Below are 72,089 nucleotides of genomic sequence, written 5' to 3' on the forward strand. Positions count from 1 at the left end.
ATGGGCATTTCGAACTGCGTATAAAATGCCCATTGGTACTACACCATTCCGTCTCATTTATGGAAAAGCGTGTCATTTGCCGGTTGAAGTGGAGCATAAGGCGTATTGGGCACTTAAACAGTGTAATACGGACCTTAAGGAAGCGGGAGAACATCGGTTTTTGCAAATTCATGAACTTGAGGAATTGCGAAACCATGCTTATGAGAATTCATTTATAAGGAGAAGACGAAGTTATGGCATGATGCGCGTTTGAAGATGAGAAAAGAATTTGAACCGGTCGATAAAGTTTTGTTATTTCAATCTAAGTTCAAATTCTCCGCCGGAAAGCTTAGGTCACGATGGTTCGGTCCATTCGTGGTAAAGAAAGCTTTTCCGGCAGGGCACATGGAATCTTAGATAACGAGGGTAGAAGCTTTAAGGTGAATGGTCATAGGTTAAAATTGTATCACCAGGCATTTGATAACACCGAGAGGGAGGACCTCACCCTCTACCCAAAAGACACATGAACGTGGCCATGAGTCGAGAAAACGACTCGTTAAAAAATCAATTCGTGTAGAGTTTTGTATTTTTGTTTTTCTTTGTTAGGTAATTTCTGTGCATTTTTGCTTTAATTGGTAAACCATGAAAAATCCAAAAACAATATAAAACCTGAAAAAAAGGGTCACGGAACGCGACAAACAACCCCAGAACGCGATGGATTGATCAGTCCGGACCCCAAAAGTTGTCGCGTTTGAAACTGCTGTATCGCGTTGGAATACAACCTGTCGCGAAACGCGACACACTGTCGCGAAACGCGACCCGTACAGCAGGTCGGGCTATTTTAAGCCTTTTTCATCACCACCACTTAATTCTCTTTGACTCTCTCGATTTTTCTGCTCTCAATACACCATAACCCATCCATTAAACTCGTAATTTACTCACGAATCTTCATTTAATCAACACTAACATCATGGCTAGGGTATGATTTAACCTCTTCTTGCTTGTTTTTTTTTTCTCATGCTTAATTTCAATCTTAACTAGGGTTTTTGTGAAAAACAAGTGTGGGGGTGTGTTTATGTGTTATTGTTCGATTTTTATTGGAGATTATGTATGCTTAACATGTTACTACTTCGATTTTCATGCCTATTGTTCTATAATTTCATTCTTTGATTTCTAGGGTTCTTAGGTATGATTAATTGGGGGTTTTGGATTTGTAAGTTAAATTGATATGTTTTGAATGTTGTATGATTGTTAGTTGAGTATGATTACCATGAATTCATGTTTAAATTGTCTAGATTTTGATTTTGAATTCTAGGGTTCATGTGTAATTGGGGATTTTGACTTGGTTGACTGGGTTTGACTCAGTTTGACTTTTGGGATTGTGTTTATCATGTGTTGATGATATGTATGCTATGACTATATGTTTTGATTGTTGATTTATTTGGTTATAGTTACATATCTTGTTGAGAGGATGAAGTTACTGCATTGATGTATGTTGACTTGATTTGACTTCCAAGTTTTGAAATTGCTTACATGGTTTTGTACTTATGAAAGTTGAGAAATTTGTTCTAAATGCATGATAGTTGTTTGAATTTTATATGATCTATGCTTTTGGCATGTTTTTAAGTGACCATTGACATTGTGTGCCTTAGGTATATTTTTGAAAGAATGCAGGATATCGCTAACGCTAACATGTCCTTTGGGATATCTCTGTTTGTTGTCATTGTGTTTGTTTTTCAGACAGGAGGACGTGGTAGTGCTAGGGATGCTTCAAGTTCCAGTACTGCAGCCGGTGCAGATCAAGAGGTTAAACCGCAACCTCCAATTCCTCAAACAGAATTACATGTGAATTTAAGGTTTAATGGTCGATCGGAGGTTATTAAGCAAAGAAAGGCGGATGTTCAAGAATTGATTCGGAAAGAATTTGAACCGCATCGAGTAGTTGATTGGAATGTTTTGCACTGAGGTGGTTTACATGCTACGGTTATGGAGTATTTGCAGTTGGAATGGCGCAGTTCTGTGTATAATGATTTGGTTGCTTTCTTTGGTATTCATGAAGTAGTTTACCGGGAGTTGGTTATTGAATTTTACGCTACATATGTGATGAACCTTCACCCTGAAAACGTTGATGATCCAACGTTTATGACTTTTTGATTGGGTGGGGTTAACCGCTCTATGTCATTATTTCAGTTGGCTACTTGTTTGGGAATTTATACCGATGAAGAACGTACACGAGTTAGTTTTCGAGATTATTTTTGGGGTGCTGAAAGGGTGATTGATATGATTGATCCTTGTGAATTTGATGCAGCTAGAGTTTGGGGGGAGATTCTTCTGATTCTGAATGGAGCCCGAGTAACTGTCCTTGTGTTAACATCATGGATCTCGCTCTTCGTGCAATTCAACGAATGGTTTCGCATACTATTACACATATAAGAAGTGGGAACGAGAAGGTCTCTTTACCGGACCTTTGGTATGTGAACCAATTCCGAACCAAAACACCTACTTGGGTTGCTTATGGAGTGGCTTATTTTCTAAAACATCAGGGTAGTGGACTTCGTTCTGCGGGAAGCCCGATTCGAGGTGGTCATTTTATCACGAGGATTGCGTCGGTTTTTGAGATTGATAGATCAGATATGGAGCGAATTATTAGTGAGGCGGTTGTGTTAGGAGAAAAAGTTTTTCGAGGGGCAAGAGATGCACATGGGGCACAGGAGGAGGATGAAGAGATGGCCGAGGGTGGTCAGGATGCGGGTCAAGGTGTTGGGGGTCAACGTTTTACAAACCAGGATTTAATGGAACAGATGCGTAATATGTAGCTTTATAATGAGGAAACCCGAGCACGCTCGGAAAGTCAGATTGCATATGGCATTAGTGAGGTTACGTATCATCACGATTGGCATCGACACAACATGGAGCTTGTTTCTCCTAATACCATCTTTACTCCTTATGGCACTCGTATTCCATGGACTCCGGAGTCGACAGGTCCTTATCGGGTGTATGATCGCACAGCAGCTCAGGAAGTTTGGGAGGATATGGTCCGACGAAGATGAGCAGGTTCTAGTTCTCAGCATGATGAAGGTAACTAGGGAGGTCAGTCAGGTGGTGGAGGTCCTTATGGTGGGCAGTATGATGGATCTTATGGATGGTATAATCCTTGGTGATTGGATGAGGTGGTGATCGTGTGGTGACAAGAAAAACAAAACTTTTTAATTTCATTTATTAGTTTTTATTTTGGATGACTGTAATCTTAATTACGATGATGGTAATTGTTAGTCGTACAACTTAATACTTTGGATTTTAAATGGGGCTTTTTGGTACCGTGGTGGTACCACCCCATTAGTTATGGTTGTGGTATGTATATTTTCGTTTCAGGTTCCACGGTGGTTGTGCTTTATTGTTTTTCAAAGTCTGGCATTAAGATCAGCACCTTTCTTGATTATGATGTTTTGGTGATCGAGTGGATGTCGATGTTCTTATGCTGGCAGTAAGTTCAGCGCCATCGTGCACCGTGTTTCCGCGATCTACGGATCTAAAAATCCGGGTTTTTCTTTTCTTTTCTTTTCCCTTTTTCACTATTTTGTCCTCTCGAATTTATTTTTGTTTATCTGATTTCATGTAAATGAGGGCATTACATGATCTTAAGTGTGTGTGGGGGGGGGGAGAGAAATTCTCGCGGATTTTTGAAATTTTTGCATGTTTTAATTGCCTATTGGTCAAAATTTTTGGAATTTTTAAACTTTTTAAGGTTATAATTGAGATGTTTACCCATGAGAGCACCCGTAGTGATTAGGGATTGACTTGGAATTTTTAGTTTTGGCCGGTGAGATTTATTAGTTTTAAGCAAATTTTTGGTGGTTTAATTATTAAGGAACTTTTTGACCATGACTTAGGAATTTTGAGTATATAAGTGCTTGAGGAAAGACAATTGATGAAAGGTATAAATGTTGGATAAATTTGGTTAAAAATGTTAAAAATTTAATCTTATTTTATCTAGTTTAGTATTTGTTTCATAAATGACAATGCAACTTATTTGTGTCAAGAAATGAAGAATAACGGTATTTAGGGCTTTAGGGTAAAATGCGAGAAAAATGGTTTAATTAGAGATTAGGATATAAATGGCTTCATATTTTGTGTTTATAGCTTTTTGACTCTCTTAAAGAAGTGTTATACTCATTGTAGTGACCCGAACTTTTCCATGTTTATATATATATATATTAAATGAAATTGTTATTTACATGATTAAGTGTTTCCAACATATTAAGCAATCAAACTTGTTAAGACTTGATTAATTGAAATAGGTTTCATATAGAAAATTGACCACCCAAGTTGACCGGTGGTTCACGAACGTTAAAACTTGTAAAAACTATATGATGACATATATATGGTTATATATATAGTTAACATGATATTATGATAAGTAAACATATCATTAAGTATATTAATAATGAACTACATATGTAAAAACAAGACTACTAACTTAATGATTTTGAAACGAGACATATATGTAACGATTATCGTTGTAACGACATTTAATGTATATATATCATATTAAGAGATATTCGTACATCATAATATCATGATAATATAATAATTTAAAATCTCATTTGATATTATAAGTATTTGGTTAACAACATTTAACAAGATCGTTAACCTAAAGGTTTCAAAACAATATTTACATGTAATGACTAACGATGACTTAACGACTCAGTTAAAATGTATATACATGTAGTGTTTTAATATGTATTTATACACTTTTGAAAGACTTAAAGACACTTATCAAAATACGTCTACTTAACAAAAATGCTTAAAATTACATCCTCGTTCAGTTTCATTAACAAATCTACTCGTATGCACCCGTATGCGTACTCGTACAATACACAGCTTTTAGATGTATGTACTATTGGTATATACACTCCAATGATCAGCTCTTAGCAGCCCATGTGAGTCACCTAACACATGTGAGAACCATCATTTGGCAACTAGCATGAAATATCTCATAAAATTACAAAAATATGAGTAATCATTCATGACTTATTTACATGAAAATAAAATTACATATCCTTTATATCTAATCCATACACCAACGACCAAAAACACCTACAAACACTTTCATTCTTCAATTTTCTTCATCTAATTGATCTCTCTCAAGTTCTATCTTCAAGTTCTAAGTGTTCTTCATAAATTCCAAAAGTTCTAGTTTCATAAAATCAAGAATACTTCCAAGATTGCAAGTTTACTTCCAAGTTTTTTAAATCCATTCCAAGTAATTATCCAAGATCAAGAAACCTTTGTTACTTACAGTAGGTTATCTTTCTAATACAAGGTAATAATCATATTCAAACTTTAATTCAATTTCTATAACTATAACAATCTTATTTCGAGTGGAAATCTTACTTGAAATTGTTTTTGTGTCATGATTCTGCTTCAAGAACTTTCAAGCCATCCAAGGATCCTTTGAAGCTAGATCCATTTTTCTCATTTCCAGTAGGTTTATCCAAGGAACTTGAGGTAGTAATGATGTTCATAACATCATTCGATTCATACATAAAAAGCTGTCTTATTCAACATTATAAACTTGTAATCACTAGAACATAGTTTAGTTAATTCTAAACTTGTTCGCAAATAAAGTTAATCCTTCTAACTAGACTTTTAAAATCAACTAAATACATATTCTATATCTATATGATATGCTAACTTAATGATTTAAACCCGGAAACACGATAAACACCATAAAACTGGATATACGCCGTCGTAGTAAAACCGGGGGCTGTTTTGGTTGGGATAATTAAAAGCTAAGAAGAACTTTGATTTAAAAGCTATACTTCTGAAAAAATGATTTTTCTTATGAACATGAAACTATATCCAAAAATCATGGTTAAACTCAAAGTGAAAGTATGTTTTTCGAAATGGTCATCAAGATGTCGTTCTTTCAACGGAAATGACTACCTCTTTCAAAAACGACTTGTAACTTGTATTTCTGACTATAAACTTATACTTTTTCTATTTAGATTCATAAAGTTAAGTTCAATACGAAACCGTGGCCACTGGAATCACTCAAAACGGATTAGAAACGAAGAAATGGCGAGTAAAACAAGATTGATAAAAACTACTCATTTTACCTACGTGAAAGTTAGTAATAAATCTATTCCAACCATAACCTAATCAACTTATATTGTATATTATGTAATCTTGAGATACCATAGACACGTATACAATGTTTCGACCTATCATGTCGACCCATCTATATATATATTGCGGAACAACCATAGACACTCTATATGTGAATGTTGGAGTTAGCTATACAGGGTTGAGGTTGATTCTAAAATATATATAGTTTGAGTTGTGATCAATACTGAGATACGTATACACTGGGTTGTGGATTGATTCAAGATAATATTTATCGATTTATTTCTGTACATCTAACTGTGGACAACTAGTTGTAGGTTACTAACGAGGACAGCTGACTTAATAAACGTAAAACATCAAAATGTATTAAAAGTATTGTAAATATATTTTGAACATACTTTGATATATATGTATATATTGTTATAGGTTCGTGAATCAACCAGTGGCCAAGTCTTACTTCCCGACGAAGTAAAAATCTGTGAAAGTGAATTATAGTCCCACTTTTAAAATCTAATATTATTGGGATGAGAATACATGCAGGTTTTATAAATGATTTACAAAATAGACACAAGTACGTGAAACTACATTCTATGGTTGAATTATCGAAATTGAATATGCCCCTTTTTATTAAGTCTGGTAATCTAAGAATTAGGGAACAGACACCTTAATTGACGCGAATCCTAAAGATAGATCTATTGGGCCTAACAAACCCCATCCAAAGTACCGGATGCTTTAGTACTTCGAAATTTATATCATATCCGAAAGGTGTCCCGGAATGATGGAGATATTCTTATATATGCATCTTGTTAATGTCAGTTACCAGGTGTTCACCATATGAATGATTTTTATCTTTATGTATGGGATGTATAATGAAATATGAAATCTTGTGGTCTATTGTTACGATTTGATATATATAGGTTAAACCTATAACTCACCAACATTTTTTGTTGACCTTTTAAGCTTGTTTATTCTCAGTTGATAATTAAGAGCTTCCGCTGTCGCATACTTAAATAAGGACAAGATTTGGAGTCCATGCTTGTATGATATTGTGTAAAAACTGCATTCAAGAAACTTATTTTGTTGTAACATATTTGAATTGTAAACCATTATGTAATAGTCGTGTGTAAACATGATATTTTAGATTATCATTATTTGATAATCTACGTAAAGCTTTTTAAATCTTTATTGATGAAATAAAGGTTATGGTTTGTTTTAAAATGAATGCAGTCTTTGAAAAACGTCTCATATAAAGGTCAAAACCTCGGAACGAAATCAATTAATATGGAATGTTTTTAATCAATAAGAACGGGACATTTCACTCATAAGTGCTAGGTATGTAAGCTTGAAGAGGAAAAATCAAAAATCCCTGACTCCAATGGACCCTTTAAGGGGTGGCTGTTGCTGACTATGGTGAGAATGGTATTGCTTTATGTCATGAGTTAAAGACTTCCTGCAACAAATCATTCATCATCGATCACATCATTATCCATCCGCTACATCATACATTGCGGGTTCTACAAAGTCACAAATTGAAAACGAGGAAGACATTCAAAGACAGTATTATGCTTGAAAAAAAAAACAGAAAAAAAAGAAAAAAAAAGAATGCTTTTGAGATCCGAGCTTAAGTAGTAGTTTCTAAGACTCGAACTGATAGATCCTTTGGGGTGCTAGATCACCTAACCACCTAAGACCTTTTTCTGGTTTGGGATCGGTTGGTTGAAGGTTCGCTACACGGGTCAAGGACGTTACTATCTCAAGGCAAGGTGATCATCTTTAGGTACTCGTCTCATACTTATGCAGCAGTGATCATCTTTGGCTCATGATGTGGGAAATACCTAGTAAGACTAGACCCTGGGAAGAGTTACCTTTGCGGGGTACGTTGGATAAGAGAGATGTGACCAGTATGTGGATAGCTTGCATATTTAGAAATTATAAGCATGAAATGGAATCAAGAGAGTTAAAAAGTTAAACGGGTTTCTCTACATAAACACAGGTATGAATCTATTTATAACTGGATCTTTGATTAAATTGTGAAGTATTGGTATTTGCAATAGCGCCTTAAATATTGTTAGTAGGCTATCTTGATGCGAATAAGGGTCATGATTACAGATACTAAACCTTATAACGTAAGATTGTTTTTATCATTTGTAATCATTTTACACCAATTGTATTTGAATGTTTTTTGGTGATTAGTTATTGAGGTTAGAAAGTTAAGTCTTAAGGGTTGATTGATGCAAAGAAAAGAAAGATATTGAAAGCCTAGTAATGTGATTTTTAGGGGAAGCTAAGTGAAAAGAATTTAGGCTTTGAGATGAAAGGTTTGAGTTAAGAAGTAAAGTTGTGGAAATTTTTGAAGTTTGAGTTCTCAACCCAAATTGACTTTACATCTCAATTCATGACCTAGAAAACATGTTTTATGAAAATTTGTTTGCGATAATGGCCACTTAGGATATTGTTTTTGAAATGTGTTTGAATGAAAATGGGGGGAAGAAAGGGGGGTACGTTTGATGGTTTGTATGTTGTTTTATAAGTGACAGGAATGTGAGGAATTGTTTTGTGAGGAAATAAGCTTATTCGTGAAAAGATGAAGAGTACGAGAGCTTGTGGAGGATTGACTTGAAGGCTTGAATCTTGCGGAAATTTGTTGAAGATTATACGTACAGTTATTGTTTCGAGATTGACTTGCTTGAGGACAAGCAAGGTTCAAGGGTGGGGGATTTTGATAACGCCATTTTTATACATATATTTTGGGTGTTATCTTGTTCCAATTATTGGTATTTTGAAGACTTTGATTAAGATATCGAGTTATTTAAGTTTAAAATGAAGAAAGTGTCAAGATATGGTTCGTTGGCTCATTATTGTTGATTTTATTGAAGATATAGCCAAAACGAAGTTAGAGTTGAAGATAAACGTGCCTCGGGTGAAAAAATCAGTTTCCATCGCTTCAGGATACTGTTTATCGCGTTTTGGTCATCATGATACGTGATGAAGTGCATCAGAACATGACATGGAAAAAAGGGCATTCTGACCAATCTGTCGCGTTTCAAGCAGCATTGTCGCGTCCTGGTCAACGCGTTTCGCGATGTTGTTATCGCGGATCGCGATGGGATGTCGCGGATCGCGACCATAGTCGGTTTCAGTTGTTTTCCCTGCTTCTATAAATAGACGAATTTTACCCCAATTTAGGGTATGCAGTTTTTATTCCGAACTTTAGCCTACAGCAACATTAGTTACGAATTTCTTTGTCTTTCTTCATTATTTTACAAGGGTTTAAGCTACAATATCATTCTTGGTTAGTTTAATCTTTATATTAACTTTTATTACTTTTATTAATTTGTTCTTCATTCAATTCAATGATTATGTTTAATTGTTCTTCTTATTTATGTGTTCTTTGCTTTACCATGAGTAGCTAATTATTTAGTATTCGCTTAGATGCATGAACCTAGGTGATGGATTGCGATCTTTTGGTTAACAACAATTAATTAAAATTACACAACTTTATGTCTAGCTAAGATCCACCGTTAATAAAGCTTATTGATTGTTAGATCACGGAAGTTATTGATTAACTAATGACAGTTAAATTGATTAATAGCTTTTACTAGATTATTGAACGTGAATAATTTAGGAATACGTGAGATTTTATGAGGGACACCGATAATAAAATTAATCGTATAGTGGTTGAGCTTAAAATTAGTTGCAATAATTGTGAGGTTGTGAGGGACACCAAACCAACCTAAGTTAGATTATAATCTTGAGTAATATCATTGTGAATTGGTTAGTAACTCTAGGTTAACGATAGTTATACTTAAGTTGCTAGTCTTAAACTGTAGGAATCGACAGATAAATATAGTGTCACATCATTGTAATTGTTTAATTAACGGGTTTAAACGAGCAATCCTAGCCTATGGAATTGAATCTAAGTGGATACGTTTGCTTCTTATTGAGTTAAGTTTAATTTACTTTCGCGTTTAATCAGTTTTACAACAAAACTCCCCTTTTTAAATCTTAGAATAATTAATAGTTCAAGTTTTCAATTACCTACTCTCTGTGGAACGAATTGGTCAAATACTTGTTTAATTACTACACGAACTGGTTATAGTTGCCTGTATTGTGTGATAATCGATAGGTATTTAGCTAATAATTTAGATTACGAAATTACACATCAATATGATATGTCAAAACCTTGTATACGCATCCCGATTTATACAACAATATTTAAAGTGCGTAAAATAAATAACAGAAATTAAATGACAATAAATAAAATTACGAGAATTAAAATTGCGAAAAATAAATTGCGATAAATGTAATAAGGAATTAACAGTTTGCTAGGAACAGTTAGCTAGAATTTTGTTAGCGTGGCTTCTTAACAAATTTTCGCATAGTTAATTCGTTTGTTTCTAAAAAATTTTATTTTTGTCCAATGTTTTCTTCATTATGCCACTTGTGGATTCTGATAAATCAAAATCTAAATATGAAATTGGATGAAAATGGTAATTCTGTGGTGAACAGATTCGTATGTCTTGTGGATGTAAGTAGGGTAGTAAATGACTGTTGAATCAGATTGAAAGAATGTACAGTGTAACTTATTAATGTGAAATCTAAATATTCCTCGGGTATTACCTACCCGTTAAAATATTTTCACCATTAACAGTGTGTACAAAAGAACTTTTAATTACAATCTTTATGAAAATATATATACATATATATTTTCTTCAGATGTAATTATGGATTTAATGAGTTAATATGATATTAATCTTATTTGGTTTACCGTCAGAACTAGAATACATAATCTCTAAAACATTAGAGATTACATAATCGCCATGAAGAACGAAGATAATTGATGTAGAACGATACGTAGAACGATGATTATACTCGAGGTATAGAATGAGATGTTGAGGCATGGATTGTTGATGGTACTGGTGCTGTTACTGATGGTACTGTTGGTGCCGGTGATGTTGCTGAAGCTGGTTAATTTTGCACCATATTCTCCAAATTGATTACTCGAGCGCGAAGTTCGTTGACTTATGTTATTACTCCGGAATGATTGTCGATAGGAACGAGCGAATGAATAAGGTTTAGAATCTGAGTTATGATATAGTCGTGGCGAGATACTCTGGAAATGAGGGAGAAAATAGTATTTCGGACTGGTTCGTTGGTAAGTGCTTCAGGTTCTTCGCCAAGAGGGGAATGTGCGGGATGGAAGGGATCACCTTCTTCTTGTCTCCAATGATTAAGTAGGCAACGAACCCATCCCCAATTCATCCAGAATAGATGATGGCTACATGGTTGATGCATTCCGGTCACACTGCTTTCGGAGTTCGAGTGGAAATCCATATTGAAATAGCTTTCGAAATTCGAGGAACTTGAACTAGTGGCGAGTTCCATTTCGTACGAGTGAATAAAGGATTTTTTTTTTCGAAATGAAATGATTTTCGAATATTGGATGATATTATAACTACATAGAATATCTATATATATAGTACTAAAGATTTCGTAGACTACAGAGGAATTTACGGCATATGTCAGGCAAGTCTACAGTAATAGATAAGCTAAGATATGAATTAGCAGATACGCTAAGATATGAATTTTGTCTATACACTATTCATGCAATCAATGCAGTAAGATGTGTCTAGACTAAGAATGATAAGCAATTGATTCCCTAAGAATGATAAGCATGTAATTTTCGACACGAAATGATAAGCAAAACTTTTGACATGCAGATACGGTCGAAGTCCAGACCCACTAATGCATCTAAACAACTATCAGTTAGACACACTAATGCAAGACCTGGTTGGCTAAGACCACCACTCTGATACCACCTATAACGACCCGTCCTAATCCATCTGGATGAATACATTACATTTGGTTACACCGCGAGGTACTTGACCTCTATATGATACATTTTACAAACGTTGCATTCGTTTTTAAAAGACAAACTTTCATTTCATCGAAAGTTGACGGCATGCATACCATTTCATAATATATCCAACTATAATTGACTTAATAATAATATTGATGAATGTAACACCCAAATATTTATGGTACATAGAGTTATAATGATGTACGTTTAGTGGGTGAAGCATAGTGTAAAAGTTAAAATGTCAGAATCTGCCCAGACATGGGTGCGCGCCGCGCATGTGGCCTGCGACAGAATTCTGTCTTTTTCTATTTTAAGTTAATTGAGGGGCTTTTTGGTCTTTTCACTTGAGGCCGGATCTCAGGCCTTATCAGCTGGGATGGATCCACTTTTGGATCATATTTCACATCCACAAACACTCTCAAGTATCTTTGAGAGAGAGGGAGATTTCTAGAGAGAGATTGGGGGTTTTGGTGAAGAAGGAGTTAGAATTGATCAAAAGCTCGGGTGTCAAAGTTGTTCACCTCGTTCTTAGCTACGTTTTGGTTGTTGTGGTAAGTTCTAACTCCGAATTTCATTATTTGATTTGATATTCTGAGTTAGGGTTTGAACTTGATTTGTAGAGAAACCCATTTAGACTCTTGAAGTGTGTTTATTAATGCTAGTAATCGGGTTATTAGTTGTTGTTGGTGGGTTTTGGGTTGGTGAAAAAATTAGCCATGTTTAGAACTTGTAAGTGAGTGTTAATATCCTATGTGCATATGTATGTGTAGGATGGGTGCGGGTCGGGTGAAGTGGTTCTCGGTTATAGAGCTCACTTCACTTATAGGTGGATTTTTATGGACTTGTGTAATAGGTCCAATTGGCACGGTTGTGTTTTTTGGTTGACCACCTTTGGCGAGTTGCACATTTATGTGTACGCTATCACATGGATTATGATTTAGAGTTATAACCCCTACGACATGGGTTGTGGTGTGGGAAATGAATATCGGCTTGCACGTATTCAGAATATTTTTGGGTAGTGAATCTCGGGTAGTGCGGATTCATGATGACTGGGGTTGTTCGGTCATCTTTTTGATGAGGTAGTGAATCTCGGGTTGTGCAAATTCACTAAGGCTCGGGTAGTTCGGCCAACCTCGGTTGTTGAATTGGTGAAGAAGTGAATATCGGGTTGTGCGAATTCACTAAGGCTCGGGTTGTTCGGCCAACTTTCGTATGTTTGAGGTTAAGGGTTAATCTTGTAGTGTTGGCTACCATATGTGTATGCTTATGTACTATTATTGTTGTAACTAATCTTGTGGTTTGGCTTGGTGGTACGTTAGGTATGACATTACTTAGTGTAACGACCCTACTTTTTTCGTTATCTTTTACCGTTAACTATTTAATGACCGTTAACTGTTATTCGTGCCACGTCATTCCTATGACCTACATTATTATTTTTGTAATAATATATTAATTATTATGCGTTATATGAATATTTGTATTCATATTTCAAGTTGTACGTTTCTTCGTGTCGTGGATTTCTATCCGGCGAATCTTTTCGGTTTTCAAGCCAACGGTTAAACTTTTGGGATTTTTAAATCCAAATTATTTTAAATATGATATTTTGATGTCATATGAATATATATAGTGTTTATATATTTTATTTTTCGCGTGTGCGTAATTCCTCCAAAGATTTAATCGCGTAACGGTATTTTCGGGAATCGGGCTTCGTTCGGGCTTTCGGACCAAACAAGAAAATTAAGGAATAAAAATTTGGGTTGTATGGGCCCATCCCACAGCCATTTTGGCTAAAAATATGCCCATGGCCCAACCCTTTTCATTTTATTACTTACATTCTTTTTGGAAATCAATTTTTCACATTCATTTCACCAAAATAAACCCTAGCAACTTCTCTCTTCCATTTCTTTCACCCTAGGCTGAGTCCTAGCTCATTCATACACCAAAAATCTTCCACTACAAGATCATATACATTTGTTCATCATTTCTCAAGGTTACTTACATATTCGGGTGTCTTATTTCACGATCTTTAAGCGTCTTCTTCTCGATTTTTGATTTGGGTATGAACATGAACCCTAGATTTTCAATTTTCATTTATTTTTACTGTTTTTAATCTTATGTTGATGCTATAGTAATTGTATGTTATTGGATTAATGATTGTATGCATAGAATCACTGGTTATCGCATGTTTTCGGTTTGATTAAATTGGGACAGCAGCTTATTGGTTAAAATCAGTGAACTTAACTGTGATTTTTCACAAAATAAAGTGTATAGATGAGTCTCTATCTTTTAGTACATAATTTTAGGCTTTTGATTCATCTTTTTTCGAGTTCCGGATCAAAAGTTATGCTTAAATTGGTGTTTTGATGAGATTAAAATATAAAAACGAATGTAATCAGTTGGTGTCTGACTTTGTGACCGTTTTTGAAGGCTCTAGGGTGTACTAGTGGGTTAGGATTGATGATTGAGTGAACATTCATGTTCGGGTCATCGAAATCCGAGCCACGGATCACCCGGAATGGCCAAAACTTGATTTTGAGCGGATTGAAGTTCCAAGTTGCTTCATCGCTGTAGGTCATGACTTGGGGACTGATCTTAGGTTTTTCTTGAGTTCACTAATGTGTCAGGTGGTTTGGTTAGACGAGGATATATAAGACTCGTCGAAAATCGACACCCGAGGCTCAAGTTATGACCCGACGAATGTTTTAATTAAAACTTATGGTTATAAATTAAACTTATGATATAAATAATGATTTTCATTATTATTAAATTACTTATGATATAAAAATAATTAAATTAATTTAAGACTTATGATATATATATTTATTATATCATTTATTAATTACTTATGATTTAATTAAACTTTTAATTAAACTTATGATTAATAATACCTTTGTTGTTAATGGAAAATACTTATGATAAGTATTAAACTTATATTATGAGATTATTATAATAAGACTTATAATAAGGATTAAATGATTATTTAATTATTATAAGGTTTAGTTATTATTTAATTATAATTTAATTATTAAATACTTATGATTTAATAATTATAATTAGAAACTTATGATATGATTAATAATTCATTATTAATAAATAATACTTATGATATGATTAAAAATCTATTATTAATTAATAATACTTATCTTATGACTAATATTTAATTAATCGATTAAATAATTATTTTATATTAATTATATCATTTAAACTTATGTTAACTTTAATAATTCATTTTAATTTAATTAAACTTATGTTATGACATAATTATACATATTTAACTTTAGTTAACATTATAACTTATATTATTATTACAACTTACATTTTTAAAATTAATGTTGACTATGTTTGACCAAGGTTGACTTTGACTTTCAGTTGACTTTTGTTGACTTTCTAAATAAGGAAACTTTCCTAACTTAAAACTTTCTAAAAATAGAAACTTTCCAAAAATAGAAACTTTCCAAAAATAGAAACTTTCCAAAAATGGAAACCTGCTAAAAATAGAAACTTTCTAAAAATAGAAAGTGTGTGTCCGTACACTGTTTCGATCAAACCGATGCATGTTGAGTATTGTTCTATATCTACTTGCAACGTGTACAATAGCTATCATACTAAGACTTGACCTAAGTTAGTTATTTATATCGACCTGCTTTATTTATAGGTCGGCGTTGTGATCATTCTTGATCACTTTACTTCGTATGCTGTTCGCATTCTTGTGTGGTTCCTTCTTTTGCTTTAAGGTGAGTTATAGTCCCATTTTTCTATTTTAACTCTTTTGGGATGAGAATACATGCAATTTATTTTATATTTTGGACACAAGTGGAAGTTGATTTAAATTATTCATTGTGAGTTGAACAAAAATATTCCCTAGTCTGGTAACTGTAATCACTGGTTTCTACTGGTGAACGCGAATCCTACGGATAGATCTATCGGGTTTGACAACCCCATTTCAAGCTAGTCGCGCAAGCAATTTATAATCATAATGTTTAGTACTTCGTATTTAGTTGAAGATACACTTGTTCAGTGTATATTATTTATTGTGTTTGGCAAGGGTAAATAAAGGGTTAAGTGGTTACCAGGTGGCTCACGGAAAATGGAATAATGTTTTTATATGTTTTCTAGCATATAATTTTGTGGTCCAAAAAGGAGTTTTTATGTTTTCAAACATAAATTTTTATGGTTTAAATGAAATATTGTTTGCAATATTAAACCTATAATTCACTCAACATTTTTGTTGACAGTTACTCGCATGTTTTATTCTCAGGTTCATGATAGATTGCTTCCGCTATGCTTAGAGAGTCTGTATATTTATGATGACAGCTTTTGTTAAACATTAACTTGCATTCTATTTTGATACATTTAATAGTAGATGTTGTTGACTTTGTTTTGGTCAACTTTTCGTTAAGTAATAATGTACGGTTTTTCTAAACTTACATATTTTGGTAGGTTTCCTTTATAAGAAATCATTTTTAAATAAAGAATGCAAGGTTATTTATTCAATTCATATAGAGTTGTTATCAAGCTGTGGGACCAAGATAACGATGGTCGTCAAGTGTACTTTGACGGGTCGTTAAAGTTGGTATCAGAGCGTTGGTTGTAGGGAATTAGGCTGCATTGATGTCGTTACCCGAGTCAATAGGGTGCATTAGTGAGTCTAGTCTACAGCCCGGCCCACAATATATTATCATATGTGATTATTTGTATCGTATTGGTATGTATATTGTTATCAAACATACATCACAATTATGTTCTGAATCTGGGAGGAACTACCATTCCGATTTAAATGTATTCTCCGACTCATGCGAACTTATCCTTATAAGAACACCTCGGGTAGTGAAACCGAGGGATTTCATTCTTGACTTCTGAAATTCTCGACATTTCTATGTCATCTATTATGGTTATGTATATTACGTTTGAGTTATGATAATTCTAAAAACGAACATATAATTCATAGCATTATTCCTCAAGAAAGACAAGCTTTTAGTTGCAATTGTTCTATTTACAAGTGATATTTGTTTAAATAATAAAAGGTGAAGACAAAAGACAGATTTGACGAATTGAAGACGCAAACGACCAAAAAGCTCAAAAGTACAAAAGACAATAAAAAAGGTTCCAATTATTGATAAGAAACGTCTCGAAATTACAAGAGTACAAGATTCAAAACGCAAAGTACAAGATATTAAATTGTACGCAAGGACGTTCGAAAATCCGAAACTGGGACATGAGTCAACTCTCAACGCTCGACGCAACGGACTAAAAATTACAAATCAACTATGCACATAAATATAATATAATATTTAAATAATTCTTATAATTATTTAATATAATATATATATATTTATAAATCCGTCGGCAAGAAAGACTCGAAAGTATCTGAGCTGTAATTTCAAACTCCGCGACTCGCGGAGTTTGAAGGCCAAAAAGGCCGCGAGTCGCGGAGACCCAATTTCAGAAAATCCCTATAAAAGTTCGCGCATTCTGATCGTAATCATCCATCTTTTTCTTCTTCTCCTCATACGTAAAATATATATATATATATATATATATATTTATAATTTATATTTTAATTTTAATTATAATTCTAATAATAAGGGTATGTTAGCGAATGTTGTAAGGGTGTAAGTCGAAATTCTGTCCGTGTAACGCTACGCTATTTTTAATCATTGTAAGTTATGTTCAACCTTTTTACATTAATGTCTCGTAGCTAAGTTATTATTATGCTTATTTAATCCGAAGTAATCATGATGTTGGGCTAATTACTAAAATTGGGTAATTGGGCTTTGTACCATAATTAGGGTTTGGACAAAAGAACGACACTTGTGGAAATTAGACTATGAGCTATTAATGGGCTTTATATTTGTTTAACTAAATGATAGTTTGTTAATGTTAATATAAAGATTTACAATTGGGCGTCCCTATAAATCACCATATACACTCGATCGGACACGATGGGCGGGGTATTTATATGTACGAATAATCGTTCATTTAACCAGACACGGGAATGGATTAATAGCCACTAGAATAATTAAAACAGGGGTGAAATTATGTAAAAGGACACTTGGTATAATTGATAACAAAATATTAAAACCTTGGGTTACACTCAGTCGACATCCTGGTGTAATTATTAAACAAAGTATTAAAATCTTGTTACAGTTTGAGTCCTCAAATAGTTGGAATATTTAACTTCGGGTATAAGGATAATTTGACGAGGACACTCGTACTTTATATTTATGACTGATGGACTGTTATGGACAAAAACCAGACGGACATATTAAATAATTCAGGACAAAGGACAATTAACCCATGGGCATAAAACTAAAATCAACACGTCAAACATCATGATTACGGAAGTTTAAATAAGCATAATTCTTTTATTTCATATTTAATTTCCTTTATTTTATATTTAATTGCACTTCTAATTATCGCATTTTTATTTATTGTTATTGAACTTAATTGCACTTTTAATTATCGTACTTTTTAATTATCGCAAGTTTATTTTATCGCACTTTTATTATTCACAATTTCATTATCGTTATTTACTTTATGCTTTAATTTAAGTCTTGTATTTATTTTTAATATTTTACATATGGTTTTAACTGCGACTAAAGTTTTAAAATCGACAAACCGGTCATTAAACGGTAAAAACCCCCCTTTATAATAATAATATTACTTATATATATATATATATTTGTATTTTTATAAAAGTAAACTAATATAGCGTTAAGCTTTGTTTAAAAAGATTCCCTGTGGAACGAACCGGACTTACTAAAAACTACACTACTGTACGATTAGGTACACTGCCTATAAGTGTTGTAGCAAGGTTTAAGTATATCCGTTCTCTAAATAAATAAATATCTTGTGTAAAATTGTATCGTATTTAATAGTATTTTCTTCTAAAATTAATAACTATTTTATACCACTCCGCTACCACATCAAGTATTTTTGGCGCCGCTGCCGGGGATTATCTTAAAAGCCGGAAGCGCAACGCTATATATAAAAAAAAAAAGATTTTTACTTTTAGTACGTTTTTGTAAAAATACGTTTTAAATATTCGAAAATATAAAAAAAAAACAGAAAATTTGTATATTTTTAAGATTTTGTTAAATATTTAAGTTTTATAAAGTATCTTTAGTTTGTAAAAATATAAGTTTTTATATATAACTTTTAGATTATAAAACAGAAAATTATAAAACAGAAAATAGAAAATAAAAAAAAATAATAAAAATAAAAATGCGTCGAAATTAAAAGCTGTCAGTTGAATTTCTGAACCCCGCGACTCGCGGGGTTTACTGCCTTGAATACCGCAACTCGCGGAGAAAACCTGACACGCGACAGAAGCCCTAATCCTGCATTTATTACGGGGTAATTAATTATTATTATTATTATTATTATTATTATTATTATTATTAGTTTTATTTTAACTTTTACTTTTTTATTTAATTGATGTATTTAGTATTAATTAGTTTTATTAAATTGTAAAATTAGTAGTTTTAATAAATAAATAATATAAAAATAATATTTATAAAAATTGTATTTTTTTTTTACAACTTTTTGTATATTTTTATATTTTGTCCCTTTTTAATCGTTTTAACGTAATATTTGTATTTTTCGCTCATATTTAATTTTAAACTTAGTTTTTGCCATAGTCATTTTTACTCCTAGATTTTTAGTCTTTGCCGTAGAATTCCTTAAGTGCTTTTTCTCTAGACTAAGATTTAGGTACTTTAGAATTTTGCAACGCCTTTTTAAGTTTTAGTTTCTTTTTAAGTTAATTCCATTTGGGATTTAGTTTTTCTTGTAAGCTTTAATATTTTTAGACGACTTTTACCTATGTATCAATTATCATTCCAATTAGTAATCTCAATTTGCGATTATAATTTTAAGTTAGTTGTAGTAATAAGGTTAGGTTAGTCAAGTATTTTTAAGTTTTTATAAGTTTCTTTTATTTTTCCGTCACCTTTTATTTTTCAACCATTTTTCTTTTTCAACCTTTTTCCGACGAACTCTTTTTCTTTCTTATTTCTCGCTATTCTAGTTTTAGGACATAGATTTTTATTCTACTTCTTATCTAAATTTCTTAAAATTACGAAAATTTATTTTAAGTGGTTAAATTAATAGACATCAAAATTTTCTGGTTCGTAGTAATAGTTGGATTTGTACGTGGACCGGGTTATTGGAGCCAAACAGTCCTCAATTATATTGAGACCAAACGAATCCTGCCCCTCTGCTGCATCTTTTGGCTATTCAAAACGTGGGCAAAATCAGAAAAGTCTATTGGTTGGATAACTTATTATAATTTTTCTTTCCTTTTAAAAACTAATAGGATATTCAGTGAATGCACCGAGCAAGACGTTCACCACCTTTTGTACGTTCACCACCTGTAACTAGATCAAGACATTTAGCAAATATTACTGCCGTTGATTTCTCTTTAGAATCGTCATCCAGTCGACCAAGTACTTCAGTTCAAATTTCCGATAATCCATTTTTTGAACCCGACCTCACAATTGAGAATCCAGAGAATATTCAGGAACGGTTCGTAGATCCTGAACCATTAAACTTTCCTCCAGAACCACCAATCATTCAAACAGAGATTGTTGACGAACGAACCATTAAATCAGAATCCTCTAGTGATTCCGATTCAACAAATTCAATTATGGAAAATCTGGAACCTGTAAGTATGGAAGACCGAATGAGAGCTAAACGCACTGGCCAAGGTCACGCAATTACTCATCCAGACATTAATGCGCCAGATTATGAAATCAAAGGACAAATTCTACACATGGTGACTAATCAATGCCAATTTAGTGGTGCGCCGAAGGAAGATCCAAATGAACATCTACGTACCTTTAATAGAATCTGCACACTATTTAAAATCCGAGAAGTGGAGGATGAACAGATATATCTCATGATATTTCTCTGGACTTTAAAGGGAGAAGCCAAAGATTGGTTGGAATCGTTACCTGAAGGGGCGATTGATACATGGGATGTTTTAGTTGAAAAATTTCTTAAACAATTCTTTCCTGCATCTAAAGCCGTAAGACTTCAAGCAGAAATTGTTACGTTCACACAGAAGCCAAATGAAACTCTATATGAGGCGTGGACAAGATATGGAAAGTTATTAAGAGGATGTCCGCAACATGGTTTAGACACCTGTCAAATAGTACAAATATTCTACCAAGGATGCGACATCACTACAAGAAAAGACATAGATATAGCAGCTGGTGGTTCTATTGTGAAGAAAACCGAAACTGATGCTTACAAAATTATTGATAACACTGCTTCCCACTCACATGAGTGGCACCAAGAAAAAGATATCATTAGATCATCTAAAGCAGCTAGAGCCGATTCTAGCCATGACTTAGATTCCATTTCCGCAAAGATAGATGCTGTGGAGAGACGAATGGAAAAGATGACTAAGGATATTCACTCAATACGAATTAGTTGTGAGCAGTGTGGAGGACCACATTTGACAAAAGATTGTCTCAGTATTGAATTAACAATGGAACAAAGAGAGAATATTTCATACATAAACCAAAGGCCTGGAAATAATTATCAGAATAATTATCAACCGCCAAGACCGATTTACAATCAAAACCAGAATTATAACCGAAATATTCCATACAACAACCAACAAGGTCCTAGCAATCAACAAGTATCCAATAATACTTACAATCAGCAAAGACCTAATTTTCAAAACAAACCACCACAACAAACCGATGATAAAAAGCCGAATTTAGAAGATATGATGACAAAGCTAGTTGAAACTCAAACGCAGTTTTTCACATCTCAAAAACAAACCAATGAACAAAATGCTCAAGCATTTAGAAATCAACAAGCTTCTATTCAAAATCTGGAACAAGAAGTAAGTAACCTAGCAAGGTTAATAGGTGAAAGAAAACCGAGAAGTCTACCTAGTGATACAAATGCTAACCCCCGGAATGAAACAGCTAAAGCCATTACCACAAGAAGTGGTACAACACTTAAACCACCTGAAATACCTGTAACTTCTGATGAAGCCATTCCTACTCCACAAGTACCACAACCTGATCAAGATAAGGAAAAAGAACCGGTAGTTGAAAAGGTTAATGAAGATAACACAGCTAAGGCTAAACCTTATGTTAAACCATACCAACAGATAAATGTTTAAACAGATAAATGTAAATCTTCCTGGATATGTTAAACCATACCAACAAATTCTTGGATATGTTTAAACAGATAAATGTAAATCTTCTTTTCATTGATGTGATTTCAGGAATGCCTAGATATGCTAAATTCTTGAAAGATCTAATCTCAAATAGAAAGAAAATGGAAGAACTCTCGGCTGTTACTATGAATGCTAATTGTTCAGCAGTGCTGTTGAATAAGATACCAGAAAAACTATCTAATCCTGGAAGCTTCACAATTCCATGTTCTCTGGGTAGTCTTAGTTCAATAGAAGCATTGGCAGACTTAGGTGCTAGTATAAATCTAATGTCGTATTCACTATACGCTAAACTAGACCTTGGAGAATTAAAACCAACCAGAATAAGCATACAACTAGCCGATAGATCAATAAAATATCCTAGAGGGATAATGGAGAACATGCTAGTTAAAGTTGGTACTTTAGTATTTCCAGTAGATTTTGTTGTTCTGGACATGGAAGAAGATTCTCAAGTTCCTCTCATATTAGGAAGACCATTCTTAAACACGGCTAAAGCAATGATAGACGTGTTCGGTAAGAAACTGACCCTAAGTATAGAGGATGAGAGTGTTACCTTTTCAGTTGATAGAGCAATGCAACAACCACAATCTGCAGATGATACATGTTATTATATTCAAACTATAGATGCACATGCAGAATTATTAGAAGAATTTCCAGAATTACAAGGAACAGGAGAATGTTCTTTAGGAGAAGGTAATGAACCAATTGATGAAGCTGAAATGTTAGCTACACTTATAGCTAATGGATATGAACCAACAACAGAAGAAATTCAAATGCTAAAAGAAGAAGACAAATATCGATATAAATCATCGATAGAAGAACCTCCGAAATTAGAGTTAAAGCCACTTCCAAACCATTTGGAATACGCTTATTTACATGGTGAATCTGAATTACCTGTAATAATATCGTCTTCTCTTACTGAAAATGAGAAATCACAACTCATTTCTGTGTTGAAAGCTCATAAACCAGCCATTACATGGAAGATTCATGATATTAGAGGAATAAGTCCTTCGTATTGCACACATAAAATCCTTATGGAAGAAGGTCATAAAACGTATGTGCAATGCCAACGAAGACTAAATCCTAATATGCAAGATGTAGTTAAGAAAGAGATTATTAAACTGCTAGATGCAGGTCTAATTTATCCAATCTCTGATAGTCCATGGGTAAGCCCAGTTCAATGCGTACCTAAGAAGGGTGGCATGACTGTCATTACAAATGAGAAAAATGAGCTTATTCCTACTAGGACTGTAACAGGATGGCGTGTGTGTATTGATTATAGAAAATTAAATGACGCCACCAGAAAAGATCACTTTCCCTTACCTTTCATAGATCAAATGTTGGAAAGATTAGCTGGAAATAGTTACTATTGTTTTCTAGATGGATTTTCCGGATATTTTCAAATTCCAATAGCACACGAGGACCAAGAGAAAACCACATTCACGTGCCCTTATGGTACTTTTGCTTATAAACGCATGCCATTTGGACTTTGTAACGCCCCTGCAACCTTTCAAAGGTGTATGATGGCGATTTTTCATGACATGATAGAAGAATGCATGGAAGTTTTCATGGATGACTTTTCAGTCTTCGGTGATACATTTGAATCATGTCTACTTAATCTTGAACGAATGCTTATTAGATGCGAACAATCAAATCTAGTACTTAATTGGGAGAAATGCCATTTCATGGTTAAAGAAGGCATCGTTCTTGGACATAAAATTTCAAAAGAAGGAATTGAAGTGGATAGAGCTAAAGTAGATGTAATTGCTAAACTTTCACATCCCACCAATGTTAGAGGAATTAGGAGTTTTCTAGGGCATGCCGGTTTTTACCGACGTTTCATAAAAGATTTTTCTAAAATTGCCACTCCTATGAATAAACTCCTAGAAAAGGATGCTCCATTCATCTTTTCAGATGAGTGTATCAAATCTTTTAATATTCTTAAAGAAAAACTAACTAATGCGCCGATCATGATAACACCAAATTGGAATCTACCATTTGAACTAATGTGCGATGCAAGTGATTTTGCAATGGGAGCCGTTTTAGGACAAAGGATTGAAAAACGATTTCAACCTATATATTATGCTAGTAAGACGTTACAAGGAGCACAAACGAACTATACAACTACTGAAAAAGAACTCCTTGCTATTGTCTTTGCTTTTGACAAATTTCGATCATATCTCGTTCTAGCAAAAACAGTGGTCTATACCGACCATTCTGCTCTTAGATACCTATTTTCAAAACAAGATGCTAAACCAAGATTAATCTGTTGGATCTTACTCTTACAAGAATTTGATATTGAAATCCGAGATAAAAGAGGAGCAGAAAATCTCGCCGCTGATCATCTTTCTTATCTTGAAAATCCCGAATTAGAAGTTCTAAATGAATCAGCCATACAAGACAACTTTCCTGATGAATATCTATTGAAGATAGATTATAAAGAAATCCCATGGTTTGCAGACTATGAAAATTATTTAGTATGTGGATTCCTTGAAAAAGGATTATCGTACCAAAGACGAAATAAATTCTTCAGTGATATAAAACACTATTTCTGGGAAGATCCACATCTGTTTAAAAGTTGTCCCGATGGAATAATACGCCGATGTGTATTTGGAGATGAATCTAGTAAAATATTAAACCATTGTCACACAGGACCAACAGGAGGGCATTATGGGCCTCAACTAACAGCAAGAAAAGTTTATGATGCTGGATTCTATTGGCCTACAATTTACAAAGATGCACACCTTCTTTGCAAATCCTGTGATGCTTGTCAAAGGGCCGGAAAAATAAGTCAACGTGATGAAATGCCACAAAATGTCATCCAAGTATGTGAAGTATTTGACATTTGGGGTATTGACTTTATGGGTCCATTTCCAAAATCTCATAATAATCTATATATACTCGTAGCCATTGATTATGTATCTAAATGGGCGGAAGCACAAGCTCTCCCAACTAACGATGCACGAGTTGTAGTCAACTTTTTAAAACGTCTTTTTGCAAGGTTTGGAACACCGAAAGCTTTTATAAGTGATCGGGGTACTCATTTCTGTAATAATCAACTTGAGAAAGTTCTTAAAAGATATGGAGTAACTCATAAAATCTCCACCGCATATCATCCACAAACAAGTGGACAAGTTGAAAATACCAACCGAGCTTTAAAACGTATTCTAGAGAAAACCGTAGGATCAAATCCGAAGGAATGGTCCATTAAATTGGAGGATGCACTCTGGGCTTTTAGAACAGCCTACAAAACTCCAATTGGAACCACACCTTTTAGACTTGTTTATGGAAAAGCATGTCATCTTCCAGTAGAAATTGAACACAAAGCATTTTGGGCTTTGAAATCATGTAATCTTGATTTACATGAAGCTGGACGTCTACGATTAAGTCAACTAAACGAATTAGAAGAATTAAGACATGAAGCATACGAAAATTTGTTAATCTATAAAGAAAGAACGAAGAAATGGCATGATAAAAGAATCAGAAGTTCGAAAGAATTTAAAGAAGGAGACAGAGTTCTTCTTTTCAATTCACGATTCAAGCTATTTCCTGGAAAATTGAAATCAAGATGGTCTGGACCATTCATAGTTAAAAGAGTTTTCCCATACGGAACGATAGAATTAATAAATTCAAATGGGATTGAATTTAAAGTTAATGGTCACAGAGTTAAACATTACATACATGGTCCGATGGAAGTCGACAACGAAGTTAATCACAATTTTGACACCACGGCTAACTAAGTGTGGGGAGAATCAAGTCTTTAAAGGATAATATGTATTTCTGTTAGAGTTAGATTGTCTGTTTTCGTGTAGTTCTCGAAAATGGAACCCGAATGGTCTTTCCCTAGCAGACCCTAAAGAACTAGTCTTCTCCCCCCATTCTGAATTTTTATTTTTTTTAGGTTTTTACAAAATGAAGACTGCCTGTGAACTAAACCATGGTCTAATGCTACACGCTTTGATCACTAAACGTAATAATGACATACTCCCGAGTGAATTAGTATCAGTAATCAGAGAAAGAATGGACGGAGTTAGAAAAGAATCCAGATGCGAAGATAATAAGTTACAATTTGGTAAAGGAAAATCAAAATTCGCAGCGAAAAGAAGAGCACGACACCTAGAACGATGTCACAAATGCGGAAAATGGTCACATGGAGGTAAATGTTCAAATAATCAAACCTATTCAAATACCGAATTTGTTACTTTATGCAGAGACGGACCGTTCATATGTTTAGAAGAAAAGACACTGAATGCTCGAGGTTACGCCTATGTAGCCATGGAAAACCAATTAAACCGACTATCTTATGAATGGGATAGATCATATAACTAAGAAATCTATTTCACAGGTATGTCTATACAGTTTTTATTTTTATTTTTATTTTTAACCTTTTGATAATAAACGCTACTTTGTTCGCTAAAAAGTATTAAATTGGTATTGAATAAAATTAGGTTTGGCGACCGAAATTATTGATATCATTCAAAAATTTATTACATCACTGCGAAATTTAACGTTTATTCTTAAGGTATAAATATCTTTAAACAATCAACCCAAAATATTTTAAAAATTCGTCATGAGTTAAATTAGGTTTTGGAACCGAAATTACTTTACCGAAAAGAGGGGCGCATATTTTTGACAATATTTGATTGATTAAAGTGGGATAAAAAGCCAAAAAGATTTTTAATTTTATTTTTACCATGTTTTTAAAATTAATATTTAAATCTTAAATTAATATTGTAAACTTTGTAAAAACAATATATTTAAAATTGTAAATATTTGAAAAATTAATATAAGTTTGGTGTAAATTTATAATATGAATTTTTAAATTAAGTTTGGTGTGAATTTTTAAAATATGAATTTTTAATTTTATGCATTTCAAATTTTAATTTTGGTGTGAATTTTTAATATTAATTTTGAATTTTATATTTAAGTTGTGTGAATTTAAAAACAAAAATTTACTTTATCTCATTAAGTTAAAAATATGATTTTTAAAATTCGTCGTAAGTTGAAGACTAGGTCTTTGAACCGAAATTGCTTTACCCGAGGGAGGGACGAGAACTTTTATTATCATTATTTTTAACCTTATTAAATTAAAGTATGCCAAAAACATTGAAAAAACCCAAAAATCTTAGCTTTTAAAACAATCGCTACAAAAAGACAAATTTTAAAATTTTGTCGAGGGACGGACTAGGACATCGATCCGAAACGACCTCGTCCTAAATAACAAGGGAAACAAAATTTTAAAATTAAGTACTTAATTGTTTTATAAGTTAATGATTATATAAAAAAAAAAAAAAAAGCAAACTCCGCGAGTCGCGGAGTTTGAAGGCTTAATAGGCCGCGACTCGCGGGAGGACCGGATTACAGAAAAAAATAAAACGAGCTGAAACATCTCAGTTTCACTCCCCAAAACCGAAAACCTGCGAAATACTCCGAAAAAATACCCAAAAACACCCCCAAAATCACAATTTTTAACCGTTAATCACCAAATCTTTTACTAAAATCATGTTGAGAAGGATGCTATCTAGGAATTACTCAAGAAAAACGGTAAATTTCTACACCTAAACACCATTTAATCCGAAATTTGGTGTTCTTGAGCAATTTTTTCCCCAATTTGATTTTGATGCTTCTTAGTGTAATTATGCTTAAATTGTTTATGTATTATGCTTGTATAACCTAGATTGATGCTATTTAACATGATTAGAAGCCTTAAACTTCAAATTTTGAGTAATCTAGGGTTTGTGTTCTTGAGCAAATTTGGGGCTTTTTGATATAAACAGGTTATGGCCGATTTTTGTCATGAATTGTTGCTAAATTAAGTAGTGTAACATGTCTAGGTAGTTAAATGATCCAAAATTTGAGCCTAAACATGATTTTGTGAATTAAAGTGGACTTTTTCAAGTCTAAAATTCAGGAACTTGATTTTTGAAAGATAATGCCATTTGAAACTTGTTTAATTGCTAGTAATGATTATTTTGACATGTTATTTGAGTTGAATGCTTATGAACTTGGCGAACATTTTCGTATGTGCTTATTTGAAAAAGTGTAGATTTGATAAAAATGTGAAAATGAGCTTAAGTTTGATATAAATTGATCATGTCATTGTAATTATTTTGATTGATGATTTTGCTGACACTAATGCATATTTGGATGCACAAAAATTGTGTTTGATGTGTTTTGCAGACTGAAAGGGGTGAATCTTCATCCCAAGCTCGCAATGCTCCTGCTGAGAATGCAGGACAACAGGAAGTGGATAACTACTACAAGCAGGATATACCTCATCCAGTCATGACCTTTTCTGATATGCACTTGGAAGAGTTGCACCCGAACCTGAGATTTGACAGACTTTGGATAGATTATCCAAAATATCAAAGGAGTTTGCATACTCTTCATTCTAAGGTTGTTGAGGTACCAAGGGTTATAGAATGGGGACCCTTAGAAGCTGTAGAATTGGCCGGGCCAATTAGGGAATTACTTGTACAGAGGTATGGTAATTCTTCTTTTAATGACTGGGTACGTTTATTCACCATGCGTAGACCTGTATATAAAGTATGGTGTGAAGAATTATTATGTAGTATAGAGTTGAATGATCGGGTAGCTAGTTTAACCGATCGTTCTTTTATTAGATTTTTGTTAGGCGGTTCGATGCGCCACATGTCTTTACTAGACATGGTTCAGGCTTTACGTATATATACGCCTGAGGAGTTAGCATCTGCCGATTGTAGAGGGTTGATACTAAACGGTAGAAAGATAGATGAAAATTTTGATACACACGGTGTGTGGAGTCAAATGACAAGCCATCACCGTTTCAAAGGGGGAAATTACTCTTATTTGGATATAGATAGAGCCGAATTAAGAGTGATTCATAGGTTTTTAGCTAATTCGATTACACAAAGGGGTAAAAACAAGGAAAAGGTAAATGAACAGGATTTGTTTTACCATATGTGTATTCGAGACCCACAAAGCGCTGTAAGTATACCGTATTATGTGGGTTATTATTTATCAGCTATGGTTCGGGGGATGCGACCACATAGCATAATAGGAGGTGGTATTTTTATTACTTTGATTGGTGAATATCTCGGTGTGGATATAAGTCGGGGGGGATTATTAGTAGAAGAACCAGAACCCCGCGATACTATAGGTTTAAATGTATACCATGGTGCGAAAGTTTTGAAAAGGCGAAATAACGCCGCAGTACCATACCATAGTAGACATACACAGGTTGAGAGAAACCAACAGCAAGGTAATGTAGGAGGGGGGAATGAGATGCAAGAAATGCAAAGGTTTATAGCTTCTCAGGAGTACGAAAATGCTAGACAGAGAGCATTTGAAGATTGGCAAGTTCATCAGAACCAAATCATAGCTCATTGCCAACATATAGGTAGAAACTATATTCCTACACCAAAACCCATCTTCCCTCCCTGGTCTATAGAGATGCAGCCACCGTATCCTACGTATGACCCTGCCGAAGCATTCTATAGCACCTATGGTTATGCCTGGTGTAGTGACCCGAACTTTTCCATGTTTATATATATTAATTGAGATTGATGTTTACATGATTAAATGTTTCCAACATGTTAAGCAATCAAACTTGTTAAGACTTGATTAATTGAAATAGGTTTCATATAGACAATTGACCACCCAAGTTGACCGGTGATTCACGAACGTTAAAACTTGTAAAAAACTATATGATGACATATATATGGTTATATATATAGTTAACATGATATTATGATAAATAAACATATCATTAATTATATTAACAATGAACTACATATGTAAAAACAAGACTACTAACTTAATGATTTTGAAACGAGACGTATATGTAACGTTTATCGTTGTAACGACATTTAATGTATATATATCATATTAAGAGATATTCGTACATCATAATATCATGATAATATAATAATTTAAAATCTCTTTTGTTATTATAAACATTAGGTTAACAACATTTAACAAGATCGTTAACCTAAAGGTTTCAAAACAACACTTACATGTAACGACTAACGATGACTTAACGACTCAGTTAAAATGTATATACATGTAGTGTTTTAATATGTATTTATACACTTTTGAAAGACTTCAATACACTTATCAAAATACTTCTACTTAACAAAAATGCTTACAATTACATTCTCGTTCAGTTTCATCAACAATTCTACTCGTATGCACCCGTATTCGTACTCGTACAATACACAGCTTTTAGATGTATGTACTATTGGTATATACACTCCAATGATCAGCTCTTAGCAGCCCATGTGAGTCACCTAACACATGTGGGAACCATCATTTGGCAACTAGCATGAAATATCTCATAAGATTACAAAAATATGAGTAATCATTCATGACTTATTTACATGAAAACAAAATTACATATCCTTTATATCTAATCCATACACCAACGACCAAAAACACCTACAAACACTTTCATTCTTCAATTTTCTTCATCTAATTGAACTCTCTCAAGTTCTATCTTCAAGTTCTAAGTGTTCTTCATAAATTCCAAAAGTTCTAGTTTCATAAAATCAAGAATACTTTCAAGTTTGCTAGCTCACTTCCAATCTTGTAAGGTGATCATCCAACCTCAAGAAATCTTTGTTTCTTACAGTAGGTTATCATTCTAATACAAGGTAATAATCATATTCAAACTTTGGTTCAATTTCTATAACTATAACAATCTTATTTCAAGTGATGATCTTACTTGAACTTGTTTTCGTGTCATGATTTTGCTTCAAGAACTTTGAGCCATCCAAGGATCCATTGAAGCTAGATCCATTTTTCTCTTTTCCAGTAGGTTCATCCAAGGAACTTAAGGTAGTAATGATGTTCATAACATCATTCGATTCATACATATAAAGCTATCTTATTCGAAGGTTTAAACTTGTAATCACTAGAACATAGTTTAGTTAATTCTAAACTTGTTCGCAAACAAAAGTTAATCCTTCTAACTTGACTTTTAAAATCAACTAAACACATGTTCTATATCTATATGATATGCTAACTTAATGATTTAAAACCTGGAAACACGAAAAACACCGTAAAACCGGATTTACGCCGTCGTAGTAACACCGCGGGCTGTTTTGGGTTAGTTAATTAAAAACTATGATAAACTTTGATTTAAAAGTTGTTATTCTGAGAAAATGATTTTTATTATGAACATGAAACTATATCCAAAAATTATGGTTAAACTCAAAGTGGAAGTATGTTTTCTAAAATGGTCATCTAGACGTCGTTCTTTCGACTGAAATGACTACCTTTACAAAAACGACTTGTAACTTATTTTTCCGACTAGAAACCTATACTTTTTTTGTTTAGATTCATAAAATAGAGTTCAATATGAAACCATAGCAATTTGATTCACTCAAAACGGATTTAAAATGAAGAAGTTATGGGTAAAACAAGATTGGATAATTTTTCTCATTTTAGCTACGTGAAAATTGGTAACAAATCTATTCCAACCATAACTTAATCAACTTGTATTATATATTATGTAATCTTGAGATACCATAGACACGTATACAATGTTTCGACCTATCATGTCGACACATCTATATATATTTCGGAACAACCATAGACACTCTATATGTGAATGTTGGAGTTAGCTATACAGGGTTGAGGTTGATTTCAAAATATATATAGTTTGAGTTGTGATCAATACTGAGATACGTATACACTGGGTCGTGGATTGATTCAAGATAATATTTATCGATTTATTTCTGTACATCTAACTGTGGACAACTAGTTGTAGGTTACTAACGAGGACAGCTGACTTAATAAACTTAAAACATCAAAATATATTAAAAGTGTTGTAAATATATTTTGAACATACTTTGATATATATGTATATATTGTTATAGGTTCGTGAATCAACCAGTGGCCAAGTCTTACTTCCCGACGAAGTAAAAATCTGTGAAAGTGAGTTATAGTCCCACTTTTAAAATCTAATATTTTTGGGATGAGAATACATGCAGGTTTTATAAATGATTTACAAAATAGACACAAGTACGTGAAACTACATTCTATGGTTGAATTATCGAAATCGAATATGCCCCTTTTTATTAAGTCTGGTAATCTAAGAATTAGGGAACAGACACCCTAATTTACGCGAATCCTAAAGATAGATCTATTGGGCCTAACAAACCCCATCCAAAGTACCGGATGCTTTAGTACTTCGAAATTTATATCATATCCGAAGGGTGTCCCGGAATGATGGGGATATTCTTATATATGCATCTTGTTATTGTCGGTTACCAGGTGTTCACCATATGAATGATTTTTATCTCTATGTATGGGATGTGTATTGAAATATGAAATCTTGTGGTCTATTGTTACGATTTGATATATATAGGTTAAACCTATAACTCACCAACATTTTTGTTGACGTTTTAAGCATGTTTATTCTCAGGTGATTATTAAGAGCTTCCGCTGTCGCATACTTAAATAAGGACAAGATTTGGAGTCCATGCTTGTATGATATTGTGTAAAAACTGCATTCAAGAAACTTATTTTATTGTAACATATTTGTATTGTAAACCATTATGTAATGGTCGTGTGTAAACAGGATATTTTAGATTATCATTATTTGATAATCTACGTAAAGCTTTTTAAACCTTTATTGATGAAATAAAGGTTATGGTTTGTTTAAAAATGAATGCAGTCTTTGAAAAACATCTCATATAGAGGTCAAAACCTCGCAACGAAATCAATTAATATGGAACGTTTTTAATCAATAAGAACGGGACATTTCAGTTGGTATCAGAGCGTTGGTCTTAGAGAACCAGAAAATTTGCATTAGTGTGTCTTATCGAGTTTGTTAGGATGCATTAGTGAGTCTGGACTTCGACCGTGTTTTCTTTAAAAATGATTGCTTAACATTTTTGTTGGAAACTATATATTTTTAACATATGAATATTATGTGATATATTAATCTCTTAACGTGTTTGATATTATGTGATAGATGTCTACCTCTAGAACAAGTCTCATTGACTCACCTAATAATAATGAAGAGTCAAATGTAAATTGGAATGATTTGTGGACTGATTCACAAGTTCCCGAAGAGGAACCGGAAGAAGAGTCGGAACCGGAAGAAGAATCGGAACCGGAAGAAGAATCGGAACCGGATGAAGAAATAGAACCGGTGGGGGAAATAATAAAACGGTTAAGTAAAAGAAAATCCTCAACCAACCGACCAAAGTTAATTATGGTCAATGGTGTTTCCGCCAAGGAAGCAAAATATTGGGAGGATTACCAATTCTCCGATGAATCGGATTCCGACGAGAATTCTGATGATGTTATAGAAATTACCCCAACTGAATTTAAAAAGGCAAAAGAAAATAATAAGGGAAAGGGCATAAAAATAGAGAAATCTAATTCCAACCCCGATGAACTTTATATGTATCGTCAACCCCCGAAGTCCTTAAGTTGTAACAATGACCCGGGAACCTCTAAACCACCAGGTTTTTCTAAACCAATGTGGACAACGACGGCTCGTATTAGGGGAACATCATATATCCCTAGAAACTTGGCAAAACGAACCAAAACCGAAGAAGAAGAAACGAGCGAGTCGGAATAAGATAGTTGTATTCGTGTGGTGTAATATATGGAATATAGTGTTCTTATGCTTTATGATATATGTAAAAATTGCTTGTATTAATAAGTATTTTTTTTATGAATCTAACTCTTGTCTATTTTACAGTTTAAAAACACAAAATGGATAGACAACCCAATATTTTAAGAGACCTACCCGGAGACATGATTGATGAAATCTTGTCTAGAGTCGGCCAGAATTCTTCGGCACAACTATTTAAGGCGAGATCAGTTTGTAAGGCATTCGAAGAACGTTCCAAGAATGTCTTGGTTTATAAGAGACTTTCGTTTGAAAGATGGGGGATATCACATTGGGAAACCCATAAGTTACGATGTGTTTACTTTGACGCATATATTGCGGGGAACCCAAATGCTATTTTACGCAACGGGTTAAGAAATTATTTTGACTCAATATATCCGAATATTGGACTTCGTGATTTAGAAAAAGCGGCTAACATGCAACATAAATAAGCATGTTATGCTTACGGATTAGTAATGTTCGCTTCTCACCAAAGTGAGAACAAGAACATCGGGCTACAACTATTAAACAAAACGTTTCCACAAGTGACGGAGTCGGTAATTGGGGTAAGAAATGAGGTTTTTAGATTATTACGGGACTGTTGGACATTACGTAACCCTCGTCCCTTTGATGACGTTACAACACGCTGTCTTATTAATGGCCATAACGGTTATGTTGCACAAGACCAAGGATGGGAAGTAGTCCTAGTAAAACCAGAATGCATGACTTGTTTCTGGACGTATGAATTACGTGTCTTTATTGCCTTTGCTGAACGACTTGTGTACTAGCTAGAATTGTCTTCACAACTATCTTGTATCAAAGTTATTGTGTGCTATATTTCATGCTTTATGTAAAATAAGCGGTATTGTAAGTTTGTAAAATATTGTATAAAAGTTTGAACGCGAAATATTATTATAATCAGTTTTTCATATAGAATTGTAGTAGTTGAATTGTATATTAGCTACTAAGTATGAACTTAACGGGTAGGTACTACCCGAATTTAAACTTATAAAACGCTAATATGAAGAAAAAGCTTTTATAAATGAGTTCATATTATGCTACGAAATACTATTAACTACTCTTAATATTCTGTATGATTAACTTGTTCCATTTAACTATTTTGAAGGAAATGGCACCGACTACTCGACAAACCGTGAATATGAATGCAGAGGAATTCCGTACTTTTCTAGCTTCAAACATAGCCGCAGTACAGGCTGCGCTACATACCAACAATAACCTTGGATCTAGCAGTACAGGAAATCGTGTAGGATGCACCTACAAAGAATTCACTGCCTGCAAACCTTTGGAATTTGATGGAACCGAAGGACCGATCGGATTGAAACGGTGGACCGAGAAGGTTGAATCGGTGTTTGCCATAAGTAAGTGTACTGAAGAGGACAAAGTGAAGTACGCTACGCATACCTTCACAGGTTCTGCGTTAACATGGTGGAATACCTATCTAGAGCAAGTGGGACAAGATGATGCGTACGCACTACCGTGGTCAGCATTCAAGCACTTGATGAACGAGAAGTACCGTCCCAGAACCGAGGTCAATAAGCTCAAGACAGAACTTAGAGGGTTACGAACCCAAGGATTTGATATTACCACGTACGAAAGACGATTCACAGAATTGTGCCTATTGTGTCCGGGAGCATTCGAAGATGAGGAAGAGAAGATCGACGCGTTTGTGAAAGGATTACCAGAAAGAATCCAAGAAGATATAAGTTCACACGAGCCCGCCTCCATACAACAGGCATGTAGAATGGCTCACAAACTAGTGAACCAGATTGAAGAAAGAATTAAAGAACAGACTGCTGAAGAGGCCAATGTGAAGCAAGTCAAAAGAAAGTGGGAGGAAAACGGTGATAAGAATCACCAATACAACAACAGCAGCAATTACAACAATAATCGCAACAATTATCCCAACAATCGCAACATCAATCGCAACTACAACAAACGGCCCAACAACAACAACAACAACAACAACAACAGCAACTACAACAATCATCCCAACAACAATAATAACCGCAACAACAACAACAACAATCAGAAGCAACTATGCCAAAGGTGTGAAAAGAATCACTCGGGGTTCTGCACCAAATTTTGCAACAAGTGTAAAAGAAATGGTCATAGCGCGGCGAAGTGTGAGGTCTACGGACCAGGGGTTAATAGAACGAAAGGAACAAATGGTGTCGGAACGAGTAATGGCGGAGCAAGTAGTGTCGGAGCAAGTTATGCCAATGTAGTTTGTTATAAATGTGGAAAACCAGGCCACATTATTAGAAATTGCCGGAACCAGGAGAACACGAATGGACAAGGCCGTGGAAGAGTTTTCAATATTAATGCGGTAGAGGCACAGGAAGACCCGGAGCTTGTTACGGGTACGTTTCTTATTGACAATAAATCTGCTTACGTTTTATTTGATTCGGGTGCGGATAGAAGCTATATGAGTAGAGATTTTTGTGCTAAATTAAGTTGTCCATTGACGCCTTTGGATAGTAAATTTTTACTCGAATTAGCAAATGGTAAATTAATTTCAGCAGATAATATATGTCGGAATCGAGAAATTAAACTGGTTAGCGAAACATTTAAGATTGATTTGATACCAGTAGAGTTAGGGAGTTTTGATGTGATAATCGGTATGGACTGGTTGAAAGAAGTGAAAGCGGAGATCGTTTGTTACAAAAATGCAATTCGCATTATACGAGAAAAAGGAAAACCCTTAATGGTGTACGGAGAAAAGGGCAACACGAAGCTACATCTTATTAGTAATTTGAAGGCACAAAAACTAATAAGAAAAGGTTGCTATGCTGTTCTAGCACACGTCGAGAAAGTACAAACTGAAGAAAAGAGCATCAATGATGTTCCCATTGCAAAAGAATTTCCCGATGTATTTCCGAAAGAATTACCGGGATTACCCCCACATCGATCCGTTGAATTTCAAATAGATCTTGTACCAGGAGCTGCACCAATAGCTCGTGCTCCTTACAGACTCGCACCCAGCGAGATGAAAGAACTGCAAAGCCAATTACAAGAACTTTTAGAGCGTGGTTTCATTCGACCAAGCACATCACCGTGGGGAGCTCCTGTTTTGTTTGTCAAGAAGAAAGATGGTACATTCAGGTTGTGTATCGACTACCGAGAGTTGAACAAACTTACCATCAAGAACCGCTACCCACTACCGAGAATCGACGACTTATTTGATCAACTACAAGGCTCATCTGTTTATTCAAAGATTGACTTACGTTCCGGGTATCATCAAATGCGGGTGAAAGAAGATGATATTCCAAAGACTGCTTTCAGAACACGTTACGGTCATTACGAGTTTATGGTCATGCCGTTTGGTTTAACTAATGCACCAGCTGTGTTCATGGACCTTATGAACCGAGTGTGTGGACCATACCTTGACAAGTTTGTCATTGTTTTCATTGATGACATACTTATTTACTCAAAGAATGACCAAGAACACGGTGAACATTTGAGAAAGGTGTTAGAAGTATTGAGGAAGGAAGAATTGTACGCTAAGTTTTCAAAGTGTGCATTTTGGTTGGAAGAAGTTCAATTCCTCGGTCACATAGTGAACAAAGAAGGTATTAAGGTGGATCCGGCAAAGATAGAAACTGTTGAAAAGTGGGAAACCCCGAAAACTCCGAAACACATACGCCAGTTTTTAGGACTAGCTGGTTACTACAGAAGGTTCATCCAAGACTTTTCCAGAATAGCAAAACCCTTGACTGCATTAACGCATAAAGGGAAGAAATTTGAATGGAATGATGAACAAGAGAAAGCGTTTCAGTTATTGAAGAAAAAGCTAACTACGGCACCTAAATTGTCATTGCCTGAAGGGAATGATGATTTTGTGATTTATTGTGACGCATCAAAGCAAGGTCTCGGTTGTGTATTAATGCAACGAACGAAGGTGATTGCTTATGCGTCTAGACAATTGAAGATTCACGAACAAAATTATACGACGCATGATTTGGAATTAGGCGCGGTTCTTTTTGCATTAAAGACTTAGAGGCACTACTTATATGGGGTCAAAAGTATTATATATACCGACCACAAAAGTCTTCAACACATATTTAATCAGAAACAACTGAATATGAGGCAGCGTAGGTGGATTGAATTATTGAATGATTACGATTTTGAGATTCGTTACCACCCGGGGAAGGCAAATGTGGTAGCCGATGCCTTGAGCAGGAAGGATAGAGAACCTATTCGAGTAAAATCTATGAATATAATGATTCATAATAACATTACTACTCAAATAAAGGAGGCGCAACAAGGAGTTTTAAAAGAGGGAAATTTAAAGGATGAAATACCCAAAGGATCGGAGAAGCATCTTAATATTCGGGAAGATGGAACCCGGTATAGGGCTGAAAGGATTTGGGTACCAAATTTGGAGATATGAGAGAAATGGTATTTAGAGAAGCTCATAAAACCAGATACTCAATACATCCTGGAACGGGGAAGATGTACAAGGATCTCAAGAAACATTTTTGGTGGCCGGGTATGAAAGCCGATGTTGCTAAATACGTAGGAGAATGTTTGACGTGTTCTAAGGTCAAAGCTGAGCATCAGAAACCATCAGGTCTACTTCAACAACCCGAAATCCCGGAATGGAAATGGGAAAACATTACCATGGATTTCATCACTAAATTGCCAAGGACTGCAAGTGGTTTTGATACTATTTGGGTAATAGTTGATCGTCTCACCAAATCAGCACACTTCCTACCAATAAGAGAAGATGACAAGATGGAGAAGTTAGCACGACTGTATTTGAAGGAAGTCGTCTCCAGACATGGAATACCAATCTCTATTATCTCTGATAGGGATGGCAGATTTATTTCAAGATTCTGGCAGACATTACAGCTGAAATGTCCCGTTCTTATTGATTAAAAACGTTCCATATTAATTGATTTCGTTGCGAGGTTTTGACCTCTATATGAGACGTTTTTCAAAGACTGCATTCATTTTTAAACAAACCATAATCTTTATTTCATCAATAAAGGTTTAAAAAGCTTTACGTAGATTATCAAATAATGATAATCTAAAATATCCTGTTTACACACGACCATTACATAATGGTTTACAATACAAATATGTTACAACAAAATAAGTTTCTTGAATGCAGTTTTTACACAATATCATACAAGCATGGACTCCAAATCTTGTCCTTATTTAAGTATGCGACAGCGGAAGCTCTTAATAATCACCTGAGAATAAACATGCTTAAAACGTCAACAAAAATGTTGGTGAGTTATAGGTTTAACCTATATATATCAAATCGCAACAATAGACCACAAGATTTCATATTTCAATACACATCCCATACATAGAGATAAAAATCATTCATATGGTGAACACCTGGTAACCGACAATAACAAGATGCATATATAAGAATATCCCCATCATTCCGGGACACCCTTCGGATATGATATAAATTTCGAAGTACTAAAGCATCCGGTACTTTGGATGGGGTTTGTTAGGCCCAATAGATCTATCTTTAGGATTCGCGTCAATTAGGGTGTCTGTTCCCTAATTCTTAGATTACCAGACTTAATAAAAAGGGGCATATTCGATTTCGATAATTCAACCATAGAATGTAGTTTCACGTACTTGTGTCTATTTTGTAAATCATTTATAAAACCTGCATGTATTCTCATCCCAAAAATATTAGATTTTAAAAGTGGGACTATAACTCACTTTCACAGATTTTTACTTCGTCGGGAAGTAAGACTTGGCCACTGGTTGATTCACGAACCTATAACAATATATACATATATATCAAAGTATGTTCAAAATATATTTACAACACTTTTAATATATTTTGATGTTTTAAGTTTATTAAGTCAGCTGTCCTCGTTAGTAACCTACAACTAGTTGTCCACAGTTAGATGTACAGAAATAAATCGATAAATATTATCTTGAATCAATCCACGACCCAGTGTATACGTATCTCAGTATTGATCACAACTCAAACTATATATATTTTGGAATCAACCTCAACCCTGTATAGCTAACTCCAACATTCACATATAGAGTGTCTATGGTTGTTCCGAAATATATATAGATGTGTCGACATGATAGGTCGAAACATTGTATACGTGTCTATGGTATCTCAAGATTACATAATATATAATACAAGTTGATTAAGTTATGGTTGGAATAGATTTGTTACCAATTTTCACGTACCTAAAATGAGAAAAATTATCCAATCTTGTTTTACCCATAACTTCTTCATTTTAAATCCGTTTTGAGTGAATCAAATTTCTATGGTTTCATATTGAATTCTATTTTATGAATCCAAACAAAAAAAGTATAGGTTTCTAGTCGGAAAAATAAGTTACAAGTCGTTTTTGTAAAGGTAGTCATTTCAGTCGAAAGAACGACGTCTAGATGACCATTTTAGAAAACATACTTCCACTTTGAGTTTAACCATAATTTTTGGATATAGTTTCATGTTCATAATAAAAATCATTTTCTCAGAATAACAACTTTTAAATCAAAGTTTTTAATTAACTAACCCAAAACAGCCCGCGGTGTTACTACGACGGCGTAAATCCGGTTTTACGGTGTTTTTCGTGTTTCCAGGTTTTAAATCATTAAGTTAGCATATCATATAGATATAGAACATGTGTTTAGTTGATTTTAAAAGTCAAGTTAGAAGGATTAACTTTTATTTGCGAACAAGTTTAGAATTAACTAAACTATGTTCTAGTGATTACAAGTTTAAACCTTCGAATAAGATAGCTTTATATGTATGAATCGAATGATGTTATGAACATCATTACTACCTTAAGTTCCTTGGATAAACCTACTAGAAAAGAGAAAAATGGATCTAGCTTCAACGGATCCTTGGATGGCTCGAAGTTCTTGAAGCAGAATCATGACACGAAAACAAGTTCAAGTAAGATCATCACTTGAAATAAGATTGTTATAGTTATAGAAATTGAACCAAAGTTTGAATATGATTATTACCTTGTATTAGAATGATAACCTACTGTAAGAAACAAAGATTTCTTGAGGTTGGATGATCACCTTACAAGATTGGAAGTGAGCTAGCAAACTTGAAAGTATTCTTGATTTTATGAAACTAGAACTTTTGGAATTTATGAAGAACACTTAGAACTTGAAGATAGAACTTGAGAGAGATCAATTAGATGAAGAAAATTGAAGAATGAAAGTGTTTGTAGGTGTTTTTGGTCGTTGGTGTATGGATTAGATATAAAGGATATGTAATTTTGTTTTCATGTAAATAAGTCATGAATGATTACTCATATTTTTGTAATTTTATGAGATATTTCATGCTAGTTGCCAAATGATGGTTCCCACATGTGTTAGGTGACTCACATGGGCTGCTAAGAGCTGATCATTGGAGTGTATATACCAATAGTACATACATCTAAAAGCTGTGTATTGTACGAGTACGAATACGGGTGCATACGAGTAGAATTGTTGATGAAACTGAACGAGGATGTAATTGTAAGCATTTTTGTTAAGTAGAAGTATTTTGATAAGTGTATTGAAGTCTTTCAAAAGTGTATAAATACATATTAAAACACTACATGTATATACATTTTAACTGAGTCGTTAAGTCATCGTTAGTCGTTACATGTAAGTGTTGTTTTGAAACCTTTAAGTTAACGATCTCAATTAATGTTGTTAACCCATTGTTTATTATATCTAATGAGATGTTAAATTATTATATTATCATGATATTATGATATATTAATATATCTTAATATGATATATATACATTTAAATGTCGTTACAACGATAATCGTTACATATATGTCTCGTTTCGAAATCCTTAAGTTAGTAGTCTTGTTTATATGTATATAACTCATTGTTAATATACTTATGGAGATACTTACTTATCATAATCTCATGTTAACCATATGTATATCCATATATATATATCGTCATGTCGTTTTTACAAGTTTTAACGTTCGTGAATCGCCGGTCAACTTGGGTGGTCAATTTTCTATATGAAACATATTTCAATTAATCAAGTCTTAACAAGTTTGATTGCTTAACATGTTGGAAACATTTAATCATGTAAATATCAATCTCAATTAATATATATAAACATGGAAAAGTTCGGGTCACTACAGTACCTACCCGTTAAATAAATTTCGTCCCGAAATTTTAAGCTGTTGAAGGTGTTGATGAATCTTCTGGAAATAGATGCGGGTATTTCTTCTTCATCTGATCTTCACGCTCCCAGGTGAACTCGGGTCCTCTACGAGCATTCCATCGAACCTTAACAATTGGTATCTTGTTTTGCTTAAGTCTTTTAACCTCACGATCCATTATTTCGACGGGTTCTTCGATGAATTGAAGTTTTTCGTTGATTTGGATTTCATCTAACGGAATAGTGAGATCTTCTTTAGCAAAACATTTCTTCAAATTCGAGACGTGGAAAGTGTTATGTACAGCCGCGAGTTGTTGAGGTAACTCTAGTCGGTAAGCTACTGGTCCGACACGATCAATAATCTTGAATGGTCCAATATACCTTGGATTTAATTTCCCTCGTTTACCAAATCGAACAACGCCTTTCCAAGGTGCAACTTTAAGCATGACCATCTCTCCAATTTCAAATTCTATATCTTTTCTTTTAATGTCAGCGTAGCTCTTTTGTCGACTTTGGGCGGTTTTCAACCGTTGTTGAATTTGGATGATCTTCTCGGTAGTTTCTTGTATAATCTCCGGACCCGTAATCTGTCTATCCCCCACATCACTCCAACAAATCGGAGACCTGCACTTTCTACCATAAAGTGCTTCAAACGGCGCCATCTCAATGCTTGAATGGTAGCTGTTGTTGTAGGAAAATTCTGCTAACGGTAGATGTCGATCCCAACTGTTTCCGAAATCAATAACACATGCTCGTAGCATGTCTTCAAGCGTTTGTATCGTCCTTTCGCTCTGCCCATCAGTTTGTGGATGATAGGCAGTACTCATGTCTAGACGAGTTCCTAATGCTTGCTGTAATGTCTGCCAGAATCTTGAAATAAATCTGCCATCCCTATCAGAGATAATAGAGATTGGTATTCCATGTCTGGAGACGACTTCCTTCAAATACAGTCGTGCTAACTTCTCCATCTTGTCATCTTCTCTTATTGGTAGGAAGTGTGCTGATTTGGTGAGACGATCAACTATTACCCAAATAGTATCAAAACCACTTGCAGTCCTTGGCAATTTAGTGATGAAATCCATGGTAATGTTTTCCCATTTCCATTCCGGGATTTCGGGTTGTTGAAGTAGACCTGATGGTTTCTGATGCTCAGCTTTGACCTTAGAACACGTCAAACATTCTCCTACGTATTTAGCAACATCGGCTTTCATACCCGGCCACCAAAAATGTTTCTTGAGATCCTTGTACATCTTCCCCGTTCCAGGATGTATTGAGTATCTGGTTTTATGAGCTTCTCTAAGTACCATTTCTCTCATATCTCCAAATTTTGGTACCCAAATCCTTTCAGCCCTATACCGGGTTCCGTCTTCCCGAATATTAAGATGCTTCTCCGATCCTTTGGGTATTTCATCCTTTAAATTTCCCTCTTTTAAAACTCCTTGTTGCGCCTCCTTTATTTGAGTAGTAATGTTATTATGAATCATTATATTCATAGATTTTACTCGAATGGGTTCTCTATCCTTCCTGCTCAAGGCATCGGCTACCACATTTGCCTTCCCCGGGTGGTAACGAATATCAAAATCGTAATCATTCAATAATTCAATCCACCTACGCTGCCTCATATTCAGTTGTTTCTGATTAAATATGTGTTGAAGACTTTTGTGGTCGGTATATATAATACTTTTGACCCCATATAAGTAGTGCCTCCAAGTCTTTAATGCAAAAACAACCGCGCCTAATTCCAAATCATGCGTCGTATAATTTTGTTCGTGAATCTTCAATTGTCTAGACGCATAAGCAATCACCTTCGTTCGTTGCATTAATACACAACCGAGACCTTGCTTTGATGCGTCACAATAAATCACAAAATCATCATTCCCTTCAGGCAATGACAATATAGGTGCCGTAGTTAGCTTTTTCTTCAATAACTGAAACGCTTTCTCTTGTTCATCATTCCATTCAAATTTCTTCCCTTTATGCGTTAATGCAGTCAAGGGTTTTGCTATTCTGGAAAAGTCTTGGATGAACCTTCTGTAGTAACCAGCTAGTCCTAAAAACTGGCGTATGTGTTTCGGAGTTTTCGGGGTTTCCCACTTTTCAACAGTTTCTATCTTTGCTGGATCCACCTTAATACCTTCTTTGTTCACTATGTGACCGAGGAATTGAACTTCTTCCAACCAAAATGCACACTTTGAAAACTTAGCGTACAATTCTTCCTTCCTCAATACTTCTAACACCTTTCTCAAATGTTCACCGTGTTCTTGGTCATTCTTTGAGTAAATAAGTATGTCATCAATGAAAACAATGACAAACTTGTCAAGGTATGGTCCACACACTCGGTTCATAAGGTCCATGAACACAGCTGGTGCATTAGTTAAACCAAACGGCATGACCATAAACTCGTAATGACCGTAACGTGTTCTAAAAGCAGTCTTTGGAATATCATCTTCTTTCACCCGCATTTGATGATACCCGGAACGTAAGTCAATCTTTGAATAAACAGACGAGCCTTGTAGTTGATCAAATAAGTCGTCGATTCTCGGTAGTGGGTAGCGGTTCTTGATGGTAAGTTTGTTCAACTCTCGGTAGTCGATACACAACCTGAATGTACCATCTTTCTTCTTGACAAACAAAACAGGAGCTCCCCACGGTGATGTGCTTGGTCGAATGAAACCACGCTCTAAAAGTTCTTGTAATTGGCTTTGTAGTTCTTTCATCTCGCTGGGTGCGAGTCTGTAAGGAGCACGAGCTATTGGTGCAGCTCCTGGTACAAGATCTATTTGAAATTCAACGGATCGATGTGGGGGTAATCCCGGTAATTCTTTCGGAAATACATCGGGAAATTCTTTTGCAATGGGAACATCATTGATGCTCTTTTCTTCAGTTTGTACTTTCTCGACGTGTGCTAGAACAGCATAGCAACCTTTTCTTATTAGTTTTTGTGCCTTCAAATTACTAATAAGATGTAGCTTCGTGTTGCCCTTTTCTCCGTACACCATTAAGGGTTTTCCTTTTTCTCGTATAATGCGAATTGCATTTTTGTAACAAACGATCTCCGCTTTCACTTCTTTCAACCAGTCCATACCGATTATCACATCAAAACTCCCTAACTCTACTGGTATCAAATCAATCTTAAATGTTTCGCTAACCAGTTTAATTTCTCGATTCCGACATATATTATCTGCTGAAATTAATTTACCATTTGCTAATTCGAGTAAAAATTTACTATCCAAAGGCGTCAATGGACAACTTAATTTAGCACAAAAATCTCTACTCATATAGCTTCTATCCGCACCCGAATCAAATAAAACGTAAGCAGATTTATTGTCAATAAGAAACGTACCCGTAACAAGCTCCGGGTCTTCCTGTGCCTCTGCCGCATTAATATTGAAAACTCTTTCGCGGCCTTGTCCATTCGTGTTCTCCTGGTTCGGGCAATTTCTAATAATGTGGCCCGGTTTTCCACATTTATAACAAACTACATTGGCATAACTTGCTCCGACACTACTTGCTCCGCCATTACTCGTTCCGACACCATTTGTTCCTTTCGTTCTATTAACCCCTGGTCCGTAGACCTCACACTTCGCCGCGCTATGACCATTTCTTTTACACTTGTTGCAAAATTTGGTGCAGAACCCCGAGTGATTCTTTTCACACCTTTGGCATAGTTGCTTCTGATTGTTGTTGTTGTTGCGGTTATTATTGTTGTTGGGATGATTGTTGTAGTTGCTGTTGTTGTTGTTGTTGTTGTTGGGCCGTTTGTTGTAGTTGCGATTGTTGTTGCGATTGTTGTTGTTGTTGTATTGGTGATTCTTATCACCATTTTCCTCCCACTTTCTTTTGACTTGCTTCACATTGGCCTCTTCAGCAGTCTGTTCTTTAATTCTTTCTTCAATCTGGTTCACTAGTTTGTGAGCCATTCTACATGCCTGTTGTATGGAGGCGGGCTCGTGTGAACTTATATCTTCTTGGATTCTTTCCGGTAATCCTTTCACAAACGCGTCGATCTTCTCTTCCTCATCTTCGAATGCTCCCGGACACAATAGGCACAATTCTGTGAATCGTCTTTCGTACGTGGTAATATCAAATCCTTGGGTTCGTAACCCTCTAAGTTCTGTCTTGAGCTTATTGACCTCGGTTCTGGGACGGTACTTCTCGTTCATCAAGTGCTTGAATGCTGACCACGGTAGTGCGTACGCATCGTCTTGTCCCACTTGCTCTAGATAGGTATTCCACCATGTTAACGCAGAACCTGTGAAGGTATGCGTAGCGTACTTCACTTTGTCTTCTTCAGTACACTTACTTATGGCAAACACCGATTCAACCTTCTCGGTCCACCGTTTCAATCCGATCGGTCCTTCGGTTCCATCAAATTCCAAAGGTTTGCAGGCAGTGAATTCTTTGTAGGTGCATCCTACACGATTTCCTGTACTGCTAGATCCAAGGTTATTGTTGGTATGTAGCACAGCCTGTACTGCGGCTATGTTTGAAGCTAGAAAAGTACGGAATTCCTCTTCATTCATATTCACGGTGTGTCGAGTAGTCGGTGCCATTTCCTTCAAAATAGTTAAATGGAACAAGTTAATCATACAGAATATTAAGAGTAGTTAATAGTATTTCGTAGCATAATATGAACTCATTTATAAAAGCTTTTTCTTCATATTAGCATTTTATAAGTTTAAATTCGGGTAGTACCTACCCGTTAAGTTCATACTTAGTAGCTAATATACAATTCAACTACTACAATTCTATATGAAAAACTGATTATAATAATATTTCACGTTCAAACTTTTATACAATATTTTACAAACTTACAATACCGCTTATTTTACATAAAGCATGAAATATAGCACACAATAACTTTGATACAAGATAGTTGTGAAGATAATTCTAGCTAGTACACAAGTCGTTCAGCAAAGGCAATAAAGACACGTAATTCATACGTCCAGAAACAAGTCATGCATTCTGGTTTTACTAGGACTACTTCCCATCCTTGGTCTTGTGCAACATAACCGTTATGGCCGTTGATAAGACAGCGTGTTGTAACGTCGTCAAAGGGACGAGGGTTACGTAATGTCCAACAGTCCCGTAATAATCTAAAAACCTCATTTCTTACCCCAATTACCGACTCCGTCACTTGTGGAAACGTTTTGTTTAATAGTTGTAGCCCGATGTTCTTGTTCTCACTTTGGTGAGAAGCGAACATTACTAATCCGTAAGCATAACATGCTTCTTTATGTTGCATGTTAGCCGCTTTTTCTAAATCACGAAGTCCAATATTCGGATATATTGAGTCAAAATAATTTCTTAACCCGTTGCGTAAAATAGCATTTGGGTTCCCCGCAATATATGCGTCAAAGTAAACACATCGTAACTTATGGGTTTCCCAATGTGATATCCCCCATCTTTCAAACGAAAGTCTCTTATAAACCAAGACATTCTTGGAACGTTCTTCGAATGTCTTACAAACTGATCTCGCCTTAAATAGTTGTGCCGAAGAATTCTGGCCGACTCTAGACAAGATTTCATCAATCATGTCTCCGGGTAGGTCTCTTAAAATATTGGGTTGTCTATCCATTTTGCGTTTTTATACTGTAAAATAGACAAGAGTTAGATTCATAAAAAATAATACTTATTAATACAAGCAATTTTTACATATATCATAAAACATAAGCACACTATATTACATATATTACACCACATGAATACAACTATCTTATTCTGACTCGCTTGTTTCTTCTTCTTCGGTTTTGGTTCGTTTTGCCAAGTTTCTAGGGATATATGATTTTCCCCTAATACGAGCCGTCGTTATCCACATTGGTTTAGAAAAACCTGGTGGTTTAGAGGTTCCCGGGTCATTGTTACAACTTAAGGACTTCGGGGGTTGACGATACATATAAAGTTCATCGGGGTTGGAATTAGATTTCTCTATTTTTATGCCCTTTCCCTTATTATTTTCTTTTGCCTTTTTAAATTCAGTTGGGGTAATTTCTATAACATCATCGAAATTCTCGTCGGAATCCGATTCATCGGAGAATTGGTAATCCTCCCAATATTTTGCTTCCTTGGCGGAAACACCATTGACCATAATTAACCTTGGTCGGTTGGTTGAGGATTTTCTTTTACTTAACCGTTTTATTATTTCCCCCACCGGTTCTATTTCTTCATCCGGTTCCGATTCTTCTTCCGGTTCCGATTCTTCTTCCGGTTCCGACTCTTCTTCCGGTTCCTCTTCGGGAACTTGTGAATCAGTCCACAAATCATTCCAATTTACATTTGACTCTTCATTATTATTAGGTGAGTCAATGGGACTTGTTCTAGAGGTAGACATCTATCACATAATATCAAACACGTTAAGAGATTAATATATCACATAATATTCATATGTTAAAAATATATAGTTTCCAACAAAAATGTTAAGCAATCATTTTTAAAGAAAACACGGTCGAAGTCCAGACTCACTAATGCATCCTAACAAACTCGATAAGACACACTAATGCAAATTTTCTGGTTCTCTAAGACCAACGCTCTGATACCAACTGAAATGTCCCGTTCTTATTGATTAAAAACGTTCCATATTAATTGATTTCGTTGCGAGGTTTTGACCTCTATATGAGACGTTTTTCAAAGACTGCATTCATTTTTAAACAAACCATAACCTTTATTTCATCAATAAAGGTTTAAAAAGCTTTACGTAGATTATCAAATAATGATAATCTAAAATATCCTGTTTACACACGACCATTACATAATGGTTTACAATACAAATATGTTACAACAAAATAAGTTTCTTGAATGCAGTTTTTACACAATATCATACAAGCATGGACTCCAAATCTTGTCCTTATTTAAGTATGCGACAGCGGAAGCTCTTAATAATCACCTGAGAATAAACATGCTTAAAACGTCAACAAAAATGTTGGTGAGTTATAGGTTTAACCTATATATATCAAATCGCAACAATAGACCACAAGATTTCATATTTCAATACACATCCCATACATAGAGATAAAAATCATTCATATGGTGAACACCTGGTAACCGACAATAACAAGATGCATATATAAGAATATCCCCATCATTCCGGGACACCCTTCGGATATGATATAAATTTCGAAGTACTAAAGCATCCGGTACTTTGGATGGGGTTTGTTAGGCCCAATAGATCTATCTTTAGGATTCGCGTCAATTAGGGTGTCTGTTCCCTAATTCTTAGATTACCAGACTTAATAAAAAGGGGCATATTCGATTTCGATAATTCAACCATAGAATGTAGTTTCACGTACTTGTGTCTATTTTGTAAATCATTTATAAAACCTGCATGTATTCTCATCCCAAAAATATTAGATTTTAAAAGTGGGACTATAACTCACTTTCACAGATTTTTACTTCGTCGGGAAGTAAGACTTGGCCACTGGTTGATTCACGAACCTATAACAATATATACATATATATCAAAGTATGTTCAAAATATATTTACAACACTTTTAATATATTTTGATGTTTTAAGTTTATTAAGTCAGCTGTCCTCGTTAGTAACCTACAACTAGTTGTCCACAGTTAGATGTACAGAAATAAATCGATAAATATTATCTTGAATCAATCCACGACCCAGTGTATACGTATCTCAGTATTGATCACAACTCAAACTATATATATTTTGGAATCAACCTCAACCCTGTATAGCTAACTCCAACATTCACATATAGAGTGTCTATGGTTGTTCCGAAATATATATAGATGTGTCGACATGATAGGTCGAAACATTGTATACGTGTCTATGGTATCTCAAGATTACATAATATATAATACAAGTTGATTAAGTTATGGTTGGAATAGATTTGTTACCAATTTTCACGTACCTAAAATGTGAAAAATTATCCAATCTTGTTTTACCCATAACTTCTTCATTTTAAATCCGTTTTGAGTGAATCAAATTGCTATGGTTTCATATTGAATTCTATTTTATGAATCCAAACAAAAAAAGTATAGGTTTCTAGTCGGAAAAATAAGTTACAAGTCGTTTTTGTAAAGGTAGTCATTTCAGTCGAAAGAACGACGTCTAGATGACCATTTTAGAAAACATACTTCCACTTTGAGTTTAACCATAATTTTTGGATATAGTTTCATGTTCATAATAAAAATCATTTTCTCAGAATAACAACTTTTAAATCAAAGTTTTTAATTAACTAACCCAAAACAGCCCGCGGTGTTACTACGACGGCGTAAATCCGGTTTTACGGTGTTTTTCGTGTTTCCAGGTTTTAAATCATTAAGTTAGCATATCATATAGATATAGAACATGTGTTTAGTTGATTTTAAAAGTCAAGTTAGAAGGATTAACTTTTATTTGCGAACAAGTTTAGAATTAACTAAACTATGTTCTAGTGATTACAAGTTTAAACCTTCGAATAAGATAGCTTTATATGTATGAATCGAATGATGTTATGAACATCATTACTACCTTAAGTTCCTTGGATAAACCTACTGGAAAAGAGAAAAATGGATCTAGCTTCAACGGATCCTTGGATGGCTCGAAGTTCTTGAAGCAGAATCATGACACGAAAACAAGTTCAAGTAAGATCATCACTTGAAATAAGATTGTTATAGTTATAGAAATTGAACCAAAGTTTGAATATGATTATTACCTTGTATTAGAATGATAACCTACTGTAAGAAACAAAGATTTCTTGAGGTTGGATGATCACCTTACAAGATTGGAAGTGAGCTAGCAAACTTGAAAGTATTCTTGATTTTATGAAACTAGAACTTTTGGAATTTATGAAGAACACTTAGAACTTGAAGATAGAACTTGAGAGAGATCAATTAGATGAAGAAAATTGAAGAATGAAAGTGTTTGTAGGTGTTTTTGGTCGTTGGTGTATGGATTAGATATAAAGGATATGTAATTTTGTTTTCATGTAAATAAGTCATGAATGATTACTCATATTTTTGTAATTTTATGAGATATTTCATGCTAGTTGCCAAATGATGGTTCCCACATGTGTTAGGTGACTCACATGGGCTGCTAAGAGCTGATCATTGGAGTGTATATACCAATAGTACATACATCTAAAAGCTGTGTATTGTACGAGTACGAATACGGGTGCATACGAGTAGAATTGTTGATGAAACTGAACGAGGATGTAATTGTAAGCATTTTTGTTAAGTAGAAGTATTTTGATAAGTGTATTGAAGTCTTTCAAAAGTGTATAAATACATATTAAAACACTACATGTATATACATTTTAACTGAGTCGTTAAGTCATCGTTAGTCGTTACATGTAAGTGTTGTTTTGAAACCTTTAAGTTAACGATCTCAATTAATGTTGTTAACCCATTGTTTATTATATCTAATGAGATGTTAAATTATTATATTATCATGATATTATGATATATTAATATATCTTAATATGATATATATACATTTAAATGTCGTTACAACGATAATCGTTACATATATGTCTCGTTTCGAAATCCTTAAGTTAGTAGTCTTGTTTATATGTATATAACTCATTGTTAATATACTTATGGAGATACTTACTTATCATAATCTCATGTTAACCATATGTATATCCATATATATATATCGTCATGTCGTTTTTACAAGTTTTAACGTTCGTGAATCGCCGGTCAACTTGGGTGGTCAATTTTCTATATGAAACATATTTCAATTAATCAAGTCTTAACAAGTTTGATTGCTTAACATGTTGGAAACATTTAATCATGTAAATATCAATCTCAATTAATATATATAAACATGGAAAAGTTCGGGTCACTACAACAGCAAGCATTAGGAACTCGTCTAGACATGAGTACTGCCTATCATCCACAAACTGATGGGCAGAGCGAAAGGACGATACAAACGCTTGAAGACATGCTACGAGCATGTGTTATTGATTTCGGAAACAGTTGGGATCGACATCTACCGTTAGCAGAATTTTCCTACAACAACAGCTACCATTCAAGCATTGAGATGGCGCCGTTTGAAGCACTTTATGGTAGAAAGTGCAGGTCTCCGATTTGTTGGAGTGAGGTGGGGGATAGACAGATTACGGGTCCGGAGATTATACAAGAAACTACCGAGAAGATCATCCAAATTCAACAACGGTTGAAAACCGCCCAAAGTCGACAAAAGAGCTACGCTGACATTAAAAGAAAAGATATAGAATTTGAAATTGGAGAGATGGTCATGCTTAAAGTTTCACCTTGGAAAGGCGTTGTTCGATTTGGTAAACGAGGGAAATTAAATCCAAGGTATATTGGACCATTCAAGATTATTGATCGTGTCGGACCAGTAGCTTACCGACTTGAGTTACCTCAACAACTCGCGGCTGTACATAACACTTTCCACGTCTCGAATTTGAAGAAATGTTTTGCTAAAGAAGATCTCACTATTTCGTTAGATGAAATCCAAATCAACGAAAAACTCCAATTCATCGAAGAACCCGTCGAAATAATGGATCGTGAGGTTAAAAGACTTAAGCAAAACAAGATACCAATTGTTAAGGTTCGATGGAATGCTCGTAGAGGACCCGAGTTCACCTGGGAGCGTGAAGATCAGATTAAGAAGAAATACCCGCATCTATTTCCAGAAGATTCGTCAACACCTTCAACAGCTTAAAATTTCGGGACGAAATTTATTTAACGGGTAGGTACTGTAGTGACCCGAACTTTTCCATGTTTATATATATTAATTGAGATAGATGTTTACATGATTAAATGTTTCCAACATGTTAAGCAATCAAACTTGTTAAGACTTGATTAATTGAAATAGGTTTCATATAGACAATTGACCACCCAAGTTGACCGGTGATTCACGAACGTTAAAACTTGTAAAAAACTATATGATGACATATATATGGTTATATATATAGTTAACATGATATTATGATAAATAAACATATCATTAATTATATTAACAGTGAACTACATATGTAAAAACAAGACTACTAACTTAATGATTTTGAAACGAGACGTATATGTAACGTTTATCGTTGTAACGACATTTAATGTATATATATCATATTAAGAGATATTCGTACATCATAATATCATGATAATATAATAATTTAAAATCTCTTTTGTTATTATAAACATTGGGTTAACAACATTTAACAAGATCGTTAACCTAAAGGTTTCAAAACAACACTTACATGTAACGACTAACGATGACTTAACGACTCAGTTAAAATGTATATACATGTAGTGTTTTAATATGTATTTATACACTTTTGAAAGACTTCAATACACTTATCAAAATACTTCTACTTAACAAAAATGCTTACAATTACATTCTCGTTCAGTTTCATCAACAATTCTACTCGTATGCACCCGTATTCGTACTCGTACAATACACAGCTTTTAGATGTATGTACTATTGGTATATACACTCCAATGATCAGCTCTTAGCAGCCCATGTGAGTCACCTAAAACATGTGGGAACCATCATTTGGCAACTAGCATGAAATATCTCATAAGATTACAAAAATATGAGTAATCATTCATGACTTATTTACATGAAAACAAAATTACATATCCTTTATATCTAATCCATACACCAACGACCAAAAACACCTACAAACACTTTCATTCTTCAATTTTCTTCATCTAATTGAACTCTCTCAAGTTCTATCTTCAAGTTCTAAGTGTTCTTCATAAATTCCAAAAGTTCTAGTTTCATAAAATCAAGAATACTTTCAAGTTTGCTAGCTCACTTCCAATCTTGTAAGGTGATCATCCAACCTCAAGAAATCTTTGTTTCTTACAGTAGGTTATCATTCTAATACAAGGTAATAATCATATTCAAACTTTGGTTCAATTTCTATAACTATAACAATCTTATTTCAAGTGATGATCTTACTTGAACTTGTTTTCGTGTCATGATTTTGCTTCAAGAACTTTGAGCCATCCAAGGATCCATTGAAGCTAGATCCATTTTTCTCTTTTCCAGTAGGTTCATCCAAGGAACTTAAGGTAGTAATGATGTTCATAACATCATTCGATTCATACATATAAAGCTATCTTATTCGAAGGTTTAAACTTGTAATCACTAGAACATAGTTTAGTTAATTCTAAACTTGTTCGCAAACAAAAGTTAATCCTTCTAACTTGACTTTTAAAATCAACTAAACACATGTTCTATATCTATATGATATGCTAACTTAATGATTTAAAACCTGGAAACACGAAAAACACCGTAAAACCGGATTTACGCCGTCGTAGTAACACCGCGGGCTGTTTTGGGTTAGTTAATTAAAAACTATGATAAACTTTGATTTAAAAGTTGTTATTCTGAGAAAATGATTTTTATTATGAACATGAAACTATATCCAAAAATTATGGTTAAACTCAAAGTGGAAGTATGTTTTCTAAAATGGTCATCTAGACGTCGTTCTTTCGACTGAAATGACTACCTTTACAAAAACGACTTGTAACTTATTTTTCTGGCTAGAAACCTATACTTTTTTTGTTTAGATTCATAAAATAGAGTTCAATATGAAACCATAGCAATTTGATTCACTCAAAACGGATTTAAAATGAAGAAGTTATGGGTAAAACAAGATTGGATAATTTTTCTCATTTTAGCTACGTGAAAATTGGTAACAAATCTATTCCAACCATAACTTAATCAACTTGTATTATATATTATGTAATCTTGAGATACCATAGACACGTATACAATGTTTCGACCTATCATGTCGACACATCTATATATATTTCGGAACAACCATAGACACTCTATATGTGAATGTTGGAGTTAGCTATACAGGGTTGAGGTTGATTCCAAAATATATATAGTTTGAGTTGTGATCAATACTGAGATACGTATACACTGGGTCGTGGATTGATTCAAGATAATATTTATCGATTTATTTCTGTACATCTAACTGTGGACAACTAGTTGTAGGTTACTAACGAGGACAGGTGACTTAATAAACTTAAAACATCAAAATATATTAAAAGTGTTGTAAATATATTTTGAACATACTTTGATATATATGTATATATTGTTATAGGTTCGTGAATCAACCAGTGGCCAAGTCTTACTTCCCGACGAAGTAAAAATCTGTGAAAGTGAGTTATAGTCCCACTTTTAAAATCTAATATTTTTGGGATGAGAATACATGCAGGTTTTATAAATGATTTACAAAATAGACACAAGTACGTGAAACTACATTCTATGGTTGAATTATCGAAATCGAATATGCCCCTTTTTATTAAGTCTGGTAATCTAAGAATTAGGGAACAGACACCTTAATTGACGCGAATCCTAAAGATAGATCTATTGGGCCTAACAAACCCCATCCAAAGTACCGGATGCTTTAGTACTTCGAAATTTATATCATATCCGAAGGGTGTCCCGGAATGATGGGGATATTCTTATATATGCATCTTGTTATTGTCGGTTACCAGGTGTTCACCATATGAATGATTTTTATCTCTATGTATGGGATGTGTATTGAAATATGAAATCTTGTGGTCTATTGTTACGATTTGATATATATAGGTTAAACCTATAACTCACCAACATTTTTGTTGACGTTTTAAGCATGTTTATTCTCAGGTGATTATTAAGAGCTTCCGCTGTCGCATACTTAAATAAGGACAAGATTTGGAGTCCATGCTTGTATGATATTGTGTAAAAACTGCATTCAAGAAACTTATTTTGTTGTAACATATTTGTATTGTAAACCATTATGTAATGGTCGTGTGTAAACAGGATATTTTAGATTATCATTATTTGATAATCTACGTAAAGCTTTTTAAACCTTTATTGATGAAATAAAGGTTATGGTTTGTTTAAAAATGAATGCAGTCTTTGAAAAACATCTCATATAGAGGTCAAAACCTCGCAACGAAATCAATTAATATGGAACGTTTTTAATCAATAAGAACGGGACATTTCAGTTGGTATCAGAGCGTTGGTCTTAGAGAACCAGAAAATTTGCATTAGTGTGTCTTATCGAGTTTGTTAGGATGCATTAGTGAGTCTGGACTTCGACCGTGTTTTCTTTAAAAATGATTGCTTAACATTTTTGTTGGAAACTATATATTTTTAACATATGAATATTATGTGATATATTAATCTCTTAACGTGTTTGATATTATGTGATAGATGTCTACCTCTAGAACAAGTCCCATTGACTCACCTAATAATAATGAAGAGTCAAATGTAAATTGGAATGATTTGTGGACTGATTCACAAGTTCCCGAAGAGGAACCGGAAGAAGAGTCGGAACCGGAAGAAGAATCGGAACCGGAAGAAGAATCGGAACCGGATGAAGAAATAGAACCGGTGGGGGAAATAATAAAACGGTTAAGTAAAAGAAAATCCTCAACCAACCGACCAAAGTTAATTATGGTCAATGGTGTTTCCGCCAAGGAAGCAAAATATTGGGAGGATTACCAATTCTCCGATGAATCGGATTCCGACGAGAATTCTGATGATGTTATAGAAATTACCCCAACTGAATTTAAAAAGGCAAAAGAAAATAATAAGGGAAAGGGCATAAAAATAGAGAAATCTAATTCCAACCCCGATGAACTTTATATGTATCGTCAACCCCCGAAGTCCTTAAGTTGTAACAATGACCCGGGAACCTCTAAACCACCAGGTTTTTCTAAACCAATGTGGACAACGACGGCTCGTATTAGGGGAACATCATATATCCCTAGAAACTTGGCAAAACGAACCAAAACCGAAGAAGAAGAAACGAGCGAGTCGGAATAAGATAGTTGTATTCGTGTGGTGTAATATATGGAATATAGTGTTCTTATGATTTATGATATATGTAAAAATTGCTTGTATTAATAAGTATTTTTTTTATGAATCTAACTCTTGTCTATTTTACAGTTTAAAAACACAAAATGGATAGACAACCCAATATTTTAAGAGACCTACCCGGAGACATGATTGATGAAATCTTGTCTAGAGTCGGCCAGAATTCTTCGGCACAACTATTTAAGGCGAGATCAGTTTGTAAGACATTCGAAGAACGTTCCAAGAATGTCTTGGTTTATAAGAGACTTTCGTTTGAAAGATGGGGGATATCACATTGGGAAACCCATAAGTTACGATGTGTTTACTTTGACGCATATATTGCGGGGAACCCAAATGCTATTTTACGCAACGGGTTAAGAAATTATTTTGACTCAATATATCCGAATATTGGACTTCGTGATTTAGAAAAAGCGGCTAACATGCAACATAAATAAGCATGTTATGCTTACGGATTAGTAATGTTCGCTTCTCACCAAAGTGAGAACAAGAACATCGGGCTACAACTATTAAACAAAACGTTTCCACAAGTGACGGAGTCGGTAATTGGGGTAAGAAATGAGGTTTTTAGATTATTACGGGACTGTTGGACATTACGTAACCCTCGTCCCTTTGATGACGTTACAACACGCTGTCTTATCAACGGCCATAACGGTTATGTTGCACAAGACCAAGGATGGGAAGTAGTCCTAGTAAAACCAGAATGCATGACTTGTTTCTGGACGTATGAATTACGTGTCTTTATTGCCTTTGCTGAACGACTTGTGTACTAGCTAGAATTGTCTTCACAACTATCTTGTATCAAAGTTATTGTGTGCTATATTTCATGCTTTATGTAAAATAAGCGGTATTGTAAGTTTGTAAAATATTGTATAAAAGTTTGAACGCGAAATATTATTATAATCAGTTTTTCATATAGAATTGTAGTAGTTGAATTGTATATTAGCTACTAAGTATGAACTTAACGGGTAGGTACTACCCGAATTTAAACTTATAAAACGCTAATATGAAGAAAAAGCTTTTATAAATGAGTTCATATTATGCTACGAAATACTATTAACTACTCTTAATATTCTGTATGATTAACTTGTTCCATTTAACTATTTTGAAGGAAATGGCACCGACTACTCGACACACCGTGAATATGAATGAAGAGGAATTCCGTACTTTTCTAGCTTCAAACATAGCCGCAGTACAGGCTGCGCTACATACCAACAATAACCTTGGATCTAGCAGTACAGGAAATCGTGTAGGATGCACCTACAAAGAATTCACTGCCTGCAAACCTTTGGAATTTGATGGAACCGAAGGACCGATCGGATTGAAACGGTGGACCGAGAAGGTTGAATCGGTGTTTGCCATAAGTAAGTGTACTGAAGAGGACAAAGTGAAGTACGCTACGCATACCTTCACAGGTTCTGCGTTAACATGGTGGAATACCTATCTAGAGCAAGTGGGACAAGATGATGCGTACGCACTACCGTGGTCAGCATTCAAGCACTTGATGAACGAGAAGTACCGTCCCAGAACCGAGGTCAATAAGCTCAAGACAGAACTTAGAGGGTTACGAACCCAAGGATTTGATATTACCACGTACGAAAGACGATTCACAGAATTGTGCCTATTGTGTCCGGGAGCATTCGAAGATGAGGAAGAGAAGATCGACGCGTTTGTGAAAGGATTACCAGAAAGAATCCAAGAAGATATAAGTTCACACGAGCCCGCCTCCATACAACAGGCATGTAGAATGGCTCACAAACTAGTGAACCAGATTGAAGAAAGAATTAAAGAACAGACTGCTGAAGAGGCCAATGTGAAGCAAGTCAAAAGAAAGTGGGAGGAAAACGGTGATAAGAATCACCAATACAACAACAACAGCAATTACAACAATAATCGCAACAATTATCCCAACAATCGCAACATCAATCGCAACTACAACAAACGGCCCAACAACAACAACAACAACAACAACAACAACAACTACAACAATCATCCCAACAACAATAATAACCGCAACAACAACAACAACAATCAGAAGCAACTATGCCAAAGGTGTGAAAAGAATCACTCGGGGTTCTGCACCAAATTTTGCAACAAGTGTAAAAGAAATGGTCATAGCGCGGCGAAGTGTGAGGTCTACGGACCAGGGGTTAATAGAACGAAAGGAACAAATGGTGTCGGAACGAGTAATGGCGGAGCAAGTAGTGTCGGAGCAAGTTATGCCAATGTAGTTTGTTATAAATGTGGAAAACCAGGCCACATTATTAGAAATTGCCGGAACCAGGAGAACACGAATGGACAAGGCCGTGGAAGAGTTTTCAATATTAATGCGGTAGAGGCACAGGAAGACCCGGAGCTTGTTACGGGTACGTTTCTTATTGAAAATAAATCTGCTTACGTTTTATTTGATTCGGGTGCGGATAGAAGCTATATGAGTAGAGATTTTGTGCTAAATTAAGTTGTCCATTGACGCCTTTGGATAGTAAATTTTTACTCGAATTAGCAAATGGTAAATTAATTTCAGCAGATAATATATGTCGGAATCGAGAAATTAAACTGGTTAGCGAAACATTTAAGATTGATTTGATACCAGTAGAGTTAGGGAGTTTTGATGTGATAATCGGTATGGACTGGTTGAAAGAAGTGAAAGCGGAGATCGTTTGTTACAAAAATGCAATTCGCATTATACGAGAAAAAGGAAAACCCTTAATGGTGTACGGAGAAAAGGGCAACACGAAGCTACATCTTATTAGTAATTTGAAGGCACAAAAACTAATAAGAAAAGGTTGCTATGCTGTTCTAGCACACGACGAGAAAGTACAAACTGAAGAAAAGAGCATCAATGATGTTCCCATTGCAAAAGAATTTCCCGATGTATTTCTGAAAGAATTACCGGGATTACCCCCACATCGATCCGTTGAATTTCAAATAGATCTTGTACCAGGAGCTGCACCAATAGCTCGTGCTCCTTACAGACTCGCACCCAGCGAGATGAAAGAACTGCAAAGCCAATTACAAGAACTTTTAGAGCGTGGTTTCATTCGACCAAGCACATCACCGTGGGGAGCTCCTGTTTTGTTTGTCAAGAAGAAAGATGGTACATTCAGGTTGTGTATCGACTACCGAGAGTTGAACAAACTTACCATCAAGAACCGCTACCCACTACCGAGAATCGACGACTTATTTGATCAACTACAAGGCTCGTATGTTTATTCAAAGATTGACTTACGTTCCGGGTATCATCAAATGCGGGTGAAAGAAGATGATATTCCAAAGACTGCTTTCAGAACACGTTACGGTCATTACGAGTTTATGGTCATGCCGTTTGGTTTAACTAATGCACCAGCTGTGTTCATGGACCTTATGAACCGAGTGTGTGGACCATACCTTGACAAGTTTGTCATTGTTTTCATTGATGACATACTTATTTACTCAAAGAATGACCAAGAACACGGTGAACATTTGAGAAAGGTGTTAGAAGTATTGAGGAAGGAAGAATTGTACGCTAAGTTTTCAAAGTGTGCATTTTGGTTGGAAGAAGTTCAATTCCTCGGTCACATAGTGAACAAAGAAGGTATTAAGGTGGATCCGGCAAAGATAGAAACTGTTGAAAAGTGGGAAACCCCGAAAACTCCGAAACACATACGCCAGTTTTTAGGACTAGCTGGTTACTACAGAAGGTTCATCCAAGACTTTTCCAGAATAGCAAAACCCTTGACTGCATTAACGCATAAAGGGAAGAAATTTGAATGGAATGATGAACAAGAGAAAGCGTTTCAGTTATTGAAGAAAAAGCTAACTACGGCACCTAAATTGTCATTGCCTGAAGGGAATGATGATTTTGTGATTTATTGTGACGCATCAAAGCAAGGTCTCGGTTGTGTATTAATGCAACGAACGAAGGTGATTGCTTATGCGTCTAGACAATTGAAGATTCACGAACAAAATTATACGACGCATGATTTGAAATTAGGCGCGGTTGTTTTTGCATTAAAGACTTAGAGGCACTACTTATATGGGGTCAAAAGTATTATATATACCGACCACAAAAGTCTTCAACACATATTTAATCAGAAACAACTGAATATGAGGCAGCGTAGGTGGATTGAATTATTGAATGATTACGATTTTGAGATTCGTTACCACCCGGGGAAGGCAAATGTGGTAGCCGATGCCTTGAGCAGGAAGGATAGAGAACCTATTCGAGTAAAATCTATGAATATAATGATTCATAATAACATTACTACTCAAATAAAGGAGGCGCAACAAGGAGTTTTAAAAGAGGGAAATTTAAAGGATGAAATACCCAAAGGATCGAAGAAGCATCTTAATATTCGGGAAGATGGAACCCGGTATAGGGCTGAAAGGATTTGGGTACCAAAATTTGGAGATATGAGAGAAATGGTACTTAGAGAAGCTCATAAAACCAGATACTCAATACATCCTGGAACGGGGAAGATGTACAAGGATCTCAAGAAACATTTTTGGTGGCCGGGTATGAAAGCCGATGTTGCTAAATACGTAGGAGAATGTTTGACGTGTTCTAAGGTCAAAGCTGAGCATCAGAAACCATCAGGTCTACTTCAACAACCCGAAATCCCGGAATGGAAATGGGAAAACATTACCATGGATTTCATCACTAAATTGCCAAGGACTGCAAGTGGTTTTGATACTATTTGGGTAATAGTTGATCGTCTCACCAAATCAGCACACTTCCTACCAATAAGAGAAGATGACAAGATGGAGAAGTTAGCACGACTGTATTTGAAGGAAGTCGTCTCCAGACATGGAATACCAATCTCTATTATCTCTGATAGGGATGGCAGATTTATTTCAAGATTCTGGCAGACATTACAGCAAGCATTAGGAACTCGTCTAGACATGAGTACTGCCTATCATCCACAAACTGATGGGCAGAGCGAAAGGACGATACAAACGCTTGAAGACATGCTACGAGCATGTGTTATTGATTTCGGAAACAGTTGGGATCGACATCTACCGTTAGCAGAATTTTCCTACAACAACAGCTACCATTCAAGCATTGAGATGGCGCCGTTTGAAGCACTTTATGGTAGAAAGTGCAGGTCTCCGATTTGTTGGAGTGAGGTGGGGGATAGACAGATTACGGGTCCGGAGATTATACAAGAAACTACCGAGAAGATCATCCAAATTCAACAACGGTTGAAAACCGCCCAAAGTCGACAAAAGAGCTACGCTGACATTAAAAGAAAAGATATAGAATTTGAAATTGGAGAGATGGTCATGCTTAAAGTTTCACCTTGGAAAGGCGTTGTTCGATTTGGTAAACGAGGGAAATTAAATCCAAGGTATATTGGACCATTCAAGATTATTGATCGTGTCGGACCAGTAGCTTACCGACTTGAGTTACCTCAACAACTCGCGGCTGTACATAACACTTTCCACGTCTCGAATTTGAAGAAATGTTTTGCTAAAGAAGATCTCACTATTCCGTTAGATGAAATCCAAATCAATGAAAAACTCCAATTCATCGAAGAACCCGTCGAAATAATGGATCGTGAGGTTAAAAGACTTAAGCAAAACAAGATACCAATTGTTAAGGTTCGATGGAATGCTCGTAGAGGACCCGAGTTCACCTGGGAGCGTGAAGATCAGATGAAGAAGAAATACCCGCATCTATTTCCAGAAGATTCGTCAACACCTTCAACAGCTTAAAATTTCGGGACGAAATTTATTTAACGGGTAGGTACTGTAGTGACCCGAACTTTTCCATGTTTATATATATTAATTGAGATTGATGTTTACATGATTAAATGTTTCCAACATGTTAAGCAATCAAACTTGTTAAGACTTGATTAATTGAAATAGGTTTCATATAGACAATTGACCACCCAAGTTGACCGGTGATTCACGAACGTTAAAACTTGTAAAAAACTATATGATGACATATATATGGTTATATATATAGTTAACATGATATTATGATAAATAAACATATCATTAATTATATTAACAATGAACTACATATGTAAAAACAAGACTACTAACTTAATGATTTTGAAACGAGACGTATATGTAACGTTTATCGTTGTAACGACATTTAATGTATATATATCATATTAAGAGATATTCGTACATCATAATATCATGATAATATAATAATTTAAAATCTCTTTTGTTATTATAAACATTGGGTTAACAACATTTAACAAGATCGTTAACCTAAAGGTTTCAAAACAACACTTACATGTAACGACTAACGATGACTTAACGACTCAGTTAAAATGTATATACATGTAGTGTTTTAATATGTATTTATACACTTTTGAAAGACTTCAATACACTTATCAAAATACTTCTACTTAACAAAAATGCTTACAATTACATTCTCGTTCAGTTTCATCAACAATTCTACTCGTATGCACCCGTATTCGTACTCATACCATACACAGCTTTTAGATGTATGTACTATTGGTATATACACTCCAATGATCAGCTCTTAGCAGCCCATGTGAGTCACCTAACACATGTGGGAACCATCATTTGGCAACTAGCATGAAATATCTCATAAGATTACAAAAATATGAGTAATCATTCATGACTTATTTACATGAAAACAAAATTACATATCCTTTATATCTAATCCATACACCAACGACCAAAAACACCTACAAACACTTTCATTCTTCAATTTTATTCATCTAATTGAACTCTCTCAAGTTCTATCTTCAAGTTCTAAGTGTTCTTCATAAATTCCAAAAGTTCTAGTTTCATGAAATCAAGAATACTTTCAAGTTTGCTAGCTCACTTCCAATCTTGTAAGGTGATCATCCAACCTCAAGAAATCTTTGTTTCTTACAGTAGGTTATCATTCTAATACAAGGTAATAATCATATTCAAAATTTGGTTCAATTTCTATAACTATAACAATCTTATTTCAAGTGATGATCTTACTTGAACTTGTTTTCGTGTCATGATTTTGCTTCAAGAACTTTGAGCCATCCAAGGATCCATTGAAGCTAGATCCATTTTTCTCTTTTCCAGTAGGTTCATCCAAGGAACTTAAGGTAGTAATGATATTCATAACATCATTCGATTCATACATATAAAGCTATCTTATTCGAAGGTTTAAACTTGTAATCACTAGAACATAGTTTAGTTAATTCTAAACTTGTTCGCAAACAAAAGTTAATCCTTCTAACTTGACTTTTAAAATCAACTAAACACATGTTCTATATCTATATGATATGCTAACTTAATGATTTAAAACCTGGAAATACGAAAAACACCGTAAAACCGGATTTACGCCGTCGTAGTAACACCGCGGGCTTTTTTGGGTTAGTTAATTAAAAACTATGATAAACTTTGATTTAAAAGTTGTTATTACTATATCCAAAAATTATGGTTAAACTCAAAGTGGAAGTATGTTTTCTAAAATGGTCATCTAGACGTCGTTCTTTCGACTGAAATGACTACCTTTACAAAAACGACTTGTAACTTATTTTTACGACTAGAAACCTATACTTTTTTTGTTTAGATTCATAAAATAGAGTTCAATATGAAACCATAGCAATTTGATTCACTCAAAACGGATTTAAAATGAAGAAGTTATGGGTAAAACAAGATTGGATAATTTTTCTCATTTTAGCTACGTGAAAATTGGTAACAAATCTATTCCAACCATAACTTAATCAACTTGTATTATATATTATGTAATCTTGAGATACCATAGACACGTATACAATGTTTCGACCTATCATGTCGACACATCTATATATATTTCGGAACAACCATAGACACTCTATATGTGAATGTTGGAGTTAGCTATACAGGGTTGAGGTTGATTCCAAAATATATATAGTTTGAGTTGTGATCAATACTGAGATACGTATACACTGGGTCGTGGATTGATTCAAGATAATATTTATCGATTTATTTCTGTACATCTAACTGTGGACAACTAGTTGTAGGTTACTAACGAGAACAGCTGACTTAATAAACTTAAAACATCAAAATATATTAAAAGTGTTGTAAATATATTTTGAACATACTTTGATATATATGTGTATATTGTTATAGGTTCGTGAATCAACCAGTGGCCAAGTCTTACTTCCCGACGAAGTAAAAATCTGTGAAAGTGAGTTATAGTCCCACTTTTAAAATCTAATATTTTTGGGATGAGAATAAATGCAGGTTTTATAAATGATTTACAAAATAGACACAAGTACGTGAAACTACATTCTATGGTTGAATTATCGAAATCGAATATGCCCCTTTTTATTAAGTCTGGTAATCTAAGAATTAGGGAACAGACACCCTAATTGACGCGAATCCTAAAGATAGATCTATTGGGCCTAACAAACCCCATCCAAAGTACCGGATGCTTTAGTACTTCGAAATTTATATCATATCCGAAGGGTGTCCCGGAATGATGGGGATATTCTTATATATGCATCTTGTTATTGTCGGTTACCAGGTGTTCACCATATGAATGATTTTTATCTCTATGTATGGGATGTGTATTGAAATATGAAATCTTGTGGTCTATTGTTACGATTTGATATATATAGGTTAAACCTATAACTCACCAACATTTTTGTTGACGTTTTAAGCATGTTTATTCTCAGGTGATTATTAAGAGCTTCCGCTGTCGCATACTTAAATAAGGACAAGATTTGGAGTCCATGCTTGTATGATATTGTGTAAAAACTGCATTCAAGAAACTTATTTTGTTGTAACATATTTGTACTGTAAACCATTATGTAATGGTCGTGTGTAAACAGGATATTTTAGATTATCATTATTTGATAATCTACGTAAAGCTTTTTAAACCTTTATTGATGAAATAAAGGTTATGGTTTGTTTAAAAATGAATACAGTCTTTGAAAAACATCTCATATAGAGGTCAAAACCTCGCAACGAAATCAATTAATATGGAACGTTTTTAATCAATAAGAACGGGACATTTCACCTGGAACCCCTATTGGTACCAGTATCATCCCTAGTATACTTAGTTTTATTTATTTTGTAATTTGTAATGATTGATACGTTTAATACTTTTGTTAATATTGTAATAGTTTTTATAATTGTCTAACTTTTATTCTTAGATTTTAATAATTTTTGAATGTGGGGTAATATACCAAACTTCAAAAATATGTATATATGTTTGCAGTTTATCTTATGTACACAACAGGGTAAAACAACGCATTTTCAAAGACTGGCATTAAGTTCAGCAAAAGCAACTAATTTTGACGACAAGATGCAAAATATATGTGAAATAACAACAATACGGAATGAACAAATGATGTGCACCATTTATCATTCAGCAAACAAACGCCAATATATTTGGAAACTTTGGTAAAAATTTAATCATTTTCACACAAATCACCCTCAATAATTTAAATTATTCCTGATTTCTTGCAAATGAGGGCATTGCAAGATCTTAAGTGTGGGAAGGGGTTAAATTCTTTCGGATTTTAAAATTTTTTACTTTATACACTTGGTTACCATTAAAAATACTAGTAAAGCAGTAGTTGTATTAGAATCTAGTGCTCTCTGATAATAAAGAACAGCCCTGGTCTTATATACTGACTACCCAATTCTAGTAAAATTTTTCAAAATTTTCAATTAAATGAACTCAAAATCTTGTTTATACATATTTATGAACGATAAAACTAGGTTTTAACACCGAAATTATTGTTACCTCGGAAAGGACATAAATTGAGAAACAAACCAAAATGTTAAAATTCATTTAAAATGGAATAGAGGACGATAAAAAGGAAAATAAAAGCCAAGTGTGGGAAAATTTACCAAGTTATCTTAAACATATGTCACACATATCTGTAACAAATAACTGAAAATACTTTTGCTTTGGACTAAACTAAACTGTTTTACCCGATGAAAGAAAAGAAGAGATGGATCTACACGATGAATCAATTCCATCATTAAAAGGAAGTAAAGTCTTCCGAAAAAGAAACGCGCTTCTTGATTTAGGTCATGAAGTTGTCGTCCAGACCAGCTGTAGGTTGACGAAAAATCTAGAAAAGTCATCACTAAAATCAGCAGGAAATCCACGGACCTCAGCATTAAACAGGGTCGCCAAGTGGTCAGATTTATCCTAACCATGAGAAGGATTTATCTCGTACAATGGGGGGGCACCATGCAAATTAGCTGGATAAGACTAATGAATCAGATCCCCAGAAAGGATAATCTCCTTAAAGATTAAAAATCAGCTTTTAAGACTGATATTACTCAATCCTAGAGATTGACCTTAAAGATTGAGAATTCAAACTCATGGAATTCAATGATATCTAAACTTGAGCTTGAACGAGAAAATATTTTGATCAAAATTACAAACCGATTTGTTTTCTGAAAACCCTATTTTCAATGCGTTCATTACCATTGAACGTAAAATCCTAGGAATTCATCTGGAATTCATTTGGTCACCTGAACTAAAACGGGTGTCAACCGTAAGAACAGTGGTTGCATAGTGGTCAAAGACAGGACCTTGTGCCATACCAAAAAGTTATGAGGGTGAGCTTTACTATTGCTCCTACCAAGGATAGTAATTGCATTCGACACGTTATAGACCATAATTAAAAGCATGTCAGGGGACATTGCCTTAACAGTTGCTTGTTCAACGCTTTCCTTTACAACCGGACGGTAGTTTACCGAAAGGTAATATACGGGACAAGTAAACTGGACGTGTTGCTTTCCAAATACAAGGTTAGCAAGTGGGTGACACAGAACCATAAGTTTTGAGCTAAAATTTTCAAAACTGAAACCCACCAAACACACAAAAATATTTTGCAAACACCGGTAAAGGGTTATCCCGGAAAACTTATCTAGGGTAAAAACTAGATTTAATTTTCAAAAGATCAAATGTTTTCATAAAGATCCAATTTCCTTAATGGATCTAAATTTTTATAGTCATGTGGGACTGTAAACCATATCGTTACTACCATTGTTTATACCGCCGTATAGAAAATCACTGATGTACAAAGTGTGAAGAATAAAGAAGTGATTCTAGTATTTCAAGACGATATTGCTTGAGGACAAGCAACGCTCAAGTGTGGGAATATTTGATAATGCTAAAAATGAACATATAATTCATAGCATTATTCCTCAAGAAAGACAAGCTTTTAGTTGCAATTGTTCTATTTACAAGTGATATTCGTTTAAATAATAAAAGGTGAAGACAAAAGACAGATTCGACGAATTGAAGACGCAAACGACCAAAAAGCTCAAAAGTACAAAAGAGAATCAAAAAGGTTCCAATTATTGATAAGAAACGTCTCGAAATTACAAGAGTACAAGATTCAAAACGCAAAGTACAAGATATTAAATTGTACGCAAGGACGTTCGAAAATCCGGAACCGGGACATGAGTCAACTCTCAACGCTCGACGCAACGGACTAAAATTACAAATCAACTATGCACATAAATATAATATAATATTTAAATAATTCTTATAATTATTTAATATATTATATATATTTATAAATCCGTCGGAAAGAAAGACTCCAAAGTATCTGAGCTGTAATTTCAAACTCCGCGACTCGCGGAGTTTGAAGGCCAAAAAGGCCGCGAGTCGCGGAGACCCAATTTCAGAAAATCCCTATAAAAGCTCGCGCATTCTGATCGTAATCATCCATCTTTTTCTTCTTCTCCTCATACGTAAAATATATATATATATTTATAATTTATATTTTAATTTTAATTATAATTCTAATAATAAGGGTATGTTAGCGAATGTTGTAAGGGTGTAAGTCGAAATTCTGTCCGTGTAACGCTACGCTATTTTTAATCATTGTAAGTTATGTTCAACCTTTTTACATTAATGTCTCGTAGCTAAGTTATTATTATGCTTATTTAATCCGAAGTAATCATGATGTTGGGCTAATTACTAAAATTGGGTAATTGGGCTTTGTACCATAATTGGGGTTTGGACAAAAGAACGACACTTGTGGAAATTAGACTATGAGCTATTAATGGGCTTTATATTTGTTTAACTAAATGATAGTTTGTTAATGTTAATATAAAGATTTACAATTGGGCGTCCCTATAAATCACCATATACACTCGATCGGACACGATGGGCGGGGTATTTATATGTACGAATAATCGTTCATTTAACCAGACACGGGAATGGATTAATAGCCACTAGAATAATTAAAACAGGGGTGAAATTATGTAAAAGGACACTTGGTATAATTGATAACAAAATATTAAAACCTTGGGTTACACTCAGTCGACATCCTGGTGTAATTATTAAACAAAGTATTAAAATCTTGTTACAGTTTGAGTCCTCAATTAGTTGGAATATTTAACTTCGGGTATAAGGATAATTTGATGAGGACACTCGCACTTTATATTTATGACTGATGGACTGTTATGGACAAAAACTAGACGGACATATTAAATAATTCAGGACAAAGGACAATTAACCCATGGGCATAAAACTAAAATCAACACGTCAAACATCATGATTACGGAAGTTTAAATAAGCATAATTCTTTTATTTCATATTTAATTTCCTTTATTTTATATTTAATTGCACTTCTAATTATCGCATTTTTATTTATTGTTATTGTACTTAATTGCACTTTTAATTACCGTACTTTTTAATTATCGCAAGTTTATTTTATCGCACTTTTATTATTCACAATTTCATTATCGTTATTTACTTTATGCTTTAATTTAAGTCTTATATTTATTTTTAATATTTTACATTTGGTTTTAACTGCGACTAAAGTTTTAAAATCGACAAACCGGTCATTAAACGGTAAAAACCCCCCTTTATAATAATAATATTACTTATATATATATATTTGTATTTTTATAAAAGTAAACTAATATAGCGTTAAGCTTTGTTTAAAAAGATTCCCTGTGGAACGAACCGGACTTACTAAAAACTACACTACTGTACGATTAGGTACACTACCTATAAGTGTTGTAGTAAGGTTTAAGTATATCCGTTCTCTAAATAAATAAATATCTTGTGTAAAATTGTATCGTATTTAATAGTATTTTCTGCTAAAATTAATAACTATTTTATACCACTCCGCTACCACATCAAGTTATATTACGCGAGATGTCATTCTTGACTTCTAAATGCTCGGCATTTCAATGTCAGCTATTATGTTTAGGTATATAACATTCTTGTTATATTATGTGCCTTTGTGCCGCTGTGCCTATGTGCTTTGGTTTTTGAACCGAAAAACGTCATTCGTGACTTTTAGGGATTCTTGGTACTTCGAAGACATTTTTATGTCATCGTTACTCCTATTCATTACTTATGATGTTTTTGTCTCTTGTGCTATCCTTAGCACATTGTTTAAGAAATTGTTTTAGAGAAATTGTGTGAAATCCGAGGTTGATCACGTGTCCTGACCTCATGTACTGCTATTGGAATGGAACTATGAATTAGTGAAATATAATGGCGTCAGGCCAATGTGATTATATTACGTTAATTCATAAAGAAGTCCCAATATTGTGACATGAGGAATAGAAAGCGAGTCAAAGAAAATTTTTACACCACTCATTCAGAAATTCCGATGTATTACATGGGTAGGGAATATATTCATTATCTTATTTGTCGATATGCGAGGAGCTTGTTTTAACCAGATTATCTATTTCATGCTCTATCTTTCATAACTAGCTTGTTAGCAACAGCTTCGCTCGGGAACAGTTTTGGCCCAAGGACTTCTGTCCTGATAATAGTAAAAATAACATTTAACTCATTGGTTTTCATGACCTCGTAACATTTGTTGGTCAAATATCGCACGACGATTCAAGTCCTTTACTCGATCTTCCACGATCTTACTTCAACTTGTAACCTCTGAAATACAGATACTCTGTTTATAATCAGAAGTTTTACACATTTGTTTAATTGGACGGTTCTCACAGGATTTGTGGGTGAATGGAAGTAATGAAATATTTTGTCATGTATACAATTTATAAAATCATATATGTACGTATGGATTCAAATGAATAAATTTACCCTTACCTATTTTGGCTAGTATATACTAAATCATACCTTCAAAAATTATTTTAAGACCACTCATTTATGGAGCTGTTTGACTAAGTCAATTTGTTTTATATGAAATGGTACACGTTGTACATACTTCTAAATTTACTAAGAACTTCATTTCGTTTATGTTGTAACATCAAACGTTTAAAGCTTTTTCAAAACTCCTTTGAATGATTTTATCAAATTTTTTGCTTTACTCTACAGAGTGTTTGGATCACAGTTCTTCTCATCCTCCATGTAAGGATGAAATTTACCATTAAGTTCATTGATAGAAACTCTTACACCACTTTAGATGCCGGTTTTATAAAATTTGTTGGAAAGTCTTTGCGCTCGTAAAATTTACCCTCTTATGGTTGGACATGGCTGAAACACGGACCAATAAATCAATATTCTGGGGTACACTCGGTGGTCACCCTATTGTAGAAAAGGTGCTAGGTGGGTTTCTACCCCAACTGTTGTTATAGTAGGTATCATGGATATATATTACACTAGACAGTTTTAGGAGTTTCTACTCTCAATATTCGCTGTCAACCGCAACGCCCTCGTAAACATCAATCCTAGGATTCAATACTTTGAGGTGCACGAAATTATTTTTGGAAGATTCAACTCACCTGGAGTCGGCCATTCTTTAAAACCCATGATTCGCGTTCTTTTCATCTGCACAAAAATTTAAGAATATAGATGAATCCTATATTTCCTCGCTCATTGTACAATGAAGTTCACTCTCGTTGAAATATCACATCTTTCGTACGTCTTTCTTTCGAAAATGTAATGAAAATTTACTTGGAAGTCCATGATGCTCGTTATCCCGTTTGAGAGAATTGCCTTAAATATCTATGCCACCGATGTGACTACTCCATATATTTCTTCCTTCATTGTTGCAACTATATTTCATTCATCCCAGTTCGATCCCTTGGGGAGCTCCTGTTCTGTTTGTTAAGAAGAAAGATGGTTCGTTTCGTTTGTCATTGATTATTGTGAATTGAACAAGCTTACCGTTAAAAACTATTACCTTCTCCCTAGAATTGATTATCTATTCGATCAGCTTCAAGGTTCATCTGTTTATTCAAAAATCGATCTTCGTTCCGGTTATCATCAACTACGTGTTAAAGAATCTGATGTTCCGAAAACCGCTTTCCGTACCCGTTATGGTCACTACGAATTTCTTGTTATGCCGTTCGGATTGACTAGCACACCTGTAGTGTTCATGGACCACATGAACCGTGTGTGTAGTCCTCATCTGGACAAGTTCGATATCGTTTTCATCGATGATATTCTCATCTATTCCAAGTGTGATCAAGAGCACGAAGAACGTCTGAAGTAGTGATTGATTTGTTGAGGAAAGAAGTGTTGTACGCTAAGTTCTCTAAGTGTGCTTTCTGGTTAAAAGAAGT

The sequence above is a fragment of the Rutidosis leptorrhynchoides genome, chromosome 4, assembly GCF_046630445.1.
Source record: "Rutidosis leptorrhynchoides isolate AG116_Rl617_1_P2 chromosome 4, CSIRO_AGI_Rlap_v1, whole genome shotgun sequence".
Taxonomy (NCBI): Eukaryota; Viridiplantae; Streptophyta; class Magnoliopsida; order Asterales; family Asteraceae; genus Rutidosis; species Rutidosis leptorrhynchoides.